General features: G+C 33.1%; 4 protein-coding genes across 17 annotated transcripts; 3 read left to right on the forward strand and 1 right to left on the reverse strand.

Annotated features, from left to right (window-relative positions):
- Positions 1-21,693: 21,693 nt before the first annotated feature.
- Positions 21,694-25,624, forward strand: LOC102622373 (cytokinin riboside 5'-monophosphate phosphoribohydrolase LOG3). Its single transcript, XM_006481436.4, has 7 exons — positions 21,694-22,013; positions 22,168-22,265; positions 22,388-22,418; positions 22,922-23,021; positions 24,378-24,448; positions 24,550-24,693; positions 25,279-25,624. Exons 1-7 carry the CDS (start codon positions 21,894-21,896, stop codon positions 25,375-25,377), a joined length of 663 nt encoding a protein of 220 aa, XP_006481499.1. The 5' UTR covers positions 21,694-21,893; the 3' UTR covers positions 25,378-25,624.
- Positions 25,625-27,449: 1,825 nt separating this feature from the next.
- On the forward strand, positions 27,450-29,875 carry LOC102618924 (laccase-11). Its single transcript, XM_006481776.3, has 6 exons — positions 27,450-27,598; positions 27,725-27,876; positions 27,959-28,203; positions 28,292-28,420; positions 28,513-29,436; positions 29,532-29,875. Exons 1-6 carry the CDS (start codon positions 27,491-27,493, stop codon positions 29,660-29,662), a joined length of 1,689 nt encoding a protein of 562 aa, XP_006481839.1. The 5' UTR covers positions 27,450-27,490; the 3' UTR covers positions 29,663-29,875.
- Positions 29,876-30,117: 242 nt separating this feature from the next.
- Positions 30,118-32,263, reverse strand: LOC102618630 (BTB/POZ domain-containing protein At5g03250). The gene is made up of 2 exons (XM_052443055.1): positions 30,895-32,263; positions 30,118-30,814 (listed from the first exon to the last, which is right to left on the reverse strand). The coding sequence occupies exons 1-2, from the start codon at positions 31,888-31,890 to the stop codon at positions 30,293-30,295; spliced, it is 1,518 nt and encodes a 505-aa protein (XP_052299015.1). The 5' UTR covers positions 31,891-32,263; the 3' UTR covers positions 30,118-30,292.
- A 28,560-nt stretch (positions 32,264-60,823) lies between these two features.
- LOC102613339 (probable pectinesterase/pectinesterase inhibitor 44) lies at positions 60,824-67,509 on the forward strand. 14 transcript variants are annotated; one of them, XM_052443513.1, is made up of 8 exons: positions 60,833-61,207; positions 61,584-61,682; positions 61,787-61,828; positions 61,964-62,108; positions 62,516-62,616; positions 62,756-62,878; positions 63,118-63,341; positions 65,312-65,708. In XM_052443513.1, exons 2-7 carry the CDS (start codon positions 61,599-61,601, stop codon positions 63,187-63,189), a joined length of 567 nt encoding a protein of 188 aa, XP_052299473.1. In that variant the 5' UTR covers positions 60,833-61,207; positions 61,584-61,598; the 3' UTR covers positions 63,190-63,341; positions 65,312-65,708. The 14 variants fall into 14 exon arrangements, with proteins under 14 accessions (XP_052299481.1, XP_052299476.1, XP_052299475.1 ...); XM_052443514.1 differs by having other exon boundaries at positions 63,121-63,341; XM_052443512.1 differs by lacking the exon at positions 65,312-65,708 and adding an exon at positions 67,163-67,505 and having other exon boundaries at positions 62,756-63,341.
- Positions 67,510-72,089: the final 4,580 nt, after the last annotated feature.

A 72,089-nucleotide genomic window follows, 5' to 3' on the forward strand; every position in this document is an offset into this window, starting at 1 on the left:
CTGATTCATCTCCAATTGTCATAAGTGCTAAATTCAACACTTCATGAGATTCCTCCTCATTTGTAGTCTCCTCATATACAACTTCAAGTTTTCTCCATATTTCATAAGCATTAGAACAATTTAAAACTCTATGAAATTTCTTTTTATCTAAGGCACAAAGTAAAGCATTCATAGCCTTGGAATTTTAAGACATAATTTTCCTATCCGACTCACTTAAAGTATTCTTCCTAGGAATGAATGAACCATCACAAACTATCTCCCATATTTCATAGTCTAAGGCTTGTAAAAAGACTCTCTCATCCTAGTTTTCTAATAAGGATAGTCATTACCATAAAACAAATAGAGGTCTAGTGGTGGATTGGCCTTCCATGAAGGTTGAGCTAATTTGGGTTGCTATGGATCTTTAACTCTAAACGGTTAAGTCTACACAAGAGCACCTTGCTCTGATACCAAATGAAATTCTAGTTATACAACCCAATAGGGGGGGTGAATTGAGATTCTAAAATTATTTAATTCTAGATCAAAACTCAATGCAAATCCAAAACTAATTTAAAGCAATAACCAATAAATCAATCACAATATAAAATGATAAGGGAAGAGAGATTCAAACACGATGATTTTTATGTGGTTCAGCCAACCTCGCCTACATCCACGCCTCCAAGCTTTCCGGGCTTAAGGATTCCACTAAGCAAGCCTCTAAGGCTTCAAATACTTACAATTGACTTCCAAGGTATCAATAAATCTTTACAACAAGAGATTATCCCCAATCTCTTAACCCAAGTGTATCCCAACACTTACAATCACTCAAAACAAAAGATTACAAATTGTTTATCTCTCACACAATATTTAAGATTACAAATCAATGCCCAATGTGTGAATAGATGAAGAATGAATGTGTTTAAAGCTCTTTGAAGATTGTATTCTCGAATATAAACTCAATGATAATGTTGTGATCTACCCTTGTTTGAATTTGAATGAGCTTATTTATAGTTGGAGTTGAAAAATAGTTGTTACAAACTGTCTGCCCGAAAACGGATCGTCGTTAACCTTTAACGGTTAACCGTTTGTTCTAGTCAAAGTTACCGTTAAGCCAAAATTCAAATAAACGATTTTCTGTTTAGGCTTACCCTTTCACCATTAAATTCCAAAGACCTACAAAATAAACTTCAGCTATCCGTTTTCACTAAACGGTTAAAGATTATCACAAAATGACATTCTGGAATTTATCGGTTAGCCATTTGTAATTAACGGTTCTCTGTTTATTTCCAGTAACCTGCAAAACAAATTAGCCTTATCCATTTCTGTTAAATGATGCCAGATGAGTACAATCTTCCATTATGGAATTTATCGGTTAATCGTTTTCGATAAACGGTTCGCCGATTAATTCCAGTAGCCTTCCCAGTATTTTGTGTTTTCTATTTTTCTTAACCGGTTAGAGCTTAAACAATTTGTTACTCTCTGGATTTAACCGTTTAACCGCAGTTTTAAAGTAAACGGTTCACCTTTTACTTCCAGAATCACAGTTTTAACCAAAAATTGCAGGAAGTCATTTTCCAATTGAAGTTTGACAGATATCCATCTTTCATTAACATAATTAGAAATATTATAAGGCTTTCTTTTATTAATGAATAGCTCCAACATTTTAATCAAAAGCATTTAAAGTTTGTTATCATCAAAATCAATATTGTGAACATATACATGTTAACACCACATTACACCACGTGTCCACTATTCTACATAAAAGAATTATTTTAGGAAAAATAAAATCCACTTGTCCACTGCTCTAGTTAAAAACATCATTTTGGGGGAAAATAAACCCTAAGATAAATATTCCCCCTAACTAATAAAGATGGTAAGAGGAAGAATTAGTTTCAATAAGCCATTGGCCTAGGAAAATCATGCCCAAAGGTCATAATGACAAGGAAATACACATGTGCGGAATAATTCTCTACAATCAAATTGACCTTCACTTGTATAAAAATGACGAGTGACACATATCATTAAGAACAAGTTTCAAACTAAAACTTTAAATTCACATCACCCATCATTTTATAAATAAGGGCCATATCTATGAAAAAAAGGGTCTTCGGCCTTCAAAAAGCATTGTTCATACTGAGGGAGAGAAATCCATTTTCTCTATTTTTTTTCTTTCTTTAATCTTGATCAAACATTAACTTGGGTGTTAGAGTGCATTTTTCAGGTATTCATCCCACCAGATTTGAGGCCAATGATCTTGATAAGTTCTTCACAAACTACAAATATATGTGAAGGTAAAAATCTAACTCCTTTAGAGGCTCCATTGAGCCCTCCCTATTATTCCCCATACAACCACCTCAACTAAGGATAGAAAGATCCAGGTCTGGGTCTGGGTCTGGGTTTAGCTTTCTCGATTCTGGACCTAGATGATAATTATTAAACTGACCCCAAATGTGATCCCAAATATTATTTCCTCCTGGTCCAGTATTGGTTAAACTTGGAAAATCTAGGTTTTCGAATTTCAAGTTTATAACCCAGATGAATGCTAAAGAGATGCAATTTTCCATCTTTTTCTTCACTAAATTCCTTTATAATCTCTAGTCTATTAACAACAATAGTGGACAATAATTCAAAATCAATTAATTAAAAATAAAACCCAAGATAACAAAGCATTCAAATTCAATTATCAAACATAATCATGATGCCTTGATGATGATGATGATGATGACAAATTTGGCGATGAATGATGATGACAAATTGGGCTTTGTGGGGTTAGGTCAAGTAAAGGGGAGAGGATTATAGGCAGTTGATTTTTTAAATAGCAAATGAACATCTCAGAGTAAATCATAGCAAAAACTTTTAGGTTTCTAGATGCAAAACAATTGCTGGTTGAAAGTGAGGCTGCCAAAACCCATGACACGGCTAGACAAAAAGCGACTAATGATGGTGATGATGAACATGAACACAGTGAAGGTGGCGAAACGATAACAAGTGACAACGATGATTTAATAAAGAGTAAGGCCGAAGAGAGAGAGGAAATGTTTAGCTTTGGTTTGGAGGCCGTGGCTGTGAATAAGGGCATGAGGCTGATTTTTGTAATTTTTCTATTTTATTTTAAAATAATTAAAAATTAACATTAAAATGAAGATATCTAGGTCTAGGTGTCAGATCTACGAGTTCACCCAAACCCATATTCGGACCTAGATACGTCCGGGTTGATAACATTAATCCAGATAGCAGATTTAATTTACTCTTGTATGGGCTGAATTCGACCCGAATTTTTTGTGTTCGTTAGGGTCTGGGTTAAATTGCCCTCCCTATCCTCAATTAATTGTACATACTACTTTAGCTCACCACCTAAGGTACCTCAACTAAACCACCTACTTCAAACATCAGGGGGGAAAAAAACTAAGCCCAAACTTAGCACAAGCTCCCCTCAAATATAAATTTATTTGTCTGAATCAGATTTGAGCTACATCCAGTGAGAGCCACTCAATTAGCTCGAATTAAGTCCTAGCAAAAATGATGGTGAAAACAAATATTAAAAAATAAATAAATTTAAAGATATTATAAATTTTATATCAAAAATAAAAACAAAATACAAGTGCTAAATGTAAGAAAACCCTATACTAAAATAAAGCCGCGCTATTATAAACCCGTATACTAAAGTATAGCCGAAACTCACAATCGTTAGGTGTAATAATTTTATTAAAAATTTTTAATCTAATGTTATCCAACGTTACCCCTACTAAATAAAATTTCTGGTTCTGTGCCCTGAGGCATCAATTACTATATTCTTCTGCCATAAAATAGAAGCAAACTATACTTCGCGTTGTCGCATGAGTGTGTGCATGTTACATTCCCCAGCTGTTAGTTAACTAATATTTCTTTAATCAAGTTCCAGCCTTTCTAAGAGAATTTGTGGTAGCTCCGTTACAAGTTTTATCTTGAAACAAAAGATATAACCTCGGTTACAAACAAAAGATAATACAAGTAATTAGTAATGCTACTAAGAATCTCATAAAAAATTCGGATCATATTTCAAGATGAACGTTAATGAAATGATTATTCTTGATACTTTTAGAAGTCTTAGTCTTTGACTTGAAGCCTAAGAGAAGTGAGATCATCATTAACGTAAGAGATTATAATAATTGAGATTTCTATTTTATTAGATTAAAAATGATATTGCAGAGCCTTTCCTTTTGTGTTTAGGGTTTTATACTATATTACTTAGCAGATAAAACATTTGTCTTTTACCTCTTATTTTAATCGGCAATTTACAGTTATTGAAGTTTCATGATGATTATGATTCGTTTGTATGCATGCTTGAATTTCTGCCACATGGGTTTCGATCTCCACTGCCCACAATGTTAAGCAAAAAGATAATTAAAACCTAAATTATGGACAATTCTTGCATGAGAAGAAAAGTTTCACAGAAGCCAAGAAATTAAATTACTAAGTGAAGTAGTTGTATATAATTTTATGTATAAAAAATCAGAGAGTAAAAAGGTAGTGGACAAAGTAATAGTGGGCATAAAATAACAAACAGAATGAGGGACAAGATCAATGAAATGGCAAACCATAATGGACCACAAACCTAGTCAGGCAGCACCATATTAATTTCTCTGAATTCACAGGCTTTCTGTAACTTAATCACATTATATCATTTTAGCCCCAGGCATGGACCCAGTGTCCTTGTCACCACACTCAGAATTGGCCAAATTAGTCACCAGAGTGAGCCCCACTTTGACTAGTAGCCTAAGCAATAATGCTATAGGAAAAGAAAAAAAATTACAATACCCATAAATACTTAATATTTAAGGTTTGCTAAAGTTATATTTAGAATAATTTACATTCCCCTAAAAACAAACAAAAATGAATAATTAGCATGTGGCGTCATTTGGGGTCAGGATACTCATCTTTAGTGGACTGTAAGCTACACTAAATATAATTTAGAGAGACCTAATATTTATAATTGAAAGTTGAGAGATTAAAATTTAAAGAAGAAAATAAATATAATAAAAAGGACCCTGTATGGGCATATTTATAATAATGTGTTTTTCTAGTCCTTCAATTTTGGGAAAATGAGTGCTGGCTCCCTGGAGAGGGGCCAAATGATGTCCCACATAACTCAGTATTGCTTCAAGACTTATAAAAGAGAGTGTGGGAGACCATGACCAATTGCTCTGCCAATTGAATAATATTCATCAATTTCTTATTCAAATTTTAAAAGGTTCTGAATTCCAAAAACATTGAATTACGAATGATCTCATAGTTTCACAAATTTTTACAGGAAAAATTTTGTCGAGGTCATCCCACATCGGTGGAATGAGTAATGCTGGTTGGATATATTATAAATGCAAAAGAAAGTCTCCTCCTTAAGTTAGTTTTTGGGATTAAAAAAGGCTTAAAACCACCCAAATTTTAGAATAAGAACATCTAGCTTCACCAATAGTCTAATGGAGAGAAACAAGTTGTCTCGTACTCCTCCACCGAAGTGCAATGTGAAGGAAAAACTTTTAGGATTATCGCACATGGACACGTGGAAAGAGTTAGCGGGCACCTTATTATTGTGTGGAAAAAATTTTCCCCAACCCTTATACTAACTTTTGTGATTGAGAGGAGTCTATGACAACCATCAACTTTTAGATAGCATTATAGAAATACTCTAAAACCTTCACCTGGAAAAGTTGGAAACAAATTAAAATGAGAAAGTAATTCTGTATGATAAATTGAAGAAAAACAATATTGTTCAGATGGGTTGTTTGGGCCACAATTTGGGGAAATCTCAGATTGATTATCATACCATGTTTGTGCAAGCAGATAAGAAAGTATAATGAGAGGATAAGAAAATTAATACCTCACAAAGTTCTAATGGCCTTGGATGGACCACTCTCATGCAGCCATTTTGGAAAAATGGGAAGATGACAATAATCATCTATTAGAATATGCTTTTAAAAGTAGGCGTCCTTCATTTTATTTTAGAAACCGTGTTTTGTGAGCCAAAGAAACTAAAAATTAACTAACAACAAGAAGCTCTTTAATGCGGTCAACAGACACATACATGATAAAGAGAACAATGATTACAGAGTCTTAGAATCATTATTTCATGCATACCCACATGTATAAAATTGAACTTCAGCTTTATATTAAAAAAAAAGTTCAATTAATCTTAACACTCCCATCTAATTATTTTCTGTTTTACTAGTTGTTTACCATGTCCTCTCAGGAACTATGTCGGCGTATTTGTGATTGTCTTAATTTATGGAACTGATATGCATGAAATGAAATAACATCATTGTAGTTGTTCATCACAAGAACAATGAACGTAAGGTATGTTTGTAATTATTGTAATTTTTTCTACTTAATATTAATTACATTGATTTTATTTTAGTATCTCAAATTCACTTTATCTTACAGTTTATAATTTCATTCTACAATAAATATATAAATCAAAATTCACGGCGTTTCAATCCCAAATATAAGGTAAATTTTGAATTACCCTCTCATGAGATAATAATCTTCAAATTACCTCAGAAAACTTACATACATTGTTCTTGTAATTAAAATCTATGATGTTTTTTTTACTAATGTTATTTAATTTCATGCACTTCAATTCCATAAACTATGACAATCATAAATACGCTAACATAGTTCCTAAGAGGACATGGCAAACATCCAGTAAAACAGAAAATAATTAGATGGGAGTATTAAGATTAAGATTAATTGAGTGTTTTTTTATTATAAATATGAAATTTAATTTTATATATACATGTGAGCATGCATGAATAATCATTCTAAGACTGTCATGTATGTATGTATATGTGTGTATTCTAATCAAGGATCTCTAACTATATTAAAGTTAAGAATAAATTAAAAGAAAAAAAAGTACAAACTTCAATATACGATATTTTATCATGTAGTATATTTAAATCTGTGTCTTTTATTTTTAATTTATTCTTGACTTCAATAAAATTAGAGATCTCTAATTGCAAACCTATATATATATATATATAGGGTGATGTTTTGAAGAAGCAACGGTTGCAAAGAGAAGGTGGGCTAAAAATTTGTCCCAAAAATAGGGAGCACATCTCTTTAAGGGAACCACATCTAATCACGGCTCTACCTCTGAAATGATCAGCATCTCTTAACTCTTTATATCTCCAGCTTCGAAATGAAAAACATTGGTGATTAACTTTCATAACTTTAAGCTATTAGCCGAATGGTTTTCACTTTTTATCGGGGTGCAACTTGTTTTAACCTGTTATTCGAATTCGAATCTTCAAAAGTAGGGACTAAAAAGAACTTAAATAAAATTTCTCTAAACTAAATTTAGAACACAAGTTTATCTCCATTTAAACTAATTAAGACAGATGTTGACAGATTTCTAAAATAATGTCAATATATCATGATGTAATGTTTTTTAATTGAAAAAGAATACAAAAAACTTTGAAAGAGTTCTTAACAAGAATTCAAGTGCTATCATTTAGTGGCACTGCGAATTCATAATTACATATTCGGCATAATTATTTATGGTCATCTCATAATTAAGAATTAATTAATAATTAAATTGTGTTTAGGGTCAAAAATATGTAATAAATAAATGAAAAGAAAGATTTGACTTAAGAAGCTCTATCAACTGTCAGGAACTGTTGACTAACCGCTCTGCCACCGGCCATCGCAAATGTGGGTCATGGAATCTAATTAACTTTTTCTCTCTTTTATATTGTTGGAGTCGATTATTCTATTCATGGGTATTAACAATATATTGTTTTGGAATAAAATTTCAATATAAACTTATAATCAGAAATTTGTTGAGACTGATCAATATTATTTTATTGTAACATTATCCATATTATTAGTTCTACACTAAAAAAGAAATCTCTCCCCATTTTTAAAGAGAAAATGATCTAGAGAGCAATTGAATCAAATTTGTATGGACTCGAACTTACTCCCTTATTTATCCTTGAGGGAGGAGTCACAACATGCATATGTAATATTAAAATTATGGGGAGATAGTCAATTTCCCCTACTGTAATTAATATATATCATTTACCCTTTTGTTATTGTCAAATACACTTTTAGTTTAGTTTACAATAACTCATCTGACAACATTAGTTTACAATACTATTCATATTGTCAAATACACTTTTATTTATATTTATTATAAATTAAATAAATCATATCAATAGAAACTGAATAAAAAAATATTAAAAACAAGAAATATATGTTTTTATGTGAACCAAAAAAATTGATAATAAACATTTTCTTCTAATAAATATTTATAATATTTTTAAAATTAAATGTAAAAAATACAAGAAAAATATTTTATTATTTATTTTATAATAATTTTTTATTTATCATTCAAGGTTTCTTATAATAATTTTTTCATCAATTTATAATAATTTTCTTATATATTTATTATAAGAAAATGTTTATAAAACAAAAAAATACAAGAAAAATATTTTATTATCAATTTTTTCCACATCAAAACATATATTTTTTATTTTATTTTCTATTCATATGATTTATTTTATTATTAATCTATAATAAATATGAATAAGAGCATATTTAAAAATAAGAGTAATATTGTAAACTTATGCAGTTAGGGGCATTATTGCCTATTATAAAACTAACAAGGGGCCAAATGGTATATATTGATTACAATAGGAGGAAATTATCAATATCCACTAAGATTATGTCTTACGAGTAGGTTTTAAAGTAATTTTCTTTAAATATTAAACTGTTTTTGTATTTATTTTGTAAGTGTTTCTTGAACAAATTAAAAATATTGTTCTAATATTAGAAAGTATTTACATATTTTATTTTTTTAACAAAAAAAGAAGTACATGACCCAACAACTCTTTACTTAAGAACCCACTTTTTCCTCGTCTCGATGTTGAAGTCAAAAGTTTGAGTATTCTTGTGAGTGTGAAAATTTATTTATTTATTATTTCTCTGAGTACTCCCATATAATATCTAATGTATTTAAAAAATGTATATGAAAAATTCAACATAAAATACACATATTGTTATAATTATGATCCTCTCATGATCTGAATTTCTTTTAACTTTTGCTTTTGTACTCATAAATAATAGTTATGGTGAGATTTAAAAACTCCCTTATCGTTCAATAACCATCAATCGACTTTGTGTATTTGTTTTAAGAAAAATTCAGAAAATATTGTCGGTTTGTCAGTACTCTAGTGTGAAACCTCTCCAATAATCCACGGGTTTCTTAATTAAGCATCAAAATCAGCATGAAAAGATCATCGCGTTTATCACACGTATGAAAAAAGTTCATGTGTGATTAAGCTTCTTTTACAAAGTCTCTTCTTGCATGACGAAATAGAGGCAGACACACAGAACCGTGATCACTTTAATTAATTAGTCAACGGTCAAACGGCTCAAAATTAGGCTTTTGCACCATACAATACATGCATGCATGAAGATCCCCTCACTCGTTATCAAGGTCACTGCATGATGAATTTATTTATTTGCTTTCCAGAATGCCACACTTAACACCACATAATTTGCAACAAAGACAGAACTTTTGAAGTAGTTCTTTCACGAGGTTTCGGGGGCTCTGATTTAACCCCGAGTACATATATATATATATATAGAGAGAGAGAGAGAGAATAGTTATTAGGTCTGGAATTAAAATACGGGATAGATTTATGGTATCGTAAATCAATTTATAATATAGTAAAAATTAATTTACGACATTGTAAATCTGTTCTAGACTTTAATCACAGACTTTAAATCCAAATATTAAAAGAAATGTTTTAATCTAGGATCATGAATTTGTTAAAATTCAAGAAAGTTATGAAATCATATGGTTTAATACGGTAATAATCGAGAAAGTTATGTCATATAACTTAATAGTTTTTCCAAACTTTAATAAAGTTCACCATCCTATATATGTATGTATATTCTATTCAAGTGTTGATGCAAGAATTTTCGTGCACCGATGGGAGGGCCACATCACCTTACTGGTGAGGACCTCGAGTAAAATACTGGAGATGGAAAAGGTGGGTGCGAACTTTTGGCTTGCTTCTATAGTTACAAAATACACCTAATGATACAACTATAACAAAGAAATAGCATATAGTAGTAACAAGCTTAGCTAGTTCCTTCTCTTTAGTTGACCTTAGTCTTTGGCTCTCTGCCACCTTCATGACAAGCCCTTCATGGGAAATAGAAAGAAAGAAGTGAGAATCTCCTTATGCAACTCTTTTGAAGACACAAGGTAATGATGATATGTGACAATGATAAGCTCACCGAAATCCTTCCCTCTTAGTTGGTCTTCCTTCTCTCCTCGATCATCTCTTCAATTATCTCAGTGTTATCTTCCAACATACTACTGACCTTAGTGCCTAAAAATGAGAAGAAGGAAATGATTAAAGAAGGACACTGGCTCTAGCCAACGAGCCCATTCTGATGCTCACGTCAACGATGGGGCTCTTTAAGATTTATACTAGATTTAAGACAAACAATAATGTGTTTGAGCTTAGGCATACATATGGAGATGAGATAAGAATAAGAGAGTGATTAATGAATATGAGTATTAGGAAGGTAAGACAGAGTGAGAGAGACCGAAACGCTTATTTGTTTTCTTGTTTGTAGAGAAAGAAGAATAGGGAAATTATCTACCGTCCACCTATTTGTTTTGCCTTTTTCAAAAATAAACAAACACTTTTTTCTTTTTCAGCGCGCCACCTGAAATTTGCCTTTTATTGCACTCTTCCACATCCGTCTAACCGCTGTTAGAATGTTGCTGACGTCAGAAGGGTAAAATGGGCATTTCATTCGAACACCTAAAATTATGTTATATTATACTTTTTTTTAATAAAAAAAGAGTAAAACGATGTCATTTAACGCAATTTGAAAATTAAAAAAAAGAAAGAAAACTGATGTTTTTTAACTCAATTGAAAGAGAAAAAATAAATACATATTTTTTAAATCTAGCAAGTAACAAACACTATTTTCCTCCAAAAAAAATAAATACAAATTTTCTAAATCTAGCAAGCAACAAACACTATTTTCCTCCAATTTCTAGCATCCACCTTTATGTTTAACTCTGTTGCTTGAAAAAACTTAAATCCAACTAATTTATCTCAAATTTCCATTTATTTCAGGTTAAATTGTAATTTTGAAGGGTAAAGGTCATTTCATTAACATATTGTTAAATCCATTAACGGAGATCAAACGGAAGTGGATGAATGCAATAAAAGGCAAACTTCAGGCGGCGTGCCAAAAAAAAAAAAGAGGTTTGTTTATTTTTGAAAAAGGTAAAACAAATAGACGGACGGTGGATAATTTCTCTAAAAGAATGTTACCATGGCATATTCCCCATCCTTTATCTATGGTTCATCTCTTGGACATGTATTCAATTTTCATCAGTTGCCAAGATTTATTGATAAGATTTGCTATGATATCAGTTGGGTGAGGGAGAAAAATAAAATAGTGGATAGAGATCAATAAAAATCATCTTAGGTATTTTCTCGGGATAAAGATCATCTTAGGTGTTTTAAAAATAATTACCTTAGTCTTTAAGATAAATTCATATTTAGATATTAAGCATGCTGCCGTGTGTCCTATTTTCTTTGATATCCACGTGGTGGCATTTTTTTTTTTTTTGGGTATAACATCAAGGACATTGGAAAAAAATTCTTCAAGAAAAGAATACATGAAAAAGAAAATAGATAAAACATTAGAAACAGTGATATCTAGGCCTTGTGGTTAACAGTTGACACCTCTTTAACTCATCCATTAAGACATTAGTCAATGCTTCAAGTCTTTTCATCCACTAAGACATTAGTCAATGGTTCAAGTCTTTCCATGTGATTGCAAAAATATAATTTTTTTTTTATCTTTCTTTGTAGCAAATTAATTTCCTAATTGGCAAGGGAGGTCTATAATAGTTTAGGCCGAAGATTGACTATATTAAGATAGGCATTGACAAACGTCTGAATTGTGATTGTATGAGACTTCTGATTACTTAGTATTGGAATAAATTTTTAGATTTACTCTTCAAATAGAATATTGTGCATCAAATTGATTATATTAAGAGAGGTCTCCATAAATTTATGATAGTACGAGACTGCTGATGACTCGGCATGGTCCATGCCGCATGGAAAATAAGAGATGGCGTATCAATATAGACATGGAATTATTTCAAACGATGATAGTGGTTTCTATCACCTTCGCTGACACAGCAAAGTTAAAGCTAAAGGCATTATTTGCTTGTGCAAAGTGCCAAACACTCTTCGCCAAATAACTTTTAAAGATCCTCATCTTTTCTCCTTAGACGGTGCATGATACCTGACCACTCTGTTCAATTTTATTAATGGAAGGGTTTGTTTGATTCCTAAATTAGATCATAAAATTGTTTTTTTTTTAATACATAGATAGGATCAAATATTAATAATAAAAGCAAAAGTAAAGCGATTAATTTTGTATGATGGAAAATATTTGGATCGAGGTTCGAGGAAAGAGACGTTTGTTAATTAGCGTGTAAGAAACGGTTTATTACGAGGTTAAAAAAAATTAAGATATTAATTTTTTAAAGACCCTATGTCACCAGTGTTTTAGATTAATATATAATTAAAATTTAACTACTTATATCTTTTAATTTATTAATAACTAATTACATGAATGAAATTTATTTCAGAGAAAATCAGATCATAGGAGAATAATCCGAATTCCTTTGTATAATAATATAATATATAAGTAACATCATATGTTAGGTTTTTGAAATGCAAAGGTATCCCATCCAGTCTTACATGGGGGACAATGCAGACGAGGCAACAATGTTTGCTTGCCAAGCTAAATCAAATATAATTTTGTGTCCATGTGCTAGCTTAGCTATATAGGTAAAAATTCAAACTGAAATAAGACGAATGAAATTATTGAATTGTATAAATTCTCGTTAATAACTCACATTTTCCAAACTGTTACTCCCATCATTGTTAGATCTATCGGTTTATGGTATAAGACTTAAAATTTAAATAATTATAGCATTCAACAAGTTGACAGTAGAAAATAAATTTTCTGTTGGATTTATTTCTCACATATTATGAACTAATATAAATCATTCTAATTGTTTTTTATGTTTTACTGGATTAATACGTGGCTGATATCAAATATTAAGAAACAATTTTAGTAGACTCATTTATTAAGTGATTAAATATTATGTTAATGAGTCTGATTTTTATCATACCCTATATAATAGTATATTATGGACAAGTATAACCTTCAATTGTGTTATTTTAACTTATAATGAGATTAACAATTTTGAACTAATACATAAGTGGTTCCTATACTCAGCCACAATATTTAAGTGACTTCAACCTATTGGAAATTTATTGTTTGTGAATCTGGGGTATGAGTATAGTGCATCTCTCTCTTTCTCTCGTTTTGTCAATTGTGTATGTGTGCAGTGCATGAGGAACTAGATTTGTAGTTGAAATTGAAGTTAAAATTGCTGCAAATTAGAAGAACAAAATGCTAGATTCGAGTGCAAGAAACAAAAGCTGAACAACAAGCTTGAATCCATGGGTAAATCTAGAACTTTTACCAAATATATGTGTTTACTTAGAAATACAAGATTAAGGACGTAAAACTCAAATTTATTTCATCAATTTCATTACGAACACCAATTAATGTTATATGCTCGTACGGGTATGATTCCTTGACATTTGTTTTGTTGCTCATTTTAGTGCTGTTTGTTTTTGTAAAATTGTTGATTCCTTGTCGAAGAATAAATGATAAAGAAAAACCAAACATAAATCCTTATAATTTATAGTTGGCAATGGGTTGAGACGGTTCAGGATTGATGTTCCTTCTCAATCCCGTCTTGAATACTCAAACGAGATGTGAAACATCTCAATCTCATCTCGGAATTTTTTTATGGCTAAAAAATTATTTTCTTCTATCTTACTAAATATATCATCTTATCCCGTCCCATTTAAAATGAGATCGTACACAATAAAAAAATTTACCATTCGTATTGTAATGTAATTACTATATTGGGAAATGATCTTTCGTAAACGAATTTGAAATCGACAACTTTAAATCAAATCTAGTAGTTTCGATGGCTAAACTTGATGGGACTTGAATCGATCAAAAGTCAAAAAAAGCGCCAATTAACCGACTAAACGTCCAAAATTATTTTAAGTTCAAGAGAAATTTTCTGCTTTAGTTTCGGACAGACAAAAACAAAACAAGAAAAAGACCACCACGACCAAGTCTAAGCTTAATGGCTTTATTGTGTTGCAATTTTATGAGACCAAATTGAAGAGAAAGGTTTCTGAAAATTTTGATGCAGAATTATTCTGTGGATATTGTGGTGACATTTGTCATTAATTTCATTATTGCCCACCAACAAAAAGTGGGGCGGGCTGTGGGCATTGCTGTGGGCATTGCTGTGTATAATATGATTTTCAACTTCAATTTGATTAGTGGGAGAGGAACAATGCTGGAAAATCCACTCCGATGGGGACACGTGTCACCTTAGGGGTGGAGAAATGATGTTACTGCACAGTAAGAAAGCACGTGCGGGCAGGATCAACGAGGCATGATGATGAGCTAGCCACCACCAGGCTTTACCATGAACATGGGTGCATCTTATTCAAGTACCAAATATTTTTTGCTTCAAATAGAAATGGTTTCTTACAAAATCATTAAAAAGAATTACTAAATTTGAAAAGAATAAAATTTTATTTTTTATTAGTTTAATTTATAACACTTAAAAATAGAAAAAGTTTATTTAAAAAGTATTAGGGCCGGGGAATACAAATTTTAAAATAATTGTTATTTTTTTAGATAAAATAATTGTTGTTAACTTTGCAAACATTGCATTATTAAAGTATATAAAAAACCATAATAATAATGATCTCTTTAAATTTATTTATTTTATTTCTTTGTGTATGTGTGGAATTATATTTAATGATAAATTGTCTACTTCTTAAAATTTGTTGTAAAATGAAGTGATTTCAACAAAATAATTTTAAAAAAAATTACCAAACACCAACATTTAATATTTTACTTTTTAAAATTACGTTTGACTCTTCCAGCAACAATCCGAAACGAGTCCTTAACTTATAAAAAAAAAGTAAAATTTTTAATTTTCATATACTTGTTCAATAATTTCAACTTTCATATACCTTTTCTTTGCTAGTTGGGAGAAATTTAGTCTTTTAGATCTATTCTTATGTTTCTGTCATAACTATTTTATTGTAATCTTGTGTGACGAAAAATGTGTTTGAATGTAAACCTTATTCTTATTCTTATTAATTTTAATATAACTTTCTTTTGGATTAAAAAAATTGTAATCCAAATACATTTCAAAATTATTTTTTTCAAAGGGATAATTTGTTATTATTATTTTATTCATTCACAATATACGGACATTAGATTCATGGTAGGGGAGTCTAAAGCCATAAATATTTGTAGCTTAAGAGTACTGAACATAATTAAAAAATCAATGCCAAATATAAGCGCAAGACCCACAACTTCTTATATCTACAGGGGATGATAAGTTTCGTATAAAAAAACTCAAGCTCATTCCCTATATGATGGACATCAGTGTAATGCATATGGGTATGTTTGGCGTTAGAAGTAATGCAATATCATGTTTAGTGTAATATCAACTGTAGTAACTATAATAATATTTTATATCATTATTTATATTAATATTAATTTTATATTAATATTTTTTTAAACTTATTAATATTTAAGTATGTATTATTAGTTATATTAAATTACTTTAAAATAATAATAAATTTTTATTAATTTATATTAATACTTATAATGTAAAAAAAAAAATAAAAATTATATAATATTATATTAAATTACAAACTTATTTGCATTTATTATAATATTAAAAAAATGCACTATAATACAACAAATTACTCCAGCCAAACATAAGATTGCACTGCATATATATAATGCAATGCAGTCCCATATTATGAGGGGTGCCAAACACTCCCCTAAGATATCTAATATTATTATTGTCGTCGTCGTCGTCATCATCATCATCATCATTTTTACACAATACAAGTAAATAGGAAATTAGTAATTATAAAATAGCTCATCCAATGGAGTTATGGTTCTAAGGGACTCTCAAAACTATAGAATTATTGTATAGCTGAAGGGTCAACAGAGCATGGTTTAAATTACTTCACCAATTATAAGCACAAATTTACCCTACACTACAATAATTATTAAACGATGAGTATTGGGCTCTAACTCACTTCTCCCGTACTGAATAAATTAAAGGAGAATAATATATAATTTTTTTAAGCAATTAATCGTCATCTAAAATGATCTACAATAATTTTCCAAACTGTATTACATATATTTTCTAACACATGCAACCTCTGTGTGTGTGTATATATATATATATATAGAAATGTAATATAGTACCCATTATTGCTCATATTATACTGCACGATAGTTCACATACTGAGCTTTCATTGGGAAACACTGGGCTCACAATAAAGCTCCTCTAATATTCCATAACATGGGCAACAACACACACTAGATCAAGGTCATAACAGACATATATACACACAATGACACAGCATTTATATTACTGGAAAGTTATGGGTGTTCGCAGCAACAGATGCATTGGGAATCGAAGGTAATAAAAGAATAGGTTGTTGCGGAGGAGTGAACAGTTGGGACATTTCATCTACGCTTGCCTTCTGCTCACCAATTAACTTACAATTTTTATAATTACATATTTTTATTCAGAGAGATTATCAGTTCCCTCTTATTAAAACTAATATATATTATTTATCTTTTTATTGTTTTCATAATATTTAATAATTTTCTTGACATTATTATTTTACAGTATTATTTTTATTTTTAAATATTTTTTTATTCATATTATTATAAATTAATTAGATCATATAAATTGAAATTAAAATACTAAAAATAAAATATAATTTTTTATTTACATAAAAAATTAATAATAACAAATTTTTTTAATTTTTATATAATAAGTATATATTTTATATCTCAAGATCAAATATCAAACAAATATCTCTTTTTTTCTTTAAATTTTTGTGTCAAGTGAGTTATTAGATGTTATGAAAATAATAACAGTGTATTTTATTTTAGTAGGAAACACTGACAATCCCTCATTTTTTTTAATTAACTTTGCTTCTTTCTTTATATTCGAATGATTTACAATTTTACATACATATTCATTTACAAAGTGGTGATCTGGTGCCCAAAGTCACATCATGTATACAAATGCAAATCAACGCAAAAATAAATTAAATTTGTCAAATCACCTTTCTTAGAGTTAAAAAGTGCTTTTGCTTTTCTTTAACATTCAGCTCATTTGATATAGTAATTGTGATGAAATTTGTATGAGTTGATGTGCTTAATTAGGCATGCACTATATATTAATTAATTGATAATCGATATATGGGCTTAGGTCTTAATTGGTATTGAGGTGCTGTAATTTTTAAATTATAGTTACTATGAAAAGAACTATAATTATAAAATAAAAGTTAATATATGTAGTAAATATAATTTTTAAATAATAATTTTAATAAAATTAATAAAAATATAATAGATCTTTCATCGTACAAGATAAAATTAAATCAATTTAGCTTCCATACTGCAATAGTTAGTATTTACTAAATACTTTAAAAAAATTATAATTATCCAATCTCAATAAAACAAGGTCTTAGAATTCTACAATATCAATGATTTAACTCACATAAATTTATCATAATTGCACTGGGTGGTGATCTCTCTTCATTGTTTTTGCTTTGGGTGAATGACCCTTAGTGATTCTTAGATGTTATTTTTATCGCTTAATTGGTTCCTGATAAATTTTTATTCTATTTAATCTTTGGTGTTAAAATAGTCACATAAAAATATATTGTTAAAGGGTAAATGTGACATTTTAAGAAATAAATTAAGTAAATTTAATGAGTTGGATTATTTGAATCCACTAATTTCCTTTCTACATCCACTTTTTTAATTAAAAATAATAATTAACAAATTATAACATATTATTTTGATTCATTAGTTCTCAAAAATCACAAAATTATCCTTGATTAACTACTTTTTCTCTACTATATCAATAATCGAAGCGTAAACTAATTTCTCTCTTTCACATTTAATTTTTTATTCTGTTTTGTTAAATCAACTTTATCTTCCTCTTACTTTTCACTATAACATTATTAATTCTTACCTATTTATGCTCCTGAGATTTGACCAGAAAATTTTGAATTGATTCAAAGTGGCACAAGAACTTTTATTTTTGACTTTTACATGATGGACATTGTTCCTTTCATTTTGTTTTAGATTCTAATAGGGTAATTTTTTTAATTTTTGAGCAATTTCTTTTTTTAAATACAATACTTACTTCATATATCTCAATAAATTTTTTATAAGGGGAGGAGATGAAGGAAGAGAGAACAAGTGCGAATAAGTAATTGATCAAATTATATTTTTACAATAAAATTTAAATGCAAAAAGGATGTAAGAAAGAATTTAATGGTCAAATAGCACCACTAAATTTAATTTGTGGAGGTCTCAAATAATTAATTTGCTTGTGAAAATATCATAATTACCCTTGAACGGTGAGTTTGACACGGGAGATAAATAGGATAGTAAAAATACATAAAAGGAATTCTAAGAGAGATATAAGTATCATTCACCTTCTATTTTACACTGGAATTAATCATTTTACATCGTTTCATTCAAGTGAGATTTTACTTTCGTAAAAATAATTATAATCCCCTAATAAATATAATTTTTTTTCAGAATAAAAATAATTATACATCCCAATTAGGAATCAAGGGCATTTCCTCAATCTCTGATTTGTTTTAACTTTGAAGGGTAATTAATATTTGAAAATAAGGTTAAACAAAAATGTGAATGCGAACACAATGGCATACACTTGAGAGCACTCAAATGTACACGCAAATTGACACTAAAAAACAAACATATGGGTTAAGATGCGCATGCAAGCATGCAGAAGCTGAAAAATTATTTTATTAGCATAAGATCAATCCCCTATTACGCAATAGTAATTATGAGTTTATAATCTCCAAACATAGGGAGTGGGCAAGAATTACTAGACAGACAAAACAAAGTATTTATACTAAGCAAAGTAAAAACAGCTAGAAAAGCGCCAATTTGGGGATCGAGGACACATACATACATACATATATATATATATATATATATAAAAGTTAGAAATACTGTAAAAAATAAAAAATATATAAATTTTAATATAATATATTTTATTTTATAATTTATTAAAATCTATATTTCATTATCTTTTAACTTATCTTTAATTTTAATATGAATAAGATTTCTGATTAGAAAGCCACTCCATATATGTGTGCTTATCTTAAAAATATTATTAGTTTAAGAGCATGGATTCAGTTCCTCAATCCTGGCGTCTGAAGTAAGGACAAAATAACAACAATGGGTTAATAGATTCAAAAGGGAAAAAAAAACCCGTTAAGAAATTAGCAAATGGGTTTGTTAAAAAATGGCTTAAAAATTGTGGGTTATCAGTGATTGGTGGAGAAGAGGGCAAATGCCATTATAAAATAAAATAAAAATAAAAAGAAAGAGGAAATGGGGCTGGGGACAGCATGCTTGGAGAGAAGAAAATGGGATGCGTGCAATGAAAATAAAATGTTTCCTATGCAAACAACAAGTTTGCCAAGTAAGAGAGTGGTGGATGAGCCGTGAGGGCACAAAGTGATAGAACCAGAACCCACTTATGTTTTTATTCAATCATCATCTATATACACTATATATTTATATATGTTAGTTAGTTTTAAATTAATTTTATTTTAACTAATTATGTTGTGCTCCATACTTGGTCAGAATGAGAAAATATTTTATATATTTTATATAATTTGTATAGTAAATTGTAAAATGAATATTCCAATAATTATGCCATGCCCCATGTCACAAAGGATTAAAAAAGTTCTACCCATCTCAGTGTGTCCATTTTTGATATTTTATCTCCTAAAAAGAGAATTGTTTGTCTTTGATCTAAAAGTTCGGCAAAAAGCACTATAAAATAAAAAAAATAAATAAACCTAATGGAAAAGACCAGAGTCAACAATTTTCTTTGCAGTTAAACCATTGGGTTTATTAATTAAAATATAAATTTTTAGATTCTAAAAAGCTGCTAAACTTTAGTCTAGTGGTCTGAACCCATTTTTCACAATTGTAAGGTCATGAGTTTGATTCCCCACAATTAGAGCTGGCAAAACGGGTCATCGGGTCGTGTTCGCGTCGTGTCAGTTTCGTATCGTGTCAAATTTAGGTCGATTCAAACCCGACCCATTTAATAATCGTGTCAAATTATTGAGACCCAAACCTGACATGAAAAAATAATCGGGTTACCCAATAACCCGCGCAATGTCTATATATTAAACAAAAGTTACATCAAATATTTATACTCTGTCATACATATGTATGCACATACATCCATACATCCATACATCCATACATACATACATAATTTATCAATATTATAAAATATACATATCTACTAAAATATTACACACACTATTGAAGTTTTAATTATATATATGTAAATAATATTATATTTCAATATTATAAAATATACATGTCTACCAATATTTTATACATTTACACTATTAAAGCTCTAAATGTATTTAAAATTTTATAAATAAAATATTGTGTCTATATTCATCTTTTTAAAGAATAAAAAAAATCATCTCTAATATTTGAGTTTTGATGACAAGAATCTGTAAATGATTTTAAAATAGAAAATATAATCGGGTCATTGATCGGGTAAATGGGTCAAGAATTTTAACCCTAACCCGACACGGAAAAAAATCATGTTGACCTAGACCCGACCCATTTAATAATCGTGTTAAATTCGACGACTCATATCCATTTATTAGTGTCGTGTTCGTGTCGAGTAATCGGGTCGTGTCAAATTTTGCTAGCTCTACCCACAACGCATTGTAGGCGTTTAATTTTATTTCTCAATTTGATTGAATACACATTTCTTCTTTTCGAAATGTAAGTGAAATGAACGTTTCTCGAATATTAGAGTGGACATCTCTAATCTAAGGATAAAATCTGAACAATAGTCTCGTGTAATTCAACAAAAAAAAAAATAGATTCTAAAGATTCTGCACTCCCGAAGTATTGAAGAATATCCTAATTGTCCTTTCCATACAGGATCCATTTAAATAGTGTATGTATGTGCCTCCATGAGAAACAAAGTTTGGTTGCTGGGTAATTAAATTAACCAAATTATTTACTCTAATCAATCGGACACACAACTGTAGCTCCTGGTAAATTTACAAAAGCATAATTGTAACTTGTTCTGAACCTAAATAACTAAATTAGCTCCTGGTAAATTTACAATTGCATAATTGTAACTTGTTCTGAACCTAAATAACTAAATTACGTCACAACAAAGCCATACTGCAAGATCATCCCATGATTTCTTTATTGTATTTAAAAGAATAGTCAAGGGAATTTATTAATTCAACTTAATTAATTTTGTTTATTTTTGGGGGGGAAAAAAAGAGAAAGAAAGAAAGTGGTCCAGCCGTCCAGGTCTCTGCGCGCCAACGTTAGCTGTATGTGTGGGTTTGTGTTGCAATTGGAAGCGTGCTCAAGGCACTCACGTGCGACAAAGTTTATAAATAACGAAGGAAGAGAAGAGAAGTAAATGCACACAACAAAGTCAGAAAGAGAGAGACAATCAAGAAAAAGCAATTAAAGGGGGGGGCACTAGAGCTAGTTAGTGTTAGAGTGTGATATGCACTTATTTTTATGCCTGTGACAAACGCATAGGATATTAGCAAGCATAGAGGCACAGCATATTCTTGTATTTTAGAGCCCTTTCCAGAACATAAGTAGTTAAAGAGTAACAGTAAATGGAGGTACAAAGTGAAGTGCAGCTTTCAAAGTTTAAGAGGATTTGTGTTTTTTGTGGGAGTAGCCAAGGCAAGAAGAGTAGCTACCAGGATGCTGCGATTGAGCTTGGCAAGGAATTGGTAATTTTTTCATGCCGACGATCACTTCATTTTAAATGCTTTGTTTCAATTTTATTCATAAATGTGCTAGAAACCTGAGATGGGTTTTGGTCTGAAATCTACTGAAAGTTTCTACTGCAAGCAATGGGGTGACTTACTGTGTGTTCTGTTGCAGGTGTCTAGGAACATTGACCTTGTGTATGGAGGTGGTAGCATTGGTTTGATGGGTTTGGTATCACAAGCAGTTCATGATGGGGGTCGCCATGTTATTGGGTAAGCATTAAGCAAGCCTATTATGAAACAAAATCAGTGAGTTGGGTTTGTTGTTTTTGTTGCCGTGATTGAATTTTTTTTTTTTTTTAATGGTCATGTTATTGTCTCTTTGTTTTTTGCAGAGTTATTCCCAAGACGCTCATGCCTCGAGAGGTATGTTTGTTCTATATCTTCAAAAAGTCTTCAAACTTTTTCCTGTTATATTAAAAACAAAAGCAAAAGAAAACAAATACAATCCCTACAGAGATTTTCTTTTTATTTTCCCTCTCTCTCTCCTTCCACCATTGATGGCTTTTACATTTTCATAGCATGATCCACTATGCTAGTTGCACACCGGCTATTTTTTTTTTTTAATGAATCAACGGTCAGGATTTAAGTGTGAGGACGACGTATCTTGAACACTCAAATTTGAACCATTAATTCAATGTTCAGCGCAAACTTAATTAGTACTGAATTCTTATCCATTTGATTTATGTTATTATCCTTTCTTTTTTATCTCTCATTTAGCTTTAAAAAAAAAAAAAAACTTTTGAAGTCTTTGATCAGTCAATGCCTGCAAAACTCATCATTTCTTTATTGCACAACACAACACTCCAAACTTCTCAGTATTCCAATTTTCAATCTCTTCATTGACTACTTTTCTGTGTCCTTTGTAGTTAACTGGTGAAACAGTAGGGGAAGTTAAAGCAGTTGCAGATATGCATCAAAGAAAGGCCGAGATGGCTAAGCATTCAGATGCCTTTATTGCCTTGCCAGGTTAGTGATAAGCCCCTGCCAAATTTCCCACTTACACCAAAATGCTTAGGCAAATTAAGAAAACTTATATGCCATCAGGTGCCTTTCCTTTACTATTTGCATTGATTCAAGTGGATAACTGAGTTTCATTGTTTGTTTTATCTCTGTTACCACATGCAAGTCAATATTCAGCACCATGTGGTATTGTATTGTTAACGTTGTGAGAGCATCTGTATTAATCATTAAAATGTCATGTTTTTTTTTTTAAAAAAAACTTGTGTCACTGGCCCCAAGAATCATGATTCGAGAGCAACCCTTCTTGACCCATCAACATCTAACACTGAAAATTAGAGCTTCTGAGGTCAATATGCTTTATTGTCTAACGTAGTCCTATAGCTTGTCTTGTTACTGTATCAAGTTTGTTTTTCCCTACCGCATTAGGAGTAAAAGACATTCATAAAACTTTCATCAAATAGTTTTTGCCAACTGGCTTCTTCACCTAACAGGAAATCATGTGCACTGCTTTTCAAGGACCATTCTTTTTTTCCCCCTTCTTCATTTAGGGCCGACATTCAGGACTAATTATTGTCTTGAATCCTGAGTTTTGACAATTTTGAAAGATGGGAGGAGCTGCCAGGGTATAGCAGTCATTTTATTTTTCATGGGGACCTTCTTTCGAGCCATAGCTTTTAAGAGAGACATCGAGAAAAAGATAGTAAATACTAAATATATATAATATGTTAGTATAGGGACAATATGATTTATGACCTGAAGGGAATCGTAGAACAGAAGATTATGCCCCTGTTTTAACAAGAGATGGGAACAATAAATGTCATGCTTTGGAATGTGAGCACAAAACGCATGGGCTAAATAGTCATCAAACACTTGTGGTTTATGGTAAAAATCGTATGAGCAGTAGCTGAAGTGCTTGGTGTCCGCAGTCGCTCGACTTCGAGTAATAATAAAGGATGAAAATTAGTATTTAATGGTAAGATTTCTCTTTCCCATCAGAAGCTTTAAAAAAAGAAAAAAAGAAAAAGAAATAGTAATTGAAGTGGACTGTAATAACCCTTACATCTTATAGCCTGAGGAGTTAATGATTAATACTGGAGGATGTCTCTTCTTTCTGCTATGAGATTATACGTAAGTAGTCAAAATGATGGGTTTGTTTTAACTTTTCTACTTCTTTTCTTTTTCTCCTCTCTCAACCATTGGTGACAATAATCATAGTACAAACTGTTGTGTCTGGATTTCAGTTTTACATTACCATTTCAAGGGACACAAACATGTTGACAGTTGGAAAAAGAAATGGTCACATCACATGATTCAAATGAAATATTGATGTGAAAAGGTCTCATGTAATAATATGACATGCAGGTGGTTATGGGACTCTAGAAGAACTACTTGAAGTGATTACCTGGGCTCAACTTGGGATTCATGACAAACCAGTATGTTTTTGCTTTTGCCTTTTATAATACCTGCTTACGGCTATTACTTTTTACTTGATTTATGGAGCTCTAATGATGTTACTCCTCTTCCTTTTTTGCAGGTGGGTTTGCTCAATGTTGATGGATACTACAACTCCTTGCTCTCATTTATTGACAAAGCTGTGGAAGAGGGGTTTATTAGTCCAAGTGCACGCCAAATCATTGTTTCTGCTCCAACAGTCAAGGAGTTAGTCAAGAAATTGGAGGTATAATGAGAGAAATCATTCCATGTCTGCTTATCTTCAATATTATCTAAAAAAGTGTTGTTGGGTTTCAGGACCATGCTCTGTTCCTTCGCTTTGTTTCTGCTTTAGCCTTCTAAAGTCTGAAAATAGCCACTATGCTTCATGATGAAACAATTCTCTATAAAAATTAACTTCACATAGCGTTGCAAAATAGTTTGATTGAGATATATTTGTCATCGCAAGAGATAAATTATGTTAATAATTCTTTAGTTGAGTTGGCCGACATATCATTTTTTCATCCTTAACACAGAGCACGTAGCTGTTGGAGTTTATTTAATTTTATTGTTTGCCTTTAATTATAGGCTTCTATATTGGGCCTTAATTGTGGGTTCGGGTTGGGCTTATATACAGACTTGTATTATCAATAATCTTCAAAGAAGGAAGAATATGTACCAGTCCCAAAAAGTACCAAAGCTTTGAAGGGTTATATGCACTTGTCACAATCATCCGTGGGATAATTAACGTTTAAACATACTGTCTTCCTAGAGTGGATATAATGTTTTTCTTTTTCTTTTTCCCCTCATGTTTACTTTGTTGTTCCTGTAGGAGTATGTTCCCTGCCATGAAAGAGTTGCTTCAAAGTTGAATTGGGAGATGGAGCAGCTTGGCTATACTCAAGATTATGATATTAACATCTCTAGATAATTTTATGACTGCAGCATTGAGAGAGTTCTAAATTCTAAATATAATATCTAGGAGTTGGGAAGATTCTAATTAATTTGAAGAATTCTATATTTTGGAAGTTGGGGAGCTCTTTTTGTAAATTACCGCCTATTAACCTAGTATGTGAAGCTTCAACGTTCCCTATATTTGGAAATTTGGTTTTAATTAAGTTGTAAGTATTAGAGGCTGATGAACATTCCCCTTTATAATGTTAATTTAAGTTATATGTTTCACCAATTTTTAGTTTCTTTCTATTACTTTGTCTTTGTTTGTTGAGCTTATTGAAAAAAAATTTAATCCACTATATTCTCTATGATTGACATATAAGTTATAACTCTTGACAAGTCAAATGTTTACCACGAGCATTGAACTATTTATGGAAAAGTAGAAAACAACTTGCGAATAAGATCTTCTCCTAATCTGATCTCTATTAAATTTTTAAAGATTTCTATCATGTGTCTTTTAATGATAGTGTATGAGTAAAATTTAACTTCTTTATTTTTTTATTCATTAACTACAATCAACAATTGAGTTATTTATTTAGTACATGATCAGATCATAAGAGAATCCTGAACCGCTCAATTATGAAAGGGACCAAAGCCTCATTAGTTAAGAGAAGAAAGAATGGTCCTGTCTTGTAACAAACATGTCTGTTTGCTGTTGATGTTTTGAGTTATGATCAGCAGACAGTAGTAATATCCCAACAACAGATAACTGCGGGGGACCAGATGATTTTGAATTGAAAAGAACAAAAAGGGGGCCTCTAATTGTGCTTCTTCAAAGAATATGTGAACCCCTTTACCGTCCGACGAATGGGGTATCGACAGGTGTAATGAAGGCTGCATGCTAATGATGTAAGAGAAAGAGTTGTAAAAAGAATGTAATTGAAGTGACGTTGAAAGTTGAAGCATGGGAGAGGGAAGAAACGGAAACCGCTTTTATAAACTGATTCAACTTAATCATCCATGTCTAAACGCATTCATTTTAATTACTTTAAAGTTGCCATTACCTCCTGGAATATAGCAGTTTTCAGCAAAAGCTTTATGTTTCTGTGCATAAAACACTTGCAATTTTCAGCAATAGATTGCTCAACTCTGACAATGAAAAGTGCTTTTGAAATCGTTCTTCCACCAGCCTATGGCTCTAAGCCTTAGGCTTGGAATTGGTCTAGAAGTAGTCCTCGTAGCGTCCCATTGCTTGAATCTTGACAAGTATGTTGCGCCCCACAATTTGACCCATGAGAACCCCATTACAGTTTGCAAATGGGCTTTTGATGGCGTCATCAAGCCCAGTCCCAGCATATGGAGACTCCTGGGCTTAATGTAGCAAGCTCTGTTGTCAAACTCTAAGACTGGTGTTAGCTGCCATTGGACTGGCAGGCTAGTTGTAGGTTGGTTCTTTCAATAACGTTCAAGACTTTGGTTCCCATCTTCACCGAGAGATTCTTTTCTCTTTCTACAAAAATATAGAATAAAGTAAAGATTTTTTTTTTTTTTAATGCTGTTAGTGGGAGTAGATTTCTGAAATAGTACTAGTCGATTTCTAATTATAACCAAAAAAAAAAAAAAGACTGTTCTTAGTTAACGTCTATTGTTAAACTGTGCTGCATGGATCAGTTAATGTTCATTCCGTAGCTTTTTTTATTTGACTGAAGTGAAGAATATCAGTCTCTTTCCCTCACCAACATACTTAAAACCCCAAAGGCAAACCAGAGCTAAGCAAGATGTTCCTGCAAAGCAACTTTTTGAGTTACCACTTTAAAAACATATTATAAAATGAACATGGTCATAATACTATCACCTTTCAAGGTACTCTATAATATTAATATCTTTATGTATATATGTTGTTAACAGATAGTACATGGATGTCTCAACTTCTTTTAACAGTTGCTTCCAAGCTTTGTTTAGCCCTCCCAGTTTGCTTTACCAAATGAAACTATGCTGCCAACTCTGAACTAACAACCCATTAACCTACCTTCCAATTTTTCGATCACTATAAGTACCACTCATTTCTTCTTCTTTTGCATTCACTTAACACTTTCAGCAAAAGTCCAATCCTAAACAGGTACCATTTTTTTAACTAACACAAGCAGAAAATGGCAATACAGCACCCTCGCCACTTGGTTTTGCTCTTGACAATCTTTTGCTTTCTGGGGTTCCTTTCGTTTCCAGCTGATGCAGCAGTAAAGAAGTATCAGTTTGATGTATGTATTAATGTGTTAAATTGCATTTTTCCTCATTGGTTTTCTTCATGATCAATATAACTATAGCTACTTAATCAGTTTCTTGGTTTAAACGTTTTTTTTTTCTTGTTTTGGGGTGATGATCAGGTTCAAGTCAACAATGTGAGCAGGTTATGCAATTCCAAACCAATTGTTACTGTCAATGGAATGTTTCCAGGACCTACTATCTATATTAGAGAAGGAGATCGAGTTCTCATCAATGTCACAAACGATGCACAATATAACATGTCTATCCATTGGTATGCATCAATTATGCAATCACAAGTCTTGCATGCATTACTAAACACTGAGCAAGGCTGCCGGTCTTCCTTTTGAATATAGGCATGGCTTGAAGCAATATCGCAATGGTTGGGCTGATGGACCAGCGTATATAACACAGTGCCCCATCAAGACTGGAAACAGTTATACTTACGATTTCAACGTCACAGGACAACGAGGAACGTTGTGGTGGCATGCTCATATTTTGTGGCTCAGGGCAACAGTTTATGGAGCTGTTGTTATAATGCCAAAAGAAGGAACGTCGTTTCCATTTCCTCAACCTTATCAAGAAACTAATATAATCCTAGGTCGGTAATAAACCTTGGTTACTTTAGGACTTAAAAGTTTTAAAGGCAATAAAGATTATCACGCAAAGTTCTTATCATATATATGCAGGGGAATGGTGGAATTCTGACGTTGAAACAATTGTAAACCAAGGTAATAAGTTGGGCTTGCCACCACAAACCTCAGATGCTCATACTATCAATGGCAAATCAGGGCCACTCTTCCCTTGCTCTGAGAAACGTAAATCACCTTAAACTTCAAACTAAAGCTTTACTGAGAGAAGAGTTCTGCATATCATTCTTCAATCTAGCTTTTTCCATTTCTCTTTTTAGATACTTTTGCCATGGAGGTTGAGTCCGGAAAAACATACCTTCTAAGGATTGTCAATGCTGCACTCAATGATGAGCTCTTCTTTGCCATTGCCGGTCATAACATGACTGTTGTAGAGATTGATGCAGTCTACACCAAACCTTTTACAACTCAGGCTATTCTAATTGCTCCAGGTCAAACTACAAATGTTCTTGTGAAAGCTGACCAATCCCCAAGCCGATACTTCATGGCTGCCAGGCCTTTCATGGATGCGCCAATTCCTGTAGACAACAAAACTGTCACAGCCATTCTGCAGTATAAAGGCATCCCGAACACAGTTCTACCAACCTTGCCCAGTCTGCCTGCTCCCAGTGACACCAACTTTGCATTGAACTACAGCAGTAACCTTAGGAGTTTAAACACCCCACAATATCCTGCAAATGTCCCTCTTCGTGTTGATCGACATCTTTTCTACACAATTGGTCTAGGACAAAACCCATGTCCCTCTTGCCAAAATGGTACACAGCTCACTGCTTCACTGAACAACATAACCTTTGTGATGCCAAAAATTGGACTCTTGCAGGCTCATTATTTCAACATCTCGGGAGTTTTCAGAACTGACTTCCCCGACCGCCCTCCTGTTCCGTTCAACTATACGGGTGCACCACTCACAGCCAACCTTGGCACTTCACTCGGAACAAGGCTCAGTAAAGTAGCTTTCAATTCCACTATTGAACTAGTGTTGCAGGATACCAATCTGCTCACAGTTGAGTCACACCCATTTCATCTTCATGGTTACAATTTCTTTGTTGTGGGAAGTGGGATTGGCAACTTTGATCCCAAGAAAGACCCGGCCAAGTTCAATTTAGTTGATCCTCCTGAAAGAAATACAGTTGGAGTTCCGACTGGAGGATGGACTGCTATAAGATTCAGAGCTGATAATCCAGGTTACTTTCATCTTTAAAAAAAACAATGCCATTCGCAAATTGATTTACACATGTAGGTTTATGAAACTAATACCAAGTGCGTGATATATTTGTAGGCGTTTGGTTTATGCATTGTCACCTGGAACTGCACACCATGTGGGGATTAAAAATGGCTTTTGTTGTTGAGAATGGGAAGTCCCCAGATCAATCCATTGTACCGCCGCCCAAGGACCTTCCACCCTGCTAAATTTGGTGGCAAATGATATACTTCCCGGACCTGAATAGATCTTCAAGCTATCACCCAGTTTTCATTTTTTACTTTTAATTTACATATTTATTGATGTTCTGCAGAACTTGCAGATGATTCTTTTGGAAGGGAATTTCCCTTACTTCTAAATGCTCTGCCTCATGAGGTTGTTCCTTGAGTTACAAGAAACTTCAGTATGTAATAAAGTGTTCAATCAAGATATCTTTGGTGTTTATTCTGCGATTCTATCCATGAATTTAGGAGAAAAACTTTATTCATTGTGGTTTTATCAGAACTTCCAGAAAAATCTAAGAAAAACTTTATTTATTGTGGTTTTCCAGAAAAATCTAAGCATAAGCCTTCAAGAAGCAGCGATTGTTATTGAACTGAAAGCCTCGGAATGACTAAAAAAATGCCTGTCCAAAGACACTTGAAATTTGGGGACATAATTACTTTCATGAACATTCAATAGAAATGGCTCATATGTTAGAAGAATGCATCATCCTTTGCATTTGAAAGTTATTGAGAAAAATTAACTAATGAATATTAGAGTCTAAATTCTATGATATACATACAGTAAATTGACAATCATCTTAACTAACTGTTACCCAGTTAGTTGAGTTTAAGAACTTAATGAACCACCTCAGCATTATTGTGATTTTGTTTTCCATTCCCAGAAAATGCTTGTTCCTTTAAACTGCAGCGCTTTGATTCTTTTGGATTGCAAAGCTGAGACTTTTGTTTAGAAACTAATCTTTTGGCAAACGTCTTCCAACTTTTCTTTGTCATCACAATCTTTTGAAGCGCTTCTTTCATGCTGAAATACTCCTTTTCAAGCTCTGACACACGCTCCTTCATGCCGCCATCACCCTTAACTCGGTCTTGCACAGGGACCATTTGACGAGACCCATCAATTTTGGGGAGTCCAAGGTTTCCGCTAGGATTTCGCGAGCTCTCAACATTGTCAACGAAGAACCAGCTGGAGATTGAAGTACGGAGGCGAAGCTGCTCGAAGAATAGCACTTGGACAATTACACGGAGTGGTAGCCTCTCATTCTGAGCTGCATGACTACTGGCATCCAACGAAAGCTTCTGGCAGTCCATCAGTCTGCAGAGTTGCTCCTTCTCACAATCTGTCATCCAAGGATGTGCCTGAAATGTTGAAATGCAGATTATAAAATCAAAAAGAGGCTTTGTTATTTGGACTTAACACACATTCAAAGTTACATTACCTTCAAGTAAATATCAATTGCATGGTATATTCCATCATCATTTGGCCTAGCATAATCAGGGATTACTGAAGCAAGAGTCTCGAATTTCAGGGGCTTCAAATTAACATCCGGTGCCACTTCCGCAAGATACCCATCCATCAAAGTAGCCACCATTGTCATAGGTGTAAGTGAACCAGATCCACTTAACGGTTGACCCTCTTCAATTATGCAATGAGAAGAATGTAGGTTTACGGACATGAAATGATCTAGAATCCTCTGGACACAATCAATATCATAAAGGGTGTCAATGTAGCCCATATTAGGAATGAGAAGATCTACAAGAGAAGCTTGGTCCAACTGGGCTCCCACCCTCTTCTCCAAATTCTCTTTACAGGATGGACTTGCATGTAAGACCATTGCAGCACGAAGCAACTTGAGCAAAAGGTGGGTGGATGTGACTTCCCTTTTATTAGGAAGTAAGTCAACAATCTCTTCAAGTAAAGCCCTCTGTTCAGCCTCGGACAGGGAGGAAATACTTGCCCCTGGATTGGCATAATTCGTACCGCTACTGAAGCTCGATTGCCTATTCATCAAGGGGATATATCTGTTTGCGTAACACATAAGAGATGCAGCGATTTTCTCAGGCTTCATGCTTCTTGACTCAAGAGCAAAAATAAATAGTTTATAAAGAGGAAAGCTAAGCGATGACACATCCCCGAACCACCAATCATCTCCTGTGGATTTTGGCTTAGTAGCAGTTGATATTCCATTCCATATGCTGATTTTCTGCGTATTGTTGCATTCAGACGCAGGCCAATTGAATAAATTTGGGTCTGCGCAAGCTTTCATTGCCAATGAATCAATGCACCTTGAGACTACATGAAGGTCTTGGGCATAGGGGAGAACTTGTTGACAAGTTTCGAGAGCTTTGATTGCATCCGCCCAGTCGCTGAAGACATCATTGAGGAAGGCCTCCGTTTGAGTTATGAGATTTCCTTCTCCATAGTCATCGGTCATGTGGAGGTACTCCGCTGCACATCTAAGACCGACTGCATTCAAAGCGGTGAGCTCTATTTTGACACCATAGCAAAATTTTATTACGAGCTCAAATGATTTGGCACCACCAGGTATGCCATCGAGTTTTAAGACACAAACTGATCTGTCCCCGCTGCAGAACTCTTCAATAAGCTTCTCCAGAAGCCCACTTTTCGAGAGCAATGGAAACTACATCATGTACCAAAAAAAAAAAAACCATTAAATCAGAAATTAAAAAAAAAAGAGAGAAAAAGAAATTAATACAAAACAATTATATTAATTGCACCTTGTGGAGATGGAAAGACATCTCCCCAACTTCAATGGTTACATCACTTGGAAGTCCACTTGTACAAAGCCTGAAAGCAAAAGCAGACATTAATAAGATTCATGGCGTTACTGAACAATCCTTCTTAACAAGCACAATTAGGGATGATAAAAATTTCCACGGGTACAAGTATCTTCAGGGATTTTCTCTATTCGGGGAGGGTACGAGAATAATTCTATACCCGAATTTTTATTCGAGAAAAAGATGGAAAAATTGTTGTACCGAATTTTTTATTCTGGAAAGGGACGAGGATGAGGTGGACTTTCCATCCCCTCCCCATTCCTCTATTTTAATTTTAATTTTAATTTTTTTAAAATTACTAGTAAATAAATAATAAAATTTGAATTATATTATAAAATTATAAATATTGGTAAAAATAACAAATATCAAAATATTTATATTAAACTTTTAGGTCTAATTAACTAATTAAAGTCATAAATTTTTATTTAAGACATCAAAAAGGTCGGGTAAATTCTATTAGCTCAAAAATTTTATTTTTGTTTTAGTTTTATTTTATTAAAAATAGTAATTAAGTATCTACATTTATTTCATTTATTTTATTGTCGATATAAAAGTAAATTCTTTTTCTTTTTATTGTAGGATTATGAAGATTGACAAATATAATTATTTTGATAATTTGTATTTTGTATGTGACTTTTGTAATGGATAAATGTTAATGTAAGATATATTTCAAACTTTACTTTTATTTGAATTTTTTATTTTAATATAATTAACTCAAAATCGAAAAAAAAAATGTATTCGTTATTCGGGATCGAGGACTCTCGGGGGATCCCTTGTTATTATTCGGGGAGGAAATGCGAATTCTCTCAAGTAATTTTAACGGAAACAGAAAGGAAACAAGAACATATACAAAATATCAGGAATAGGTACGGAAAAATTAATCCCCTCCCTTCCCCTACCCATTGCCATCCCTAAGCACAATTTTCATGCTTCGACTCTATTCAAATAAACAGAACAACTCAATAACAACGGTCAACTTATATGCCAAAAGCCAAAAGCCAAACGTGTCGGGTAGAAATCATTGAACTGCGAACTAATTTCTTGGTCAATAAAAAAATACAAGTGGTGCAATGATATTTAGACAGAAAAATATGTAACTCCATAACAATAGCTGTAAATCAGACCTGTTTTAATTTTTGTCAGCATTCTGTCAGTATTCAGTTTAGCATTTTTTATCAAAAAAAAAAATGAACATATCATACACACATTGCCACGATAAAAATTAAGCATTACCAACTGTGGCCTTCACGATGAAATGCTTCGGATTTAGTTCCCAACTGCATAAGTGCCATGAATTTAGTGTAAAAGTGAAATGGGCAACAAAAAGTGAATAAAAGAAAAAAAAATGTAGAAATATAGCGGAGGAGAAATACTTGTCAATGTTAGGGGTTAGAGAAAGAGAGAGAAGTGAAGTGTAGCGAGTCTAAAGCAAGATCTGAAGGAGGAGAGAAAAGAGCCAATTCTAAAGGGGTACTTGATTAATTGTGGATTTGTTCAACTTGACTACTGTGAGTCATCACCTTCACTTTCTCTCACGCTTCGGATCATTCGCTTATGTCTGCTTATTTACGGATAAATTTTAGAATACATATTAACATACCATTTCAATCATACAACAAACAAATAATGCTATGACATAAATGTATTTATTTTGAAAAATCATAATATAAATAGCTATATTAAATTAAATTATACATGTCATATATGCATTAGTTGGTTGTATTACCTCTTATGTATTTTAGAATTCCTCTTAATTATGTGTGATGTCGAAGAGAAAAATGATCATGCAAATCCACGAAGCATAGAGCATGAGAGCATGAAAAAGAATTAATTAAAGTGGAGCATGGAGCATGAACACATGAAATGGAGCATGAACTCATGAAATAGAAATAATTAAAGTCACCAAGAACCAAGAAAGTAAAAAATAAAAGGAAACATGGCCTGCAGGATACAAGGGAATTAAAGCGTAATATAATTCTAATTAATGTAGAAGTTTCAGAACCCACTTTGAGAAGGAGACAAAAATAGACTTCAAATGAAATTCTATTTAAGTAAGAAAAGTCGACCGAAATAAGAAATTAGTGAAGACTGAGGATACTAAACAATTGTATTAAAAATAGAGAGCTCTAGAGGTATAGAGGACAAGCGAAAAAAAAAATTAAAAGGCTAAGTAGCAAGAAAGAAAAATAACGTTGTAATCATTATTCAATAGTGGAATTTGCTCTCTTGACTCTCGTGGACGTAGGTCAAGTATTGAAACACATAAATCCTTCGTGTTTTATTCTTTATATGGTCCCCTTTATTCAATTTTGTCGGTTGACCAAAAATTAGCGTCAACAAATTGGCGTCATTTGTGGGGAGTATATAATTAATTGCAAACAAAAGCCACTCAACTCAAAATCATGAGCCAGCGAAGCCAGCACAGCCATCGCAACCATGGGCTACCATGGGTCCCAAGTCCCCCAAGGAGGCAGCGTAGCAATATGGACCCGCAGCCACCAGTTGTGCAGCAAGTGGCTGATTTGACACAAAACATGAATTTGGTGCTCCAGTGTATAAATGATCAAAGGAATCAAGGATCTACCCCGCTAGTAGAGGAGCAACAACATCATCACCAATATCATGATCAGCATGGTCATGAAAGGGAAAGATCTCAAGATGGCTCATGAGTTAGGAGCCATGCCAGTCATGCTAATTATGAAAAAGTCAATCTACGACAAGCATTGAACTTTAGAGACTTGCGGGAGAGATTGAATGAAAAACGCCAGTCTAAAATCCAAGCCAGATGGGGTGAAGGTGTTAAGTCTAGTGCTGACTCAGTGGGCTTGGGGGCAGAGTTAAGAAAGCTCAAGAAAAGAATAGATGATATTGAGAAAAACTCTGGTTGGACCATACATGGAGGAGATAGAACCTCCCTTTACTAAAGATATAGTGGATACACCTCTTCCTCCAAAGTTTAAGATGCCCTAGATAAAATTATCTGGAGGGGAAGGAGATCCAATAAAACATTTAGAGACTTACAGATCTTGGATGGAGCTGCAAGGAGCATCAGGAGCAGCCATGTGTAGGGCATTCTCGCTGACACTTACTGGAGCAGTATGAAAGTGGTACAAAAAGTTAAGACTGGGATCGATTTCCTCATTTTCCCAGCTAAGTCAGATATTTGTTAGTCAATTTGTTGGGGCCAGAGATCATCAGCTTCCACCAACTCATCTTCTGTCGATTAAGCAATGGTAAGATGAGTCGTTGAAAGATTACATTACTCGCTTCAACAAAGAAGTTGTAAGAGTAGAAAACTATAGTGATGCAGGGCCTTGACAACCATTATTGCCAGATTACAACCAAGAAAATTTCATTAGTCACTCGCAAAAAACCCATCAAGAACTTTCACGGAGTTGTTATCAAGAGCCTAAAAGTATTCTAACGTGGATGAGTTAACTAATGCAAAAAGGGGGGCTGATTCAGACTCACAAAGAGTAGGAGAAAATAGGAAGAGGAATGAGGAACAAATTGAAAACAAAGAAAAAAACAAGTAGACTAGAAAACAAGGGTCCAAGGATATCGCAGAGCAGGTTTCCAAGGTATACACTGCTTAATTTGCCTAGAGAGCAGGTGCTAATGCAAATTAGAAACTTAGATTTACTGCGAAAGCTCAAGGACATCAAGACAACGCCTAATCGAAGGGAAATAAGGAAATATTGCCAATACCATCGAGATCATGGTCGCAATACAGAAGATTATTTTGATCTCAAGAAAGAAATAGAATCATTGATCCAAAGAGGATATCTTAAAGAATTTGTAAGGAAAGATGGTGGAAGAATACACGACGAAGAGTCATCCCATGCTCTATAGAAAACAACACTATCTGCAACCGTGCGAGCAGAAGGCTAAGACATTGCAAGTTGCACACCCATAAGGACCGTATTCGGCCCGCAGGTAGAAGAGATTCTAATAAGGCTCGAAAAGTTCATATTAGGAGGCCAGAAATACACTAGGAGTTTTCCTTGTAAATTTAGCTAGCAGACCTAAAAAAGAAGCCAAAGTAATAGATAACACCATCACATTTACAGAAAAAGAGGCAAGAGGAATACATCAGCCCCATGATGATGCCCTAGACATCTCTATAAATTTGGAAAATATAAAAGTCTACAGAGTTATGATAAACAATGGAAGATCGGTGGATATTCTGTATGCAGCAGCGTTTGGTAAAATGGAGATAAGAAGAGAAAAATTAAAACCAATACGCACACCCTTAATTGGTTTTAAGGGAGAATGTTTGATCCCTTTGGGTAGCATAGAGTTGCCGGTGATAATGGAGGAACCATCCCACCAAGTTACTAAGATGGTAAATTTCTTAGTAGTGGAACACCGTCGATTTACAATGTCATCTTGGGGAGACCCGCTTTAAACATGTTCCGAGCAGTAACTTCAACTTACCATTTGATGACAAAGTTTCTAACAGAAAGAGAAGTTGGAGTTTTGAGAGCTGATCAAGAGGAGTCTAGAAGATGCTACGCTACACTTTGAAAGGTAGGATAAATATACATGAAAACCTACAGATTAAGCTTGACCTAAGGAAAGAAAAAGGTGAGCAAAAGGGTTCGTCGGTAGAAGAATTAGACATTGTCCAGCTGTAACAAAGAGATCAAAGTAAGTGCACCATAGTTGGAAAAATGTTGACTCCAGAACTACGTGCACAAATCAAAAGTTTCCTTAGAGCGACCTTTGACGTATTCACATGGTCCAATGAAGACATGCCTGGTATAAATAATGAAGTAATAACTCGTCGATTGAATGTCAATACGGCAAAAAATGAGGTCCTTTAATCTAGAAAGATATGAAGCAATTGCTAAGGAAGTTGATAAGCTGCTAAAAGCAAGATTTACTAGAGAAGTGCATTACCTTACCTGGCTAGCTAATGTAGTAATGGTTAAAAAACCAAATGGAAAGTGGAGGATTTGCATAGACTTTACTGACTTGAACAAAACGTGCTCCAAAGACAGCTTTCCTTTACCCAGAATCGACCAGCTAATTGATGCAACTACAAGGCATAAATTACTTATATTTATGGATGTGTACTTGGGTTACAACAAAATTTAAATGCATCATTCAGGTAAGGAGAAAACATCATTCATTACAAATAAAGGTTTATAATGTTCTAATGTAATGCCTTTTGGGTTGAAAAATGCTAGAGCAACCTATCAAAGGTTGGTCAACAAGATATTTGCTGGACAGATTGGAAGGAATATGGAAGTTTATGTAGATGACATACTTGTTAAAAATAAGAAAATGGAAGATCACGTCGCAGGCCTAGAGGAACCTTTCAAAATTCTGAAACATTTTAACACTGCAAGAAAACTGGCAATAGATGACAGGTACTTTATGACAGATTTTAGACAAAATGGCTCATGTCATAAAACTGTGAAGGACTTGTGATAGAATTACATGTATATCAAGGATTAATGTTGGATTCATGATAGAATTACTGTCCATGAAGAATTAACGATAGACTTATGATAAAATTATTTTCTATCATAAATGTACGATAGAATGGTGATAGAAATTATTTCTATCAAGAAATTTATGATAGAAATCTATGATTGACCATATTTGATTAAATTTTAAATTATTATATTTATTAAAAAATCAAAGTGTTGCATTTTACAGTAACTAAATATTAAAAAAGAAAAAACAAACGATGTGTTTAGATAGTGTTAGATTAAAACACCCAAAAATTTTCTAACTCCATTTACACACTTATCCTCACCACCTCACTGTCTTAAATTAAAAACCCTAGGTCAAACCCATACTTTATCAATCAAATTTCTAGTGTCGGCACTAAGCTTTAAGATACTATGGCTACCACCGAACACTCAACACTCAATATCAGTGCTGAAACCCCTACTACCACCACTATAAGCAGTTGCACGATTAGCCGTCACCACCAATTGAGCTCATCATAAGATTTCAAGAATTCGAGATCAAGCCCACCTGCCATAGTTATCATTCCGTTGTCGGAATAGTAGCTTAAACACCAAATGACGCTTGTTGTCATTGCTTTTTCACTAGCAATATGAATCACCAGCGATCAGGCACACCATCGTAATCACCAGACATCAGTGAACAAGCTCTAGCCAAACCCTAACTGGGCACTAACCCATACCCTATTGTTGCTTAAAATCGAAGGTATGAATTTCGGCTTTAGTTTCTATGGTTCAATTTTATGAAATTTTTGAAATTTTAATTAGCAAATATGATGCATTTTTCTCAATCTATTTTGAATAGGCAATCTTTGAATTGGATATAATATTGTGAGATTTTGTGCTAATTTATTCAATTATGAAAGGGAAGAGATTTGTACCAGTAATTGAGATGTTGAGGGTCAATAAACACTTGGAAATTCAACCAAAAGTACCAATAAGACATAGCCCCAACATGGATTAGTCCAATTATTTAACCTTTTTTGCCCACAATTCTTCATTTGTGTAACACTCCACTAAAATATTTATTTAAAAATGTTTAAAAAATGGTTGCTTTTAATATAAATACGAATTCTAAAAGTTTAACGCTATAAACAAAACTTTTTTACATAAAGTAAAAGTCATACAGAGATTTCATAGTTTATTTCAAAACTTGATTATTACATAAAACTAAGATATTTATTTTTTTATTAAAATAAAGCTGAGCCTATCATAAAATCTCAAGGTCTGTTATGCCCATATGTACTTCGTCTTGGCTAGGACTTGGCGCCAGCGTGCCCTACTTATCGTTACCTGCAAAGTAAGGACTTTATGAGCTAATGCCCAATAAGATAACACTTGGATGCATGTATAACTTATTATACATATTGATGATCATATTAAGCTTTTAAAAGAAACTTTGAAAATACAAAATAACTTCATTAGGGCCCTAAGTATGTTGCACTACAAGGTTGGCACTTTTACTCTTTAAACAATATGCCCTTGGGCCTTATTAGTTGATCTTTTGAGCGTTATGTATTGCCGTCCCCAAAAGATTTCATTTTACTTAGCTTTGAGGGCTTGCCCTCCTTAGAAATTTTGTCACCTGGTAGTACAACCACCTATTTTTCATAAATTCATTTTCTGAAAATATATTCTTCATAATGTAATCCATGATATGCATGTATCTAATGCAACTTATATCGTAACATTTGAAGTTCCTAGATGCATAACAGAATCAACACACAACACTATTTAAGAACACGATTCTTTAATACAGGCGACATAGCCGACCATAGCATAATTAAATATAAGTATCACAGATTAGGCGGCAGAGCCGACAATAACATAACTAAGTATCATAGATTAAGTGGTAGAGTCGACCATAACATAATTAAGTATCATAGCTTAGGCAGCAGAGCCGACCGTAACGTAACTAAGTAACATAGATTAGGTGGTAGAGCCAACCATAATGTAATTAAGTATCATAGAGTAGGCGACATAGCTGACCATATAAGAATTTAGATTATAACTAATCACATCATAATAGCCATCACAACATAAAGGACTGGTTAAAACTGAAGTTAAGTATGAAAAGAATTTTATCCTTACATTGCTGTTGAAGTATTACTTACCTCTTGACCTTGACTTCTCTAGACCTTTCTAAATTAAGAATTTCTCTACACTTGATATTATGGCTTAGAATAGAAGAAAATGAAATTTGTAGGTTGGATTGAAAATGAAAGGGGGTAAGGGATACTTATAGGATTTCTTAAAGCTAATGAATGGCTAGGATTTTGCCACCATAAATCTTGATCAATGGTTGAGATTAAGCTTCATAAATAACTTACCAAATTTTAGAATTCTTAACTTTTTCTACAAACTTATCTTACATCATCACTTATGTCATTTCTTATGTCATTGCTTATATCATCATTTCTTAGAATTAAATATTTTATATTATTATTATTTTAATACTTAAGGGAGCTTGTTAGCTAAAAATAAATTCTATTATATTTAAGTGTAAAAATTGTACCTCACAATTTGCTTATTCTTCATGATGAAAGTATATGGAAAAAGAATACATGTGGGGTAAATTTGGGTAGCATAAATGCAAATGCATGTGGGTGTTGATTTATTTTTCTTGTTTAGGTTGATTTTAAGTTATTATATACATAATTTTAAGGTTCTTTCTCGATTTATGCCTCCATTTATATTTTTTTTTTAGCTTTGAAGGCTTGAACTATTTACTGCATCTAGATGTAATTTTTGGCAAAATCTTGAAGATAAGTTCTGGAATGAAATGAAATAATATCTAAGCAACCCAAGAGAGGGGGTGAACTGGGTTTCTAAAAATTATGGAATATCAAATTGAATCTAGAAGCAAATCTTAAAACAAATTAAAGCAATAATAAATAAATCAATCAAAATATAAAAAGAAAAGGGAAGAGAGATTCAAACACAGAGATTTTTACGTGGTTCGGCCAACCTCGCCTACGTCCACGCCTCCAAGCACACTGGTTTTGAGGATTCCACTAGTTAACCCTTCAAGGCTTTAAGAACACTTACATTGACTTCTAAGGTGAATCAACCTTTACACCAAGAGATTATTCTCAATTTCTTAACCCAAGTGTATCACAACACTTACAATCACTTAAACAAATATTACAAATTTATTTTTCTCTCACACAAAATATATGATTACAAATCAATGCCCAAATGTGAGAATAAGTAGAATAAGAATGTGTTTTTAACTAAATGAAGATTGTATTCTTGATTATAAGCTCAATGATAACGTTGTGATTAATCTTTGTTTGAATTTAAATGAGCTTATTCATGGTTGGAGCTGAAATATAGCCAGTGTTGACTTTCTGACGAAATCGGATCGTCGTTAACCATTAACGGTTAACTGTTTTGATTGGTCCAAGTGACCGTTGAGCTAAAATTCAAATAAACGGTTGACCGTTTGCCACTATCGGTTTGCCATTAATTTCCAGAGACCTGCAAAACAAATTTATACTATCTGTTCTTGCTAAACGATTAAAGGTTAGCATAGAATGACATTCTGGAAATTATCGGTTAGCCGTTTGACATTAACGGTTTGCTGGTTAATTCCAATAGAACGTAAAATAGAATGGGCTTATCCGTTTGTCTTCATCGGTTCAAGGTTAGCACCTATTTCCATTCTAAAAATTATCGGTTCACTGTTTTGATATAAACGGTTAGTCGTTTAATTCCAGTAACCTTCCCTGCACACTTGTGTTGCTCGTTTTTACTAGCCGGTTCAAGTTTAAGAAAATACTCATCTCTGGAATTTATCGGTTAACCGTTTCAATGTTAACGGTTCACCGTTTATTTCCAGAAACACAGTTTTAATCATCATTTTGCAGAATATATTTTCCTAGTTTAAAGTTTAATGGTTTCTCATATTTTAAGAAAATATTATAGGACTTTTTAATGAAATATTTATTAAACAGAAAACTCAAACATTTTAATCAAAATTATTCAAAGTTTCTTATCATCAAAATCATTATAAAGAACATATACAAGTTAACATGAAATAGTGATATTTGGCAGAGTTATGCCTAGCAAGTGTTTGATAGAATGCTTGAAAGGATAAAAACTGTTATAGGCTTTTATTTATGAGAGGTTCTACCTTTAAATGCAACTAAGGGACTTGAAAATTGCAAGGAACCCATTTAACATACATCATCTTTTTTTTTTTTTTTTTTTGCAGTGGTCTTAACTTGTGTACAGACTTAATGAGCTTGGATAATGAATGTCCCTTTTACAGTGAACTCAATGACACCAAAATAGAACCCATTTATTTTATCCCATCCATATAGTACAGTAGATGTCTCATTTTTGTATGTGTAAGAAGTGGCAATTCTTTTGTTTGACATGCAAGAAAATTGAAACACCATCTTATAAAAAACTCTATATCTATGAGAGCATTTTGCTTCAGTGAAAGAAATTGTGAGCCCTGCTTTTACATTCGCTTTTGAAGGTTTATTATGTAAGAAAAAGTTATCTTTTCCTTTTTAATTTTCTTTTAAGGTTTGATTTAATTTTTTAAACTTATTCTACATTTTTTTCATATTCTTTTCTTTCTTCTATTGTGTTTTTTTATTAAGCTTAAAACTTTGTTTGGAGGCTAGAAGCTTCGAGAGTAATGAAAAAAAGGGCAAAAGGGAAAAAAGGCTTTTACTTTTTAGGCAAATGTTCTTGGTACATGTGTTTATCTTTTTATTTATTTACTTTAAAATTTGAGCTTTGAGGTTCTTTGCATGTTTTCTTAAGCATGTTAAAGAAACATTGTTGTAGGGATAAAAAGCCGAAAGTCAAAGAGTGTGTTTGGTTTCCTTTGTTTTCTCTATACTTTTTTAATAATGGGTTTGGAACACAGACATTTTAATGTGGTGACAAATTAATAAAACCTTTAATTTATTGTTCTATTGTTGGGTTAAATTAATGAAAGATCTAGTTTATTGTTTTAAGGGATTGAAAATTTGCATTTTTGAATAATAATTGTCCATTCAATGCATGTGAAATTCTGCATTTCTAACTTTAATTATAAATGTCTGCAGTGAGTCTTTTGTGAAGATATTTACATTTCACAAAATGTGAACTTTTAGGTGTGTGCACTTATAACTATGTAGAATTCAAGCAATCCAGAAAATATGGACATCCATATTTTAGAAAATTTAAAAAAAGATGTGCCTTGTTCTAATTCACTATATTCTTAAATAATGCTTGTAGTTTGTACCAGTTCATGTATTTATTCCAATCATTTTTTCTATTATGCATTTTCAACATTTCATGTTTGATTATGCATGTAAAGTTCGTATGCAAATGCTATTATGCAATGTGCCTTTTATTAAGTTTATAAATTGGGTTGATTGATTCTGCATAAACCTGTTTGCTGGATTTGGGTTGGAATGTGGCTGGGTATATGGCTGGAATTAGAGTGTTGTTGGAAGATGGCATGTTGCTGTGTATGAGTTGGAGTATTGCTAGGTGTGTGGCTGAAATTAGAGTGCTGCTGGAATATGGTATTTTAGCTGGGAGTTTTGCTGGAAGGCTTGCTGCTGGAATACTTGCATTAATCTTTGGAAGTTTTGTTGGATACCTTGGCTTGGTGGCTAGAGTTTTAATTGCTTTTCTTGGACTTTGATTGGAATTTAATTATTATTTTATACTGCGGGATCATTTTTCCAATTTGAAATGTGTTATTATGTATTAGTGGTGATCACATTGGAGACTAATTGTATTTCTTTTAAAATTAATTTGTGAGATTGAATGGATTTTAATTAATATTAATTGTTTTTTATGATATTTGTTTTATCAATTAATTAAATTTGTAAACAAAAATTCATCAACAAATTATAATTATAATATAATTTTTTTAAAATCAAAACTTTATGATGGGAAATAGCCGTCATACGTTCTGTCATAAATAATTTCTTGTCAAAATCGAATAATGAATTTACAAATGATAATTTAATTTCCTGCCAAATTTTTTTTAAAAAAGGTGGAAAATTTAAATAAATTTTAAATTTCAATTGAATCATTTTTTTACATTAAAATTTTTTTGTGACAGATATATGACTACGAAAGCCCATCATGAATTCATGATGGAAAATATTTTGTCATAAATTAATGACAATGACATAGATGACGAATAAACTGTCTGTCATGCACCCCCTTTTATGATAGTTATTTCCTGTCATCTATTGTCTGTTTTCTTGTAGTGTAATATGAAGCTTAATCCAAGTAAATGTGCTTTTGGAGTATTCTCTGAAAAATTCTTAAGATTTATGGTCAGTCAACGAGGAATAGAAGCTAATCTAGAGAAAATTCATGCTATGTTGGATATGGAGTCACCAAAAGGAGGTCCAAAGATTAACAGGGAGTGTTGCTGCTTTATTTCACGAGCAATAGATAAATGCTTGCCATTCTTTAAAACTCTCCATGGGGGAAAGAATCTAGTGTGGACAGATGAATGCGAGAAAGCATTCTAGGAATTGAAAAAGTACACAGGCAGTCCTCTAATTCTTTCTAAACCGATGTCAGGGGAAAACCTGTATATTTATCTAGTTGTGTTAGACTCAGCGGTAAACTCATTATTAATAAGAAATAAGGATAGAGTGCAAAAACATATCTACTACGTGAGTCATGCATTGTTAGATGATGAAACAAGATATCCAATGATAGAGAAAATGGCCCTGGCATTGGTGATCTTTGCTAGGAAATTAAGGCCTTATTTTCAAGCCTACACTATAGTGGTGCTGACAAATCAATCCCTTAGACAAGTCATGCAAAAACCAGAAGCATCAGGAAGATTAGTCCAATGGGCAGTAGAACTGGGAGAGCATGATATTGATTATTAGCCTAGAACGAAAATTAAAGGACAATTTGCTGTAAATTTTGTGGCCAAATTTACCAGTAATCGACTCAGAAAGGAAAGAATTAACTTCGGAGCTTTGTCGGTTTGGAAGTTGTTTGTGGACAGATCATCAAATGGCAAGGAAGTGGGGCAGGACTAATTTTAGTAACTCCAGAAAATACAGAACTAACTTCTGCCCTTCGATTTGGATTCTAAGCCTCCAACAATGAAGCAAAATATAAAGCACTACTTACTGGACTTAGATGAGCAAAAGAAATGGGGGCGGAAAGACTATAAATATATAGCGATTCACAATTGATTGTAAACCAGGTTAAGTCAGAATATAAGGCGAAAGAAGATAAAATGATGGAATATCTTAGGAATGTTATGGGTTTGTTAGAAAGTTTTATGGAATACACTATAATACAAATCTCAAAGGAGGAAAATAGTAAAGCAAATTCTCTTGCTGGATTAGCCTCAGCTACTGACACAAGCCTGAACAGACTTATTCCTTTGGAATTTTTGCCAAGACTAAGTATTAATGAGAAGGAGAGTGGTAAGGTCAGTCTCATTGCTACAAGTGAGAGTTAGATGGATCACATCATTGATTATCTAAAAAATAAAAGGTTGTTAGACGATAAGCAAAAAGCAAAAAGCAAAAAGCAAAAAGCAAAAAGCAAAAAGCAAAATGAGTAAAACTGAGGTCAGCACGGTACATGATTATAGAGGATGTGCTATATAAGAGGGGATACTCGCTGCCCTACCTATGATGCCTAGCACCAAATGAGGCAAGTTATGTGATGAAGGAAATTCATGAGGGAATCTGCGGCAATCATTCTGGAGCTAGGTCGCTAGCTCTAAAAGTAATTCGCCAAGGATACTTCTGCCCCACGATGAAAGAAGATGCATACAAGTTTGTCCAACAGTGTGATAAATGTCAAAGATATTCTAATATCCCTCATCAGCCTCCAGAACAACTCACGCCAGCCACCAGTCCCTGGCCGTTTGCGTAATGATGCATAGACATCATTGGTCCAATGCCAATAGGCAAAGGGCAAACCACATTCGTCATGGTGGCAGTGGATTACTTTACTAAATGGGCGAAGGCAAAACCTTTGGTGGAAATTACAAAACAAAAGACACCGAATTTTGTATGTAGATTTGGAATCCCTCAAGCTATTGTCACAGATAATGGAAAGCAATTTGACAATCCTTGCTTTAGGGGATTATGTCACAGTCTTGGAATCAAGAACTTATGTTCTTCACCAGCCCACCTTCAAGCTAACAGGCAAGTAGAGGCTATTAATAAAATAATCAAGCACCACTTGAAGACCAAGTTAGAAAAGCATAAGGGAGCTTGGGCAAATCTGCTCCCATTCATATTGTGGTTTTATAGAACAACACATACTACAACAACTAGAGAAACACCATATTCTCTAGTGTTTGGTATGGAGGTAGTAATTCCAGTTGAAATAGGGATGCCATCATATAGAGTGCAACACTTTCAACCAAAACAAAATGAGAAGCAGTTAAAATTCAACCTAGACTGGCTGGAAAAAAAAAAAAGAGAACAGACCCAACTTAGAGTTATAGCATATAAATAAAAGGCAGCTCGATATTTTAATTCAAAAGTAAATCTAAGAAGTTTCCGGGTTGGGGACCTGGTCTTTAGAAAAGTATTTCAGAGACCAGAGAGTAGAATATTGGATTGATAGGCCCGAATTAGGAGGGTCCCTATAAAATAACATAAATTGTTTGTCCTGGAACTTACAGGATAAAAGATATTAGTGGAGTTGTGCTCCCGCATCTTTTGAATGCAGAGCATTTAAAGATCTACTATCGGTAGAAAATTTATTAATTTCTTAGTAGTGATAATAAGGCCCTCTTGGAGCCTTCGGAAAGTTTAATTGTTACCAAAGGATCGTTCACAGTCAAACTTAGGGGTGGGCAAAAAAAGTTGATTAATCAAAAACTGAATCGAACTGTTCGGTTCGGTTCGGTTTTTTTACACTAAAAAAATCGAAAAAGTAATATAGTAAAAAGAGTAAAATCAGTCGGTTCGGTTTTAAAAAAAAACTGAAAAACCGAACCGATTATCAAATAAATCGAAATTCGAAATCCTTAAACCTAGTGACTCTAATTCTCTAAACCAATTGTCCACTTCAGATTCCTTCAGTTATGAGTTCTGATCTTCAGCCACTGAACTCGTGATCTTCAGCCGCTGGTCTCTCGTCCCCGTCGCTTGTCTCGCCGCTGCTGGTTGCTGCTGTTGCCGCTGCTCGTCGCTGCTGCTGCCGCCGCTGCTCGTCGCTGCTGCTGCCGCTGCTCGTCGTTGCTGCTGCCGCTGCTCGTCACTGCTGCTCGTCGTTGCTGCTCGTCGCCGAGTCTCTGTCGCTGCTGCTCGTCGTCGCAGCCGCTGTCATCTGAAAATATCGTGATCTCTACGAAGCTACAACTTGTGAGTTGATTCTTCATTTCTTTCTCTCTTTTTTTTTTTCAGCACGTGATGCTGATGGTGGAGATCTTGCAGAGAACAGTAGAGGAACAAGGATTGGCTTTTGGTGGTGCTGGTGATCCGGTAAAGGAGGAAGAAAGGACAAGAGCTAGGGCCAGGGAACAAAAAAAGATAAGAGCAGATCGTCAGCTAAGAGAAGAACAAGACGCTGCATATCTTGAAGCTCTCAAGCTAGACCGGGTATGTGCCACCTGTAACTTTCTCTTGAATTAGAAGCGAAAGAAAAGTAATGTGTCTCGCCATTATGATTTATGGTACAAAACTGCAAATGATAAAATGTAATTAGCCAATCTCACCACCATAGTATAATATCGCGGTACAAACTGTATCACCAGGTCGTTTGTTCTCTAAATTCAGAATGAAAAATTTACATTCTTTAAGTTAATTGAAAACACCACGTGATGGGCAAGATGTCAACTTGACCAGCTACAACTCATAGATAGCAGTTCTAAGTTCTAACCACGGCCAGAAAAAATAATAAAAATAAAAAATAAAAAATAATAATAAGAGACAAAAGTCACACTTCTTAGTTGTTAACATCATATTATATGAACCTTTAACATTCTCCAGGGATCTCTGATCTTTGGAAAATAAGAAAATTAATAAAAGAACTTAAAGCCACCTTTACAGATGTTTTGTTATTTACTACTTTTAATTATTAGTTAGTAGAATTATTGAGAATCAGGTTCTTTTTATTTGTTGTTGCTGTTGTGTTGATTTGTTGCTGCTGTGATGTTGATTTTTTGTGAAGAATGGAAAATTATGATGCGGAGGAAGTGCAAGAGGTGGAGGTTGATGATGGGAAAAAAAAAGAAAAATACCTTTGAGATCAAATGTTTGGGCTCATTTTACTAAACTACCTTGTGGAAACAAAGGAAAATGGTCATCATTGCCGTAAAACCTTTGCAGCTAATAGAGGAAATACCACTAATTTGAAGAATCATTTGGATAGATGTAGGTCATATCAACATGTAAAGGTTGAAGGGTATCCGAAGCAACAAGTACTTTTCCGTCAAAAGGGAAAAGATAAAGATGATGGAGTTGTTAAAGTTAGTGGCGGATTTAGTCAAGAGGCTTGTAGAATGACACTTGTGTAGATGATTGTCAAGGATGAATTACCTTTTAGCTTTGTGGAGGCCGAAGGATTTTTAGAGTTTATGCAAACTTGTATCAGCATATTCTTGAATTGTATCAGCATGAAAAATGGTTGTTAAAAAGTGTCTTGGGTGCAAGCAAGCAGAGGGTGTGTATTACCACAGATACGTGGACATCAATTCAAATGTCTAACTACATGGTCATTACTGCTCATTTTATTGATGCGGAGTGGGTGTTGTACAAAAGGATTCTTAGTTTCACACTTATAGCTAATCATAAAAGAGATGGTATTGGGAAGCTAATTGAGACATGTTTGATTGATTGGGGGATTGAGAGATTGTTCACAATTACAGTGGACAATGCAAGTGCCAATAAAGTTGCAATAACTTATGTGAAGAAGAAGTTAGCAAATTGGAGTGTGAATTCAATGATTTTGAATGGTTTATATATGCATGTGAGGTGTTCGGCACACATAATAAATTTGATTGTGCAAGATGGGTTGGCGGAGGTGAATCATTTAGTAGCTAGTATTCGCAATGCAGTAAAGTATGTTAGATCCTCTCCAGCAAGATTGCAAAAGTTTAAAACATATGTTGATAGGGAAAAAATTTCATATGGAGGGCTTATGGTGTTGGATGTGCCTACTAGATGGAATTCAACATATTTGATGTTGCATAAAGCGGTTGTGTTTGAAAAGTATTTGATAGGATGAAGGAAGATGATGGACATTATGTTAATTGGTTTGTTGAGGATGAGGGTGAAAAGAAGAGGGAGGGGCCACCGAGCGATGACGATTGGGGAAATGCAAGGAGGTTAGTCAAATTTTTATCGGTTTTTTATTGTGTGACCTTGAAATTTAGTAGCTCTCTTGATGTCACTTCCAATGATTACTTAAATGAAATGGCAAGAGTTCTAATTCATTTGAAGTCACTTGCTACTTCTAGTGATGATTTGTTAAGAAAAATGGCCAAAAAAATGGAACAAAAGTTTGCCAAATATTGGAGTGATTCTTTTGATTAGGTTAACATGTTATTATTTGTAGCAAATGTGCTTGATCCTAGATGTAAATTGTAGTTTGTTACATTTTGTTTTAGTAACCTGTATGAATCTAGGAAGGTTGAAGAATTGAAATCTAACATTAAGGAGTTGTTGATGAAGCTATATAATAGCTATATTGGTGGGAGTGATGTGAGGAATAGTGGTGGTGTTTGTTGTGGTGATATCCATGATGGCAGTAGTGGTGGTGGTGGTGGTGCTAGTGCTAGCAGTAGTATAATGTCAATTGATCTTTTTTCATCTTTCAAAATGATGAAGCAAAGTTCAAATGATGACATTAGTTCAAAAAATTATGTTGAAAAGTACTTGACGGATGCTAATGAGAGTACTAGTAATGCCCATTTTGATATTTTGACTTGGTGGAAGTTGAATGGGCATAGGTATCCGATTTTATCTCAGATTGCCAAGGATGTTTTGGCAATTCCAATGTCTACTGTAGCTTCGGAATCGGCATTTAGCACAAGAGGACGTGTTCTTGATCCTTTTAGAAGTTCTTTAACTCATAAAATTGTTGAGTCATTGATTTGTACTCAAAATTGGCTTCGCTCAACTCTATTAGGAGAACAGATAATACAACCTACTTAGGAGGAAACTGAATTCTATAAAGTTATTGAAGCAGGTAATATGTTACTACTATATTTTGATATGTTGTTTTGGTTATTTCACTCTTAACTAATCATTCTAATATTTTTGTTTAATTTGTTAATGTAGAATTTGGTAGGCCAATAATAGCTCAACAAGAACAAGCAGCTGAGGAGTAATTGGGATTATGATTTATTTTGATTTGAACTTGTTATTTGAACATGTTATGTGTTATTTGAACATGTTATGTGTTATTGAACATTGTTTAAGACATATTTTGATTTTTTGTTTGTTAATTTTTTATGTTTGTGGTAGATTTATTAATTTAAGATTTTAAATTTTAAAAAAGCCCAAAATAGGCCCAATAGGCCCATAATCGAAATAATCGAACCGAACTGAATCGAATTATTTCAATTAATCGAGTATTTGATTATTTCAGTAATTTGATTAATCGCGATTATGATTTTAAAAGTTAAAGCAAATTTCACTTTTCTTGGTGGAGGAAAAGTTAAAACAAATTTCTTATTAAAGGAAAAGTTAAAGCAAATTTCTAATGCAGGAAAAGTTAAAGTAAAAGTTAAAGCAAATTTCAAAGCCTGGTGTAGGAAAAGTTAAAGCAAATTGAAAAAGTTAAAGCAAATTTCCTCGTGAAAAAGTTAAACAAATTCCATCAAAGAAAAGTTAGGCAAATTTTCCTGGGAAAAGTCAAGTAAATTTCACAAAATCTAAGCAAATTCTAAACGACTTCCCAGTGTAGGAAAAGTTAAGCAGAAAAGTTAAGTCTTAAAAGTTAAGCAAATTCCTGGTTCAAGAAAGGTTTAGTGTAGGAAAACATTAAAGAAATTCAGGTGACAACAAAGGTAAAAAAAAAAATATGACAACTTCGTAAGTTCATAACAAGAGGTGTGGGAAATGGAGGCATTATATAATCCCACTAGCCTGGTACAAAAGAAAAAAAAAAGAGGGGGGCCATCATGCTATGATCAGCCCTTGTCTTCATAATCTTTTACAAAGCTATAGTCAAGGAGGTGATAATGACTTTCCATCATTACTTTTACCTTGGCAGCACCCTTCAGAAATTCCTCATCAATAATATTAGCAAACTCAGCAGAAGTCTTGTATTCCTCTATAGCTGAAGCTTTGGCTGTCGACATTTGAATATTAAGTTGATTAAGGGAGTTAGACAAATCTTGAATCTCAGATTGGGACTGATCCCTCATATTGTTATAATCAATTTTCAAATTATCATAGTTTGCCTTTAGTTGCGCCACACGAGCTTTTTCTTCAGCTAAGTTTTCTTATAGCTCAGCAATCCACCTTTTAGAGGCTCACCTTGATTCAATTAGTGTATTCCTTTCTAACATCAAACTTTTAATTCTTTTTCTGAATACTTGGATGGCACATGAAAGCTACAGTGAAATGAATAAGGAATTTTAATAGATATACATCTTTTTGAAGCACCAAGAGTAAGGAAGCGTAAGGTACCTGACAGATGTTGTTTAGCATGATGTCGGTTAGATCACAATTTTCAATACGCCTCATGTCGTTGGAAGAAATGTACTGAGGCCAAAGTTGGTTGAAAGAATTGAGATATATCTGAGCAGAGTCATCCCAAGCAAAGTTGGGTAAGCCCTCCAACTTAGGTAAGGTCCCTTGGCTGGAATCTGATAGGAAAGGAGCATAAACTAATATGTTGGTAGTGGCATAAGCACTATGATGCAGCGGAAGTTTAATGTTCAAAATATTCCGTTGATTCTAGAGAATACTGGAACAAAAGAACAACTAAATTTACGTTGATTCAAAAGAATACCGTGAATTTAGGGGTTAAGACTCGTTGATTCCGTAGAATACCAAGAATTAACTGTTCAAATACTCACAAAGAGATTTGAAAATTGAAATATTATTAAACTCAAAATTCTCTCCTTTCAAAGGCTACAAGAGGGAGCTATTTATAGTAGTAGTAATTATCCTAATTCATGAAGTAAAACAAAATCCTAAATTGAAAGGGAAACAAAATTCTAAATTAGAAAGGAATTTAAAAGTCTTAAACTTTAGTTAATAAGGAAACTAATCCTAATATAATATGGATTCCTACTCTTCATCATTCCCCCCAGGGTGAAGAGAATTCGCCCTCGAATTCATATTGTCAGCAATAACATCTTCATCATGACACCTCTGTAAGGAATAAGATGCTTGACATTAAAGACATCTGCGGTGCGGATATGACTAGGAAGCTGTAATCGGTATGCATTAGGATTTATCTTCTCGATAATCTCCAAAGGGCCAATTTTCCTGGCAGAAAGCTTGTTGTACTCACCAACTGAGAATCTATCTTTAGTTAAGATAGCCCAAACAAGATCTCCTACTTGAAATTCTAAAGCTCGACGTTTTTTGTCTGCCATAATTTTATAACCTTCGGTCGTCTGCTTCAAAGACTCTTGCGTAGTTTCATGAATCTGCTGAAGCTGCTCAATAAAGTCTTCTGCTTTACCGCTTTTGCGAACTAAATCTGGAACTGGAGCCAAGTCGATAGGAGCTCGTGGATTATATCCGTAATTCACCTGAAAAGAGCTTAAACCAGTACTACGCTTAACTGCACGGTTATAAGTAAACTCGACTTGATATAACTTCTGATCCCACATCTTCAAGTTATCACCAACTAGACTACGTAGATGGTTTCCTAAAGAGCGGTTGACAACTTCAGTTTGACCATCTGTTTGTGGGTGGTAAGCACTACTAAAATTCAGGCGAGTGTTAGTCAACTTCCATAATGTCTTCCAAAAATGGCTAAGAAATCGTGTATCCCGGTCAGATACTATAGAACTTGGTAAACCGTGCAATCTATAGACTTCCTTGAAGAATAGGCGAGTAATAATTAAAGCGTCTGTAGTCTTCTTGCAAGCAATGAAGTGAGCCATTTTCGAGAATCGATCAACAACAACAAATATTGAATCCATACCCCTCTGAGTGCGGGGTAATCCCAAAACAAAATCCATGCTAATGTCAGCCCAAGGTTGTGTTGGAATTGGCAGCGGCATATATAACCCAGCATTAGTTGCTGCACCCTTGGAAACTTGACAAATGCGACAAGTCTCAACATAGTGATAGACTTCACGCCTCATAGTAGGCCAAAAATAAGTGTTGGCGATTAGAGCCAGAGTTTTGTCACGACCCATGTGCCCTTCATTATGTAACTCTGAAATGATTTTCAATCTCAAACTTGAGTTAGGAACACACAACTGATTACTCTTGAAAAGGAATTCGTCATGTAAATGATAATCTGAGCGAAACCCTGCAACAACGTCTTCTAATATAGGAGCAAAGTAAGGATCAGAAGCATATAACTCTCGAAATGTGTCAAATCCAAGAACTTGATTATGCATCTGTGTCAATAACGAAGTTCGTCGACTAAGTGCATCTGCTGCCCGGTTGGATTCACCAGAGGTATGCTTCACCACAAAGGTAAATTGTTAAAGGAATACTGTCCACGTGGCATGTCTGTGAGAGAGCTTGTCTTGACTATTGAGATACTTTAACGCGGCATGGTCAGTGTATAAAACAAAGTCTTTATGAATTAGATAATGTCGCCAATGTTTTAACGCTTGGACTACTGCGTAAAATTCCAAGTCATAAGTGCTGTAGTGTGCCTTTGCTCCATTCAACTTCTCACTGAAATAAGCTATAGGCTTACCCTGTTGGCTAAGAACAGCTCCAATGCCGACCTTAGAAGCATCACAATGTACCTCAAAAGTGAGCGAAAAATCTGGTAGGGCAAGTACTGGGGCAGTAATCAACTTTTCTTTGATAATCTTGAATGCCTTAGTAGCTGCCTCTGTCCAAGAGAATTGTCCTCCTTTCATGCAATTTGTGATTGGTGCCATAATAGTACTGAAATGAGGAATGAATCGCCTGTAAAAAGAGGCCAATCCATGGAAACTTCTGGTGGCGGATAAAGTAGTTGGCTGAGGCCAATCTCGAATAGCATCCACTTTTGATTGGTCAACAGATATACCATCCTTCGACACCACATATCCCAAAAATAATACTTTCTTGGTCAAGAAAATACACTTGTTTACTGCTGTGTATAAACTTGTTGCTCTTAAGGCTAAAAGCACTTCTCTCAAATGTTGTAGATGTAACTCGTGACTGGTGCTATATATAAGTATATCATCGAAGTAAACAACCACAAACTTTCCAATGAAAGGGCGAAGAACTTGATTCATGACTCGCATAAAAGTACTCGGAGCATTAGATAAGCCAAACGGCATTACCAACCACTCGTATAACCCTTCGCGAATTTTAAAAGTTGTTTTCCATTCATCTCCAGGCCGTATTCGAATTTGATGGTAGCCACTTTTCAAATCAAGTTTGGTAAAAATTGTTGCTCCACTGAGTTGATCTAACAAGTCGTCTAATCGAGGGATTGGAAAACGATATCGAACTGTAATTTTATTGATAGCTCGACTGTCCACGCACATCCTCCAAGAACCATCTTTTTTTTGAGTCAATAAAGCAGGGACTGCACAGGGACTAAGACTTTCACGGATAAATCCCTTTTCTAGTAACTCTTCCACTTGGCGCCTTAATTCCTCATGTTCTGTAGGACTCATACGATAATGAGGTCGATTTGGTAATGTAGAACCTGGTACCAAATCAATTTGGTGTTGTATATCTCGAAGAGGTGGTAAACCCTGTGGTAGCTCATTAGGGAATAAATCTTGAAATTCCGCCAGAATAGGTGTCACAGCTTCAGGAATCTTCGAATCACCGTTACTCTCTTTTCCCAATAAAATGTAGACTCTCTTTGTCTCTGCTACAACATCTATAAATTGCTTCTTTCCTAACAAATAATTACCCAAGTCTTGTTGGAGAGTAAACTCTTTGTTAGGTAGGAGAACGATCTTGGTATTGTTAAACATAAAGTTGTAGGTGTTTCTTTTCCCATCATGCACTACGTTTCGATCATATTGCCAAGGTCTACCCAGTAATAGATGACAAGCATCCATAGCCACAACATCACACCAAATTTTGTCTTTATAAATTGAACCAATGGATAAGGAAACTAAGCAACGTTTCGATACTGTCACTTGATTTCCCTTCTTCAGGCATGTGAGCTTGTATGGAGTTTGATGAGGTTCTGTCTTTAAATTTAGCTTTGTTATGGCTTCTTCCGAAATGACATTCTCGCAACTGCCGGAGTCTATGACCATACGACATACTTTACCCCCGATTGTGCAAGTAGTCTGAAAGATATTCTGTCGTAGCCACTTGTCTTTGTCTTGACCTTTAGGAGTGAAGAATGCACGGTTCACGATCAACATTGGTCCGCTATCACCATTTTCTTCAACAGATTGAGCGCTACCACTACTATCAAAAGTTGGTTCTACAACAAACTCTTCAGTTTCTTCCTCCTGATAGTCTTCGCTTTCCTCTGTGCCTACGAATAAGCCTTTACCATATTTTCCTCCCTTTTTACATTCTGTCATTCGGTGCCCATTTTCTCTGCAATTAAAACAGCGTAATCCCGAACCCGATGATTGAGTTTTGCTGCTTTGACCGATTTCACTAGGTTTACTAGTTTTATTTGGAGGATTTGGAGGAGTGAAATTACGAAATTGAGAAGTTGGGTTTGAATTATCACGAACAACACTTCGAGCACCCCGAAAGCTTGAGTCATTAGTACGTCGACTAAATTGCTTCTCCAACTGCAAGGCTTGTTGGTGTGCCTCTGAAACAGAGTATGGGTCAAGTAAATTTAATTGGTCTTGAAATTGAGATCGTAGGCCTCCAATGTAGCGGGAAACCTGTTGTTCTTCTGTCTCTGTCAAGTCATTGCGGGCCACCAACCAATGAAATTCTGTAGTGTAATCATCCACTGATCGATTACCTTGCCTTAAATTCTGTAGCTGTTGGTATAACAGTTTGGCGTAATTATGAGGCAAGAATGCTCCACGCAAGTGCTTCTTGAACTTTTCCCAAGAATCAATCTTCTTTTTGCCTTGCCTAATCCTTGTGAGCTTAGTTTGTTGCCACCAAGCTGCTGCTCTTCCACGAAATCGAGTTGCAGCAAGCGAAACTAGTTTATTTTCAGGAACTTCTTTGTATTCGAAAACTTCCTCAATGGCGTTAATCCAATCCAATAATTCTTCAGGTCGACCACTTCCTTGAAATTCGGGAATGTCAATTCTCAACCCAGATTCCCATCTTCTGTCATCAGTAGACTCAGTTCTAGGTCGACGCCCAGAGAATGGGTTAGCAAAGCTTCCACTTGATTTGTCTTCACGTTCTGGAGTACGATGGCGTTCGTCAAGTAACTCTGTCATTCGTGCCATTTGTGCAGCTAACATATCAATTCTGGCTGTCATACTAGCCAGGGATTAATCTTTCGAAACATCTTCTTGATTGTAAGTTGTAGTATGAGCATCACGAGCTTTTCTTGGAGGCTTTTTTTTTTAAATTCGGGTTTAAAAAGGTAGTGGGGCTAAACTGAAAGTAAATAAAAATTTTAGGCCGAAACTGTAATTAAGCAAAAGTTTTAGATTTCCTATGACAGTGGTCAGAAATCGAGTAAGGATGGGTGGATCTGAAAGATTTTGGGTTGGTAAGTATGATGGTGGTGGTGGTTTGTCTGAAAAAGTTATGTTTTTTTTTTTTTTAAGCTAAACGAAAAAAATCAAAAAGGGAAAAAGGAAAGGTTTTGTGGTAGATGAAGTTAGATTGGTGATACCAGGTTTTGCTCTGATAACAAACTGATGCAGCGGAAGTTTAATGTTCAAAATATTCCGTTGATTCTAGAGAATACCGGAACAAAAGAACAACTAAATTCACGTTAATTCAAAAGAATACCGTGAATTTAGGGGTTAAGACTCGTTGATTCCGTAGAATACCAAGAATTAACTGTTCAAATACTCACAAAGAGATTTGAAAATTGAAATATTATTAAACTCAAAATTCTCTCCTTTCAAAGGCTACAAGAGGGAGCTATTTATAGTAGTAGTAATTATCCTAATTCATGAAGTAAAACAAAATCCTAAATTGAAAGGGAAACAAAATTCTAAATTAGAAAGGAATTTAAAAGTCTTAAACTTTAGTTAATAAGGAAACTAATCCTAGTATAATATGGATTCCTACTCTTCATCACACTAATAGATGGTGGATACACAACCATATTAATAGTTGGTTGAGATAAGGCCTCTTGCTGAGGATGATTGGGAAAAGCAGCTTGGGAAGATGACCCTCCAACATGAAAGGTAGGCTTATCCCTTAGCTTTCTACTAATCTTAGCAAGAGAAAGCTTTTCAATCTTCTTCTTTTTACGAGCTCAGTCGTTCCCAGAAGACATGGTTAAAGAAAGAGTAATAATATAGCCACAAACTCTTGTACAAATTTATTTTGTACAAACTGATGTGGTATGATAAAATTGGTTGAATTAAATATCTTTGGACCCACATAATTTATTTTTATTATTTTATATTTCATTCAACCAATGAATTAATGTCAAATCAGTTTGTACAAGAATTTGTGACTGCATCATCACTCTTAAAGAAAACAAAAGAGAGAAAGAAAAGCATATGAGTTTCTATATGATCAAAAATGTGGAAAAAGAGTATAAACTCACCTCTAAGAGAATCTATAAGGTGTGCAGGGGAGATAAAACCAAAAATTGATTAAAAAAACCAAGTTGGGAGAGATATGTCCAAGATCTATATTCTAATGGAATATTGAGGACACTCAACAACAAATCTCTCTCATTATCAAAGATAACAGTGGAAAGGGTAGGTGTATTCCAAGTTATTGAAAAAAAAATTTAAGTTAGTGAAGCTGCGAAATAACATATTAAAATAGTGCCCAGATAGTACCTGGGATACAAAAATTCGTTTGAACCCGGTATTCAGGGTTTATATCACTAAATTCCCCAAAATCCCAATCTCCACTAGCAAAAAACCATGAGTCTTTCTAAGACCCCCCAGAAGATTTCTTTTAGACAATTAAGGGAGGAAACTTAGGCCAGGTGCGCACGTAATACCAACCATTAATAGAGAACCTCAATTAGGATTGAGGATGGCCATTAGTTGGTTAAAAAAATTGAAATTGTTGGAAGGTGGGGCTAGGAAGGTTTCTCTGTTTCCAAAGGATGTACATGCCTATCACAGGATGCCATACAATTAGACTTGAGCAGGAGCGCACTTAAAGTTGCTAAGTATGTACATGAGAAAAAGATGGAAAGGGAGTCTCACACCATGGGTAAAAAAGTCAAGGCGCATGGTGACAATGCCGGGAGAAGGATGGCTAGGTTTATCATTTTCTGCAGCCCTTTCTAAGGAAATGGAACGAGGTATGCCGTAAGAAACACATAAGGATTCGAGTAACATTTCACCCATGTGGTTAACCTCTTCATTTGTGCTCCACTCGGTAGAGACAGAAGAGGGACCAGTAGAGAGAGAAGTGGGAAAAAAGAAGTAGGGGTAAAGTTTACGGCAAATGGTTGACTGGTTATAGGCTAATAATTATCCTCTTCTAAAGGACATTCACAAAGCTCATATTCAGAAAAGTCTTGAGAATCTGATGACATTATTGATCAAACCAAAAAAAAAAAAGGGAAAAACAATAGCAAATACTCACACAAAAAAAAGAATAGATAAACAAAACTTGAAAAAAAAAAGTTGATTGTTGAACGAGAGAGAGAAGACCAAATCTCTATAAGTAAGAGATGGGTTCGTTGGTGGGTAGGAGAGGCTTTTGCCAATGTATAAATAGGCAAGGAAATATCTCTTTTTGAGCTTGAAAATAAAGCTCCAAAAGAGCTAGGGGGCAGCTGATGTCGAAGAGAAAAATGAGCATGCAAATCTATGGAGTATGGAGCATGAAAGCATGAAAAAAAATTAATTAAAGTGGAGCATGGACAGGAACCAAGAAAAGTCAAAGGCAAAAAGTAAAAAGTATGAAAAAGACAAAAGTCACCAGGAACCATGAAAAGTCAAAAGTGGAAAGCATGAAAAAGACAAAAGCTACAAGAACTAGGAACCAGGAATCAAGAAAGCAAATAAGAATCAAGAACCAAGAACCAAGAAAGCAAAAAATAAAAGGAAACATGGCCTGCAAGACACAAGGGAAGCAAAGCGTAATAAAATTCTAATTAATCTAGAAGCTTGGAGCCCACTTTGAGAAGGAGACAAAAATAGACTTCAAATGAAATTTTAATTAAGTAGGAAAAGTCGACCAAAATAAAGAATTAGTGAAGACTTAGGATACTCAAAAATTGTATTATAAATAGAGAGCTCTAGAGGTATAAAGGACAAGCGAAAAAAAAAATTAAAAAGGCGAGTAGCAAGAAAGAAAAACTATGTTGTAATCATTATTTAGTAGTGGAATTTGCTCTCTTGACTCTCGTGAACGTAAGCTAAGTATTGAACCACTTAAATTATTGATGTTTTATTCTTTATATCGTCCCCTTTATTCAATTTTTTTGGTTGACCAAAAATTAGGGTCAACAATGTATGTGTGCATGGGCCGTATGTATGTAATTAACATCCGTTCCAAAATTTTCTTCATTCAAAATCGTAGATATGTCAAGTTTTCATCATATGAAATTATGAACCAATAATTTTCATATTATCTCATCATTTTAAGGCTACACATAACATTTGAAACTCACAAATAAGCAGCAACGATCAACAATCCCAAACTGGTACAGTGTGAAACTCTATTATGCAGTTTTTTTTTTTTGTGTGTGCTATTAATTAGAACTTTTTTTTCCCTTAACAAAGATTTGGATAGAGTGATAGAGTGGGGAATCTTACCAACTAAACACCAACTCTTATCTCTTTTATTATTATTATTCAAATTTAAATGACTATCACAGATGTAATAATATGCATTCACAATTAATCGAGCTACGTCTAGGGCAAACTATTAATTGGAATTTTTCATTTTTGAAGAAATAGAAACTGTATTTGCTTATACACATGGTTGGATAGATGTGATAACGTAACCTCGAGTTCTTCTTATGTATGTATGAGTTAGGAAGTCTTCTCTAATTCCAATTGGTTGGTAGAGTTCTTATTTTTGACGGTCAAATGGCAAGCCATTTCAAAATTTATTCGCAAGAACAAACTCGGGAAAAAAATAAATAAATATTAAACAGTTAGATTTGGAATTATATATATAGAATTTATTTGCAAAATAACTGATACTTTTAAAAAGTTAAAAAGAAAATGTATCAAGACCTTTGCTCTTGCAAGAAAAGTGGGAAGCTCAATATTTGATGGATCGTATTTACTAATTCAAAATTAAAGGCCTAGTAAAATATGTTTACCAATTCAATACATTGGGTAAGGATCACACATGAATTCGTTGTTTCATTTAAGAGCTCTATGTATATACATATATGTATGTATGTATATATAAAATAAAGATTGTAATATAAAATATATTATCTTGTAGTATATTAAAATCTGTATTTATATATATATACACACACATAACGCTGATTTGGTCTAGGTTCCAGGACCTTAATAAATTCCAAGAAAGTTATTAAACCATGTATATTGAAAGTCTGGAAAAATTAATTCTCAGTAAATTTGCGAAGCTCTCAGCTCCCTATTTAGAAGCTCTCATCTCCCTATTTAGAAAATGTCACCCGTTAAGTTGACAGCTACAAGACAACAAACAAAAGAAAGCAGAATGTGAACGTAGAAGTTGATAACGGTGTGATGTGGCAGACTGTGACACATGAATCTTCAACTACGTGTCATACATTTAGTGGCTTATGATGTATTAGTTGGCACCACTACAAGAAAATAGGCAATAGATGACAAACAATTTATAACAAATTCAGCTTATATTATAATAATATAACATACTCGTGATATAATTTTTAATCTATCATAAATTAATGATGATTTTCTGACAATATTATTTTCTATCATATATTTATGATATAATTATTGTTTATCACAAATTTATAATAGAATCGCGATAAAAAATTTCTCAATCAAGAAATTATGATAAAAGTCTTGATTCCTCTTACACCCAAACACAACACTCTCTCACGACCAAACCCTATAAATCAACCTTGCGCTCAATCGATCGACCAAAACACCATCCTTTCGCCGCCATTCAAGTATATTGTAACTATGCCAGTAATGTTGTTTAAAAATTATAGCCCGTTGCTGTCGGCACCATTTTGGTATTGGTATTGAAACCCTAGAACTAAACTCTCACCTTCTCAATTGATGGAAGAATGCCACCATTCTGCCCCCATTTAAACCATTTATTCTCGATTACACTCTCGTTTTGCATTGTTTCTTAGTCTCTTTGTCCTTTCAGCGTCACCATCACTCTCGTTTCACTTCGTGAAGGTAAATGCTTACAATGTTTTTTTCAATTTGTCCTTTGATTTTGGGTGTAGAATCGATTAGGTTTTGTAATATGAATGAGTTTGCTGAATAAATTCATTGGGTTTGACTTGCATGAAATGGTGACAAATTTTCCTTTGTAAATCTGACATAGTGATGAAGAAATCGATGAAAACTTATTGAATAGAAGTGGGTTTGAATTTTTTTTTCAGATTTTGACCCACATTTAATCAAAGCGAAATTAGGTGCTATTATTTTCAATTTTTACCCTTGTAATTTGGAATCGTTTCAGACTGTACCTCTATTAAATGTCGTAACACATTTTAATTTAGATTATTTTGTAGCAAGACCGGTGACAGCGACTGTTTTCTTACTGTAGGATTGTACTCAGTATATGAACTTTGAACAGAGCATTGCATATATTGAAGATTACATGGAAACACATGGTCCTTTTGATGATTTGTTGGGCTTCTCTCAGGTGGGCACCTGAGAACTTGAACTATTTTTGGTTTTATTTTCTTCGAGTTTATTGCTACTTGCAGCAATTGTGTTCAGTTTCTAATTTGACCAATGAGATTTTAGGGAGCATTTATAGCAGCTGCTTCACCGGGAATGCAAGCAGAGGTAATTAAAATGTCAATTATTATTGTTGCTTAATTTTATCCCGTTCCTAATTTTGAGGAGGAGAACGAGATTTGATGATTTTTTATTTTATTTAATTTTTTTTATCACTAATGCGTTCAATTTCTGAAACTGTAGGGAGTGGCTTTTACAAAAGTGCCAAAGATAAAGTTTGTGATATTAATAGTTGGGGCTAAATTCCTAGGATTCGAGTTCAGGCAGCCTAAGCTTGTGGTTAATGCATTTTCATCCCCAGTTCAGTGCCCATCTCTTCATATTATAGGTCAGCACAAGATTCAAAAACTCTGCATAATTTCTATTGTTTACAAGCTTCCAAGGAAAGAATACAAAATTAAGCATATGGCATCAATCATTAATCTTGAAGCTTAATGGATTTTTTCATTTTTCAAGGCATTGTCACATTTCAATTTTCAAGGTCACATGTTCCTGTTACATGTCCGGGAAAATTTGTAACGAACCATTACATGATTGTGTTTTCAGTGCTGTAACACATTTTAATTTAAATTATTTTCAAAATAATCTAAATTAAAATGTGTAACGCAGCATTTCCGCATCTTCTGTCGAAAATGACGGAGGTCAGTTTCATTTGTTCAGTTTTGTTTTCTGTTTGATTTTTGTCTCAATAGTAACTTTTAATGTCCCAAGTTGCTGATTTTTTGGTGCTTGTAGTGCCTGAAAGAGTTAGAGTGGCAGTGAGATTGTGGCCCCGAAATGCAGAAGAGACCGTAGCAGATGTCGATTTTGCTGATTGTATCGAGCTGCAGACAGAGGTAGTCTCATTCTCGTTTTAATTATTGAGTTTATGTGTGATTGTTAAAATTTCACTTTGATTCTTATATATGGTGTTTTTGAGCTCTGTGCTAGGTTATAGGCTGCCATTAATCATTTTGGGTTTTTGCTCTACCTCAGCTTAAGAGGTTGAAACTTCGAAAGAACAATTGGAACTCAGACACTTATGAATTCGATGAGGTTTTTACTGAATTTGTATCACAGAAGTGTGTTTATGAAGTCATTGCCAAGCCTGTTGTGGAGGTCTGTTATAGTCGGTATAGTTGTCAATATTTTAACACCATTTTTCAATCCAGCAATATATGCTTCATTAAGTTTTTTTGTAGACACGACATTATTTTTTTAGCTTCAAAATCGTAGCAATATTCCTTTTAGGATATATCATGCCTTGTGTAGCAATCTCTAAAGCGAAATTTGCTACAGGGCTTTCAAATTTCACTATAAGCCACCAATTTTAAATATTTGTTCTTTAATGGGTTTAGCAGCAGCAACAGCAGTGGCAAAGGCCATGGCGGAGGGGGAAAATCAAGTGGCCAATTTCCTTATTGGTTTAAGCGTGAAGATGGGAAATTGTTGCTAGTAAATGAGGTGCAAGCGGATGTTGTGGTAGTAGCAGATGGTACAGGGAACTTTACTAAGATAATGGATGCCGTGTTGGCAGCAGAGGATTATAGTATGAAAAGATTCGTGATTTACATCAAGAGGGGTGTGTATAAAGATAGCTCTGTTTTAATTTTGTTTTTATTTTATAATGGTTGTTGTTATGGATTGTAGTGTAAATGTCATGCATTTGATAGCATTGGGTATTTTAATTGATTTTGTATAGATTTATTTGCTAGTTTGGTTTTGAATGTTGCTGGCTATGTGGATGGAATTAGAGTGCTATTGGAAGATGGTGGGTTGCTGGGTATGGGTTGGAGTGTTGCTGAGTGTCTGCATTGGAGTGTTGGAGTGTGGCTGTTGGAGTATTCCCACTGGAAGAGGGCATTACTGCTGGAAGTCAAGCTTAAAGTCTTGCTATTGGAATATTTCCATTAATTTTTAGAAGTTTTGTTGGGTAACTTGGCTTGGTTTCTGGGGTTATAACTTAACTGTGTTGTTTTATATTTGAGATTTTTTTTTAATTTAAGATGTTTTATTATGTATTCATGGTGATTACATTGGATACTTGATTGACACTAAAAAGTGTACATTTAATAAGGATAAAATTATTAGTTTTTTCACTTATTGTGTCGATTAATACGCCTCCTGACCATCACACAATTCAATATGTATATATAATATAAAAATAAAATAAAATATTAATATTAATAAAATAAAAGAAAAGAAGATGATTCCCTTGCCTATAAAAGGCAAGGGATGCAAGTGAATGAGAGGGGAGAGATTGAGAAGCTGAAGTCGAGAGAGAGAGTTGTAGCCAAGAGAGAACTGAAGAATTTCTGTCTTTCTTTTCTTTTCTTTTCTTGTTTCCTTTTGTATCAATTTTTCTTGTAACATATTTCAAAAGTTTATCAAATAAAAAGAGTTTTATGTTTTCTTTTAATATGAGTGGCTAATTTTACTAAGATGAGGTGAAAGGTGAAGCTCAATGTTTTAAACTATTAAATTTATTATTTTCTCAAATGAGTTTTTTCAGTTTATTTTATTCTTTTCTAGTTATTTTTATGTCATATTAATTTATATTTTTTTTTGGATCTATATGGTATTTTGATATAATGTGGACACATTAATATAGTGTGGCACTTTAGGTACTTTATTCTATATTTATCCACACACATAAAATTAAATTATATAATAATTAACTGGTATAAGTGAGGGCAAAATATAAATGAGAGAGTATTAAAATTATAGTTTGAATACAGAGAGTGGATCTCGAACCTTAGCATATTTTTAAATTGATTTCAAATAATTTCTTTTCCCCACAATTAATTTTTTTAGTTTTAAATTGACTACTGGATTTAAAATTCCTTGTGGTTCGATCCTGGACTCACCGGGTTATATTATAACTAGACACTCTTATATTTGAGAGTAGTACATTTTTTAGTCGTGTCAATACTATATGTATCTCTTTTGAATTTGTTGGATTGAATAGATTTTAATTAATATTATTTGTTTTTAGTTTTTGTTCCCATATTCATTTTATCAATTAATTAAATCTATAAACATGAATTAGTCAATAAATTATAATTATAACATAGTGTTTTTAAAAAATATAACTCTATGACGGAAAATAGCCATCATAAAGTCTGTCACAAAAAATTTTCTGCCAAAATTTTAGATGTATATTAACAAATGATAATTGAACTTCCCACCAAAAATTTTAAATATTTGTTCTTTAATGGGTTTAGCAGTGGCAAAGGTCGTGGCGGAGGGGGAAAATCAAGTGGCCAATTTCGTTATTGGTTTAAGCGTGAAGATCGGAAATTGTTGCTAGTAAATGAGGTGCAAGCTGATGTTGTGGTAGCAGCAGATGGTGCAGTGAACTTTACTAAGATAATGGATGTCGTGTTGGCAGCAGAGGATTATAGTATGAAAAGATTCGTGATTTACATCAAGAGGGGTGTGTATAAAGGTAGCTCTGTTTTAATTTTTTTTTTTATAATGGTTGTTGTTAAGGATTGTAGTGTAGATGTTATGCATTTGATAACATTAGGTATTTTGATTGATTTTGTATAGATTTATTTGCTAGTTTGGTTTGGAATGTTACTGGGTATGTGGCTGGAATTAGAGTGCTATTGGAAGATGGTGGGTTGCTGGGTATGGGTTGGAGCGTTGCTGAGTGTCTGCATTGGAGTGTTGGAGTGTGGCTGTTGGAGTATTCCCACTGGAAGAGGGCATTACTGCTGGAAGTCAAGCTTAAAGTCTTGCTATTGGAATATTTCCATTAATTTTTAGAAGTTTTGTTGGGTAACTTGGCTTGGTTTCTGGGGTTATAACTTAACTGTGTTGTTTTATATTTGAGATTTTTTTTTAATTTAAGATGTTTTATTATGTATTCATGGTGATTACATTGGATACTTGATTGACACTAAAAAGTGTACATTTAATAAGGATAAAATTATTAGTTTTTTCACTTATTGTGTCGATTAATACGCTTCCTGACCATCACACAATTCAATATGTATATATAATATAAAAATAAAATAAAATATTAATATTAATAAAATAAAAGAAAAGAAGATGATTCCCTTGCCTATAAAAGGCAAGGGATGCAAGCGAATGAGAGGGGAGAGATTGAGAAGCTGAAGTCGAGAGAGAGAGTTGTAGCCAAGAGGGAACTGCAGAATTTCTGTCTTTCTTTTCTTTTCTTTTCTTGTTTCCTTTTGTATCAATTTTTCTTGTAACATATTTCAAAAGTTTATCAAATAAAAAGAGTTTTATGTTTTCTTTTAATATGAGTGGCTAATTTTACTAAGATGAGGTGAAAGGTGAATCTCAATGTTTTAAACTATTAAATTTATTATTTTCTCAAATGAGTTTTTTCAGTTTATTTTATTCTTTTCTAGTTATTTTTATGTCATATTAATTTATATTTTTTTTTGGATCTATATAGTATTTTGATATAATGTGGACACATTAATATAGTGTGGCACTTTAGGTACTTTATTCTATATTTATCCACACACATAAAATTAAATTATATAATAATTAACTGGTATAAGTGAGGGCAAAATATAAATGAGAGAGTATTAAAATTATAGTTTGAATACAGAGAGTGGATCTCGAACCTTAGCATATTTTTAAATTGATTTCAAATAATTTCTTTTCCCCACAATTAATTTTTTTAGTTTTAAATTGACTACTGGATTTAAAATTCCTTGTGGTTCGATCTTGGACTCACCGGGTTATATTATAACTAGACACTCTTATATTTGAGAGTAGTACATTTTTTAGTCGTGTCAATACTATATGTATCTCTTTTGAATTTGTTGGATTGAATAGATTTTAATTAATATTATTTGTTTTTAGTTTTTGTTCCCATATTCATTTTATCAATTAATTAAATCTATAAACATGAATTAGTTAATAAATTATAATTATAACATAATGTTTTTAAAAAATATAACTCTATGACGGAAAATAGCCATCATAAAGTCTGTCACAAAAAATTTTCTGCCAAAATTTTAGATGTATATTAACAAATGATAATTGAACTTCCCACCAAAATTTTTAAATATTTGTTCTTTAATGGGTTTAGTAGTGGCAAAGGTCGTGGCGGAGGGGGAAAATCAAGTGGCCAATTTCGTTATTGGTTTAAGCGTGAAGATCGGAAATTGTTGCTAGTAAATGAGGTGCAAGCTGATGTTGTGGTAGCAGCAGATGGTACAGTGAACTTTACTAAGATAATGGATGTCGTGTTGGCAGCAGAGGATTATAGTATGAAAAGATTCGTGATTTACATCAAGAGGGGTGTGTATAAAGGTAGCTCTGTTTTAATTTTTTTTTTTTATAATGGTTGTTGTTAAGGATTGTAGTGTAGATGTTATGCATTTGATAACATTAGGTATTTTGATTGATTTTGTATAGATTTATTTGCTAGTTTGGTTTGGAATGTTGCTGGGTATGTGGCTGGAATTCGAGTGCTATTGGAAGATGGTGGGTTGCTGGGTATGGGTTGGAGTGTTGCTGAGTGTCTGCATTGGAGTAGTGGAGTGTGGCTGTTGGAGTATTCCCACTGGAAGAGGGCATTACTGCTGGAAGTCAAGCTTAAAGTCTTGCTATTGGAATATTTCCATTAATTTTTAGAAGTTTTGTTGGGTAACTTGGCTTGGTTTTTGGGGTTATAACTTAACTGTGTTGTTTTATATTTGAGATTTTTTTTTTAATTTAAGATGTTTTATTATGTATTTATGGTGATTACATTAGATACTTGATTGACACTAAAAGGTGTACATTTAATAAGAATAAAATTATTAGTTTTTTTCACTTATTGTGTCGATTAATAAACCTCCTGACCATCACCCAATTCAATATGTATATATAATATTAAAATAAAATAAAATATTAATATTAATAAAATAAAAGAAAAGAAGATGATTCCCTTGCCTATAAAAGGCAAGGGATGCACGCGAATGAGAGGGGAGAGATTGAGATGCTTAAGCCGAGAGAGAGAGTTGTAGTCAAGAGGGAACTGAAGAATTTATGTCTTTCTTTTCTTTTCTTTTCTTGTTTCCTTTTGTATCAATTTTTCTTGTAACATATTTCAAAAGTTTATCAAATAAAAAGAGTTTTATGTTTTCTTTTAATATGAGTGGCTAATTTTACTAAGATGAGGTGAAAGGTGAAGCTCAATGTTTTAAACTATTAAATTTATTATTTTCTCAAATGAGTTTTTTCAGTTTATTTTATTCTTTTCTAGTTATTTTTATGTCATATTAATTTATAATTTTTTTTGGATCTATATGGTATTTTGACATAATGTTGACACATTAATATATTGTAGCACTTTAAGTACTTTATTCCATATTTATCCAAACACATAAAATTAAATGATATAATAATTAACTGGTATAAGTAAGGGCAAAATATAAATGAGAAAATATTAAAATTATAGTTTGAATACAGAGAGTGGATCCCGAACCTTACCATATTTTTAAATAGATTTCAAATAATTTCTTTTCCTCACAATTAATTTTCTTATTTTTAAATTGACTACTGGATTTAAAATTCCTTGTGGTTCGACCTTGGACTCACCGGGTTATATTATAACCACACACTCTTATACTTGGAAGTAATACACTTTTGAGTCATGTCAATACTATATGTATCTCTTTTGAATTTGTTGGATTGAATAGATTTTAATTAATATTATTTGTTTTTAGTTTTTTTGTTCCCATATTCATTTTATCAATTAATTAAATCTGTAAACATGAATTAATTAATAAATTATAATTATAATGTAATGTTTTTAAAAAAATATAACTCTATGACGGAAAATAACCATCATAAAGTCTGTCACAAAAAAGTTTCCGCCAAAATGTTAGATATATATTAACAAATGATAATTGAACTTCCCACCAAAAATTTAAAAAAAAAGGCGCGAAATTTAAATAAATTCAAATTTTAATTAAATTATTTTTTACGTTAAAATATTATGTGATGTATATATGACCGTAAAATACCATCATAAATTCATGATGGAAAAATATTCTGTTATAAATTAATGACAGTGACATAGATAACGGATGAACTGTCTGTCATGCACCCTCTTTTATGACAGTTATTTCCCATCATCTATTACTTGTTTTCTTGTAGTGCACCATCATTAGGGCATTAATTTTGGCTAACGATCTTTTCCTACACTATAAGAAAACTGCTAATAGATGACAGACAACTTATAGCAGTTCTGGGTATATCATAAAATTATGATAGACTTGTGACATAATTTTCAATCTATCATGAATTAATGATGGCTTTGTGATAGAATTATTTTCTATCATGGATTAATGATGGTTTTATGATAAAATTATTTTTTATCATGAATTAATGATGAGTTTGTGATAGAATTATTTTTTATCATGAATTAATGATGGTTTTATGATAGAATTATTTTTATCACAAATTATTATTTTTTACTTAGCTACGTGTCGACTTATAATTCGTTACTTAATATGTGAACAATTACACTATATAATTTCTAAAGTATAAAATGAAAAAGTGAACCCTAAATCTACCTTAATTAAACACGCTACTTGTTAAGTTGTTGCTGCTGCTCCCCTGCTGATCTTCGATTTCTATGAACGAGATTTCCATTGTACGCAGCAACGTTTTTTACGCTTGCACCAATCTCATTCTCGTCCCCTTAGACGACCATCCCATCTCCATTACAACCATTATAATGTCGTCGTACTTCAAGGCAAACAAGGCAGCAAAAACGGCGTCAATTTGGGCATCGAAGAGGCTGAAATAACGAAAAAGGTGTTTTAGTGATAATTTTCTGTAACTATTTTAGTGATGCCTACTAGTGTGTTTTATTTAGTCATTTTAAAAAAAAAAGGTGTCCTCGTAAATTCTAATTTTCTTGTTCTTTGCATTCTTTATGAGTGGTTGTGTTGGTAGTTCTACATTGTTCTGTTTCAGTTCTATATGCAGGAATATTATTCTTGTGCCTTAAAATTTCACACTTCTTGTTTTTATCAGGTAAAGAAAAGAAACTCAGAAGAAAGCTCTACGCAGTGGACTACAGGGATCGCTGAGGTTCAGCTCCCAACTGAGTATGTTGGGTTCCCTCTCTCTCTCTCTCTCTCTCTCCCTCCTTAGAGAATTTGTATTTTGAGTTCACTTGAAGATAAGCTTTGGAATGAAATGGTGATATTTTACAGAGTTATGCCTAGCAAGTGTTTGATAGAATTCCTAAAAGGATAAAAATTGTTATAGGCTTTTATTTATGAGAGGTTCTGCCTTTAAATGCAACTAAGGGACTTGAAAATTGCAAGGAACCGATTTAACAGACAACATCTTTTTTTTGCAGTGGACTTAACTTGTGTACAAACTTGATGAGCTTGGATAATGAATGTCCCTTTTACAGTGAACTCAATGACACCAAAATAGAACCCATATATTTTATCCCATCCATATAGTACAATCGATGTCTCATTTTTGTATGTGTAAGAAGTGGCAATTCTTTTGTTTGACATGCAACAAAATTGAAACACCATCTTATAAAAAACTATGTATCTATGAGAGCGTTTTGCTTCAGTGAAAGCAATTGTGAGCCCTGCTTTTACATTCGCTTTTGAAGGTTTATTGTGTAAGAAAAAGTTGTCTTTTTTTTTAATTTTCTTTTAATGTTTGATTTAATTTTTTAAACTTATTCTACCTTTTTTTCATATTCTTTTCTTTCTTCTATTGTGTTTTTTTATTAAGCTTAAAACTTTGTTTGGAGGTTAGAAGCTTCGAGAGTAATGAAAAAAAGGGCAAAAGGGAAAAAAGGCTTTTACTTTTTAGGCAAATGTTCTTGGTACATGTGTTTATCTTTTTATTTAATTACTTTAAAATTTGAGCTTTGAGGTTCTTTGCATGTTTTCTTAAGCATGTTAAAGAAACATTGTTGTAGAGATAAAAAGCTGAAAGTCAAAGAGTGTGTTTGGTTTCCTTTGTTTTCTCTATAATTTTTTAATAATGGGTTTGGAACACAAACATTTTAATGTGGTGACAAATTAATAAAACCTTTAATTTACTATTCTATTGTTGGGTTAAATTGATGAAAGATCTAGTTTATTGTTTTAGGGGATTGAAAATTTGCATTTTTGAATAATGATTGTCCATTCAATGCATGTGAAATTCTGCATTTCTAACTTTAATTATAAATGTCTGGAGTGAGTCTTTTGTGAAGATATTCGCATTTCACAAAATGTGAACTTTTAGGTGTGTGCACTTATAACTCTGTAGAATTCAAGCAATCCAGAAAATATGGACATCCATATTTTAGAAAATTTAAATAAAGATGTGCCTTCTAATTTACTATATTCTTAAATAATGCTTGTAGTTTGTATCAGTTCATGTATTTATTCCAATCATTTTTTCTATTATGCAGTTTCAACATTTCATGTTTGATTATGCATGTAAAGTTCATATGCGAATGCTATTATGCAATGTGCCTTTTATTAAGTTTATAAATTGGGTTGATTGATTCTGCATAAACCTGTTTGTTGGATTTAGGTTGGAATGTGGCTGGGTATATGGCTGGAATTAGAGTGTTGTTGGAAGATGGCAGTTGCTGCCTATGAGTTGGAGTATTGCTATGTGTGTGGCTGCTGGAATATGGTATTTTAGCTGAGAGTTTTGCTGGAAGGCTTGCTGTTGGAATACTTGCATTAATTTTTGGAAGTTTTGTTGGATACCTTAGCTTGGTGGTCGGTGTTTTAATTGCTTTTCTTGGAGTTTGATTGGAATTTAATTGTTATTTTATACTGTGGGATCATTTTTTTTTTCAATTTGAAACGTTTTATTATGTATTAGTGGTGATCACATTGGAGACTAATTGTATTTGTTTTAAAATTAATTTGTTAGATTGAATGGATTTTAATTAATATTAATTGTTTTTTAATGATATTTTTTTTATCAATTAATTAAATTTGTAAACAAGAATTCATCAACCAATTATAATTATAATATAATTTTTTTTAAAATCAAAACTTTATGACGGGAAATAGCCGTAATACGTTCTGTCATAAATAATTTCCTATCAAAATCGAATAATGAATTTACAAATGATAATTTAATTTCCCGTCAAAAATTTAAAAAAAGTGAAAAATTTAAATAAATTTTAAATTTCAATTGAATTATTTTTTTACATTAAAATATTGTGTGACAGATATATGAATATGAAAAACCATCATGAATTCATGACGGAAAATATTTTGTCATGAATTCATGACGGAAAATATTTTGTCATAAATTAATGACAGTGACATAGATGACAGATAAACTGTCTGTCATGCACCCCCTTTTA

The sequence above is a fragment of the Citrus sinensis genome, chromosome 6 (genome assembly GCF_022201045.2).
Source record: "Citrus sinensis cultivar Valencia sweet orange chromosome 6, DVS_A1.0, whole genome shotgun sequence".
NCBI classification, from domain to species: Eukaryota; Viridiplantae; Streptophyta; class Magnoliopsida; order Sapindales; family Rutaceae; genus Citrus; species Citrus sinensis.

Coding starts and splice junctions, on each gene's coding strand:
- LOC102618924 (XM_006481776.3), top strand. CDS start 27,491: ATGGCAATACAGCACCCTCGCCACTTGGTTTTGCTCTTGACAATCTTT. Junction 28,204..28,291: donor AGAAACTAATATAATCCTAG/GTCGGTAATAAA, acceptor ATATATATGCAG/GGGAATGGTGGAATTCTGAC. Junction 29,437..29,531: donor ATTCAGAGCTGATAATCCAG/GTTACTTTCATC, acceptor ATATATTTGTAG/GCGTTTGGTTTATGCATTGT.
- LOC102618630 (XM_052443055.1), bottom strand. CDS start 31,890: ATGACCGATGACTATGGAGAAGGAAATCTCATAACTCAAACGGAGGCC. Junction 30,815..30,894: donor CAATTGATATTTACTTGAAG/GTAATGTAACTT, acceptor TCAACATTTCAG/GCACATCCTTGGATGACAGA.
- LOC102613339 (XM_052443512.1), top strand. CDS start 61,599: ATGAACTTTGAACAGAGCATTGCATATATTGAAGATTACATGGAAACA. Junction 61,829..61,963: donor CACCGGGAATGCAAGCAGAG/GTAATTAAAATG, acceptor CTGAAACTGTAG/GGAGTGGCTTTTACAAAAGT. Junction 62,617..62,755: donor GTATCGAGCTGCAGACAGAG/GTAGTCTCATTC, acceptor GCTCTACCTCAG/CTTAAGAGGTTGAAACTTCG.
- LOC102622373 (XM_006481436.4), top strand. CDS start 21,894: ATGGAGGTACAAAGTGAAGTGCAGCTTTCAAAGTTTAAGAGGATTTGT. Junction 22,419..22,921: donor AGACGCTCATGCCTCGAGAG/GTATGTTTGTTC, acceptor TGTCCTTTGTAG/TTAACTGGTGAAACAGTAGG. Junction 24,694..25,278: donor AGTTAGTCAAGAAATTGGAG/GTATAATGAGAG, acceptor TTGTTCCTGTAG/GAGTATGTTCCCTGCCATGA.